Below are 72,089 nucleotides of genomic sequence, written 5' to 3'. Positions count from 1 at the left end.
AACTCAAACTGCCGTCTCTTTTGTTAGATTTTTTTTTCCCACTAGAAATCACCTTCACCTGCCAAAATACATACACAATGAAAACTACAGAAAATTAAAGTATGATTTCCAAAATAAATTCAAGACTTAGATGTCCAAATTTTTAGAATTAGGAAATTAAAGCACAAATATAAGTCTGACTTTATAAATACAATGTAAATTTCAAGACCATGATCAAACATGAAATTTCCTTCAAAAACAAATAAATATAAATGGCAGGATATTATAATAATAATAAAATAATAATCCTGTGGGTCATGTTGCTGTTGTTCTTTGTTTTTATATAGTCCTGATGGACTATATGTTCAATAAATTAGAAATTTTCAGGCATTCTTTGGGAAAAAATGCAAAACTGAAATGTAGACTAAGATAACTACAACTGTCACAGTGACACCAGCTGTAGAAAGTGCTAGTGTGATCCTTCTAATATAGAAATTAGCTTAATCATGATGTATAGATGTTTTGTCATCAGCCTGCTGTCGATATAAATAATCTTTCTCTACTGTATCTATATGACAAATGTCAGTCAAAGCAAGGTGGAATCCGCTGAAGTAAAATTTAAGCCATAAAATGTACATATTTGAGAAAGGATTCTCTCAGTGAGCCAATCTTGAGAAAAAAAGAGCTATTATTTTTTCACGAATACTACTTCATTTATTCTTAGGAAATTATTTGAATTTTGGGATTTTTTAATTTTCAGTACTTGTGAAATAGTACTATTAAAATAATGATTTTTTAAAAGCATTCTTATCACAGCAACTAAACATGGGAAAAACACTAAATGAAAAAGAAAAGGAAGAGAATGCTTCAGAAGAGAGTTCACTGTGACAACTTTGAGAGCAGCAGAATACTTAGCGTACCACTAAGACACTGTGGTAGTTTTTTATTTCTTCCTCAATTGACCTTAGACGTAACATTTGGACAGTTTTTCGCCTTGTATGCATTGTTCTACAGATAATAAATGAAAGCATATGTACTTTAAAAGAAGTTTGTATTTTTTATGTCACTATTATTATGGTCCTCCTAAGGTCATCTATCTACAAAAAGTTTGGCTAGTTTTAAAGACACTAAAAAATACTGAACATATTTCAATCCTAAACATATTTAACAAGACTTCCAAAGGAAAAGATATTTGCCAGTAAATCCATTAATGCAAATTAAGATAACTGCTTGCGCAAAAGTTCACATTTTTCAAAAAGAAACAATTGATTTCTCTAATCTTTTCATAAAGATGTTGATCATTAATGCATTCTGAAGTACCGTCTGCTTTTGCAGCTAAAACCATCAAGCAACTCTGTTCAGATTTGACAAGAGTAATGTTACTAGACTTCTAGATTATACATGGATTGGAAAATCTTGCTTCAGTTACGGCAGAAGCAACTATGTTGGAAAAAATAAGTAACATTTAAATCGTCACATACCAGAATTAACATGTAAAGATATAAGTGAAACTTCAAAAGGAAACTGAATTTTTTGATAATTGCAAGTTATTTGACCTCTAAGAAAGACTGATCAGCTCCATACAGAAAAGATTGCTTGGCACTTACAATTCTGAATTATATTGTCTGCTTTACATTTTTCTTGCTATGCTCAAGCTTACTGGTCACAAGTCATCCAGTTGCTGAGGAACTTCCTAATCACTTATGATTTTCGCCAGCTGTAAACATTGAATAACTGATGTGCACACTCTTGTTTTTCTTAGCTGAATAAAGTGCCTCTCTATATTTTGGTGACATTTCTACATTCACCTTTCAAGAAGTGAATGATCACAAAATATGGAAGGCAAACTCTGACTATGATTCCTCGTAGATCAGTTTTACACTGGTGGATTTCTATTGCATCAGCAGAAGTACTTCATGACTTTTAGCAACATCTGGCTTTACAGGTTTCAAAAGACAAAACGTCACTTAACACAGTTTTATTTCAAAGCTTTTTTTCACGTAGTTTTTTTCATTTGGATTTGTTTGGGTTTTTTTGTTGAAAGTTGATTGGTGGTAAAATGACATACTTTTATTCCTTTAAAAAGAATTCAGTACAAGGAGCACAAATTTGCAACCATGCATGTTACCAGTGCCTGCAGGGAAAGCTGGGGCACCTAGTGGGCTGCATATATATACAGCGTTACTCGAGGTGCAAGTATATTGCTATGAAAATTAAACCTGAGATTTTAGAAGGAATGCTGAAAATCACACACTCTTTTCTGTTCAGCCTTTCCCACCAGTCTAGATGGTGCTACACGCACTTAGGAAGGGACTGTGAGGACAAATGTTTTGAATTTCATTTGAAAAGGATTATTGGGTGTGGTATATCATTTGTTTAGCATGCTAACAGTTCTGGCAGGGATGAATTCCACTAATATTGCTTTTGTTTGTTTTTACCCCAGCATTTGTCATACTCAAACTCCAGGGAAAACATGGATTACCATCCAAATTGCATTTGATTCATAACTGCAGTACTGTGCTCCTTATTCTGAAAATTATCTAATGACAGTAACTCCATCTATTCTGAAAATGTCACACATTGCTCATTAAAAGATGCAAAATTACATATAATGATATATTCTTACCTTGTCAGAGAGAATTCTTTTCAGATTTGATAGACTATAAAAGTGAAAAATTTCCAGACTTCTATGTTTTTTGTTTTTTTTTTCCAGAATGTTCTCAAGAGGCTACAGAAAAGAAGAAACACTCACATCCACCAATAATTTAGATTCCTTAAGGATTTTTTTTAGTTTTTAGAATAAATAAAAGTAAGAACACAAATGGAGAATGCAATGAGCTTGCACGATCTGAACCAGCTTCTAAAATTTCAATCACAGTGTTCACAAGAGTAACATCTAAAATTGCATGGACAAACACCTATGTCGTAGTATTCAGTACACCCAATTACAGGATTTGAGCCTGTAAATCTAGCAGCTACAATTTTACAGCTGTCTATGAAGTTGTGGCTCTGTTAGAGTGCAGGTAACTTTTTATCTGCTGTTTCTTTCACCTTTCTCCTTTACTGCTCAGTTGCTTTAAACTGTAAATGTTACCAGTACCTCCATTTTTTAAACTATCTGGATGTAGTAAAACAGTAGAATTACTAGTTACTACTTCTTACTGTCTCATACTAGCAATACATGCCTGTCATATGTTGTTATACTCTCTTCCAGCTCTGTCGTCTACTTTGTAGCCCACATTAATGAAAATGACAGTCAGCTTGAGTCCCTCTGCTTCCTTCAGCCAGCCTACAGGGAAAAAGAGTTCTTCAAAACAGAAGGGGAAAAAAATAAAAGGAAAAAAAGGAAAACATTCAGATTGTCTATAAAATGAGTAAATGGATTTAAAATCACTCATTCATCTTATTAAAAAAAAATGTATTTTCCCTTTTATTTTTTCAATTTATAGGCTGCACAATGCACTTCTCTAGCAACAGTAGACCTGTAGAATCATTTTAACATGCACTCTTCCGTAAATAAAATCAAGAGGCGAAAGCTAGCCTACATCTGCCAACACAGGGAACCAAAGGCCATTGCCCACCAGAGGACCCAATGCTCCAGTCCTCTGGCTCATAACGCCTGAAGTGTCAATACTAGCAAACTTTACTTCTTGGTATGTTTCTTGATGTCATTTCTTAACAGGCCTTTTCCTTTTCTTCATCCAGTACTGAGTTTTTTAGGTAATTCCAAAGATTTTCAGAAAATTAGAGGATCATATAGTCAAAGGAGATTGACATCTGCAAAGAATGAATTCCTCCAAGGATCCGTGCTTTCAAGGTTCACTGAGCTCTGACTATAGTTTAAGCACATGCCGATTCAGTGATTCCAGGGAAAAAAAACACAATTTATTTCATAGGATTTAGGGTCCATGGCATAAATGTTGTACTTTTTAAAGGTGTTTTATTGCTCTCTATATTGGCTGACATTGGTTTCCAATAAATAATTTTATCTTGTTTACTCCAATTATGCAGCAAATAAGACTTTAATACTGATGCATTAGCATGCTCAGTAGCGTCTTATGATTATTATAGCACCATTATATAATACTTACTGATGGCATGGCACTATTAACTTTTTTCTCATCCTACATTTGACATTTCCAACTTAGAACCCAGGCTTATAAACAGAGGTATAGTTACAATACCATATGTGCACAAGTAGTTATTTACAAGTAACTCCTCTGTAACCGGTATCATCAAGAGCATTCACAGATTGCTGCTGTGACAACAATTTAAGTTGTTGTTTCACGTGGTAACATGAAAAGGTTTTTCTCCCTTTACTTTTAGTTGAGGACAAAGAGTATAAAGTAGGAATTTTTACAATCACTCTTATATATACTGAGTTATAGATTGAAACTCGTAGCCACTTTATATTTCTGCTTCCTCTATGTCAAGGTCTAAGAGAAGTCAACATGAGATATCAGATGAAAAGGTCTGAGTATCTTCCTTTTCTCCTTGTCTTGTATCCAGGCTTTTTAGAAGACAGCCCATGCTTCTCTCGTATTTTGTACAGATGTCCTTTGGTGTTAACTGCTTCCCAGGAAAGGACAATGCCAGTTTTTATTGGTGGAGCCTACCAAACCCTGTGCCATGGAACAGCCAGTTCCATCCAATGGCCAGTCAGTCCAAACTGGTGGCATTGCCTCTGCTCAGGATGCCTTCCTGTGATCTTGTTTGGAAGGAAAATTCTGAAGACCAAAAACTTTACTGAAACAGGCTTCCTGCTAGTGGAAAGAGGACAAAATTTTTTCCATCCATATCTATACAGTCAGACTTCAAATACTGCAATGGATGTTTTATCATGAAGACAATTTGAAATCAATTGTTATGACAAACACTTTCTTTCTTCTGCAGTGGCAGAGATCCATACAGGGAGTGTCTCTGAGGTCAAGAATGGGACTCAAGGGAAAATGAATGCATCCCAGACCTTCTCCTGAAGGTGTGTCCCCTCATTTTCCACAATGCTTTTCTATCTTCATGAGGAAATATTAATTCCTACCACTTCTAATCAGTGGCCCTTTGAAGCTCACCACTGGGTTCCTAGACCACAGGTCTCCTGAGCCTTTTGAGCTTTCTGCATGAGCAGTCTGAACGACATCTGGTAAGTATAATATTCTGCATTAATCGGATACAGGGTAAATATCCTGTATCCTAATCACTAGTGTTTAGAATTGAGATCAAGTCCTGAAGAGCAGATTTTAGTTCATACCAATCTGTTAGGTTTTCATACCTATCATTTGTTTTAATTTCAGCCTAATTTTCAGTCTTAGTGTTTCTTGACCTCAGTGACATCTTTTGCAGGGAGGTCTTAAGTGCAATTATGTGTTAAAAGAGAAAGATATTTTGCAGCAACAGAGTTTTAATTGCTTCTTTCCACTTCTGAAGAATGTTACTTTCCTTTATCATGAAACAGAGACCCTCAATCTGTCTTCTCCATTATTAAGATATGTAATTTGATTATATCATTTTTTGTATTTCAAAAATAAAAAGGCCTCAAACTTTCTATTCTTTTTCATACAAGTATTTTCCATTTCCAAATTCTATTTCTTGTCTAAGTTGTCTCTAAATTCTCTAAATTCATATAAATTATTTGACCTATATATGGACAATATTTTAGATATGAATAAAGTATAATGTATATAAAGCTGTTATAGTTTCACATTTTTCTCTACCAATTCTTTCATACATCCAATACTTCATTTGCTCTTTGAATGCAAATGCACATTGAACTAAAGTTTTCATTGAGCTGTTTTCAGTGATTCTGAGATTCATTTCCTGAGCTGATGATTAATTTAGAAGCATGAGAGTAGTATGAGCACTTAAGGTGTCTCCCTTCTGTGTTATCTGTTCTTCTTTATGTTATCACTGCTGATTTTCATCTATCACTGTGTTACCTGATTTTATATGTATATACATATATATATGTATATACATTCAATGAATCCTTTTTCTTGATTAAAATTGTCATTTGCTTCTCTCTTTTCTGGTCTCTTAGCCAGTTTAACATAAAATTTGCATCTCTTCCCATGACTCTTTTGTTTTAGTAGTTTATAGTAACACAGCTTGTCAGATGCATTGTAAAACACTAATACGTAATATCAACTGATTTTTCTCTTTTGTTCTCCTCTATTAGTACGTTCAAAGAAATTGAATAGATTGATTTTCCATTGTCAGAAATCATACTGGTTTAATCATTCCTATTCGATGATTTTCCAGGTGTTTTATTATTCTGTTTTAAAGTTTCATTTCAACATTTTTACCAGATGCAGTTTTAAGCTTCACTCCTCTGCAATTCCCTGGGTCACCCATATAGTATTTAAATAACATCTGAGTATGGTATATGCTATTTTCTAATGCTTCATTATAAGAGCTAATTTGTTACTCAGAATCAATTCACAATTACCTGACTAACCCTGAGAAGGAGCTGCTTATATGAATAGCCTCTGATTTCACTGGAAACCTCATGTGAGTATCTGATCACCAGTATAACTGAGACACTTGCAGTCCTTCCATATGGATATTCCCACGATTGAACTACCCTGAGTAATGTTTTGCTCTACATATCCACTCATCATGCTGTACCACATCCATTGGTATCAGAGTATTACTTGACAAAAGGAAGTAAAAAAAATGGTGCTTGACTTAAAAGGATCACTCAGAGAGTAAGGTGCTAGTCAAGACGTGTAAAGGGTAAATTTTTGCCCTTAGGTAGCATCTGCTTTTTAATCTTACGTAGTCACTATTGTAAAACTTAGATGAAGAAATAGATGACAGTGTTCAAAGCTGGATAGCAATAGATGAAGGAAAAGCCTCTTCACTGACTCTAGTCTTTGATGTGTGCTCATCTGAGAGAAAACTTGGTCCAGAACTGTATTTACATTTGTTATGCAAGTATTACTGCAAGAGGGCTTATGAGTGTAGGGAACATATGGAGAGGCTGGCAGGCATGGATTCCCTGGTGTGGTGGTTAGATTCTTTGCTCCAAAAAGGCAAGCTTTTAAAATTCATTTGAAAACTATAAAATACACAACCAGTATGCCAAGTAGGTCTATATTTAGAGAAGAATTATAATTGTGAAAAAGAATGCAATATTTTAACATCTAATGCAACTTTAGGCTTTAAATAATTATTCTTTAAGTCTATATGATAGTCAGACATTACAACCTGAATTAATTTTCAGCCCTGTCACACAATGAATGCATCAAACCTAACGAGTTTGTTTGAATTATTTTTTTAGCACCTGGGCGCCTCTACCTTTATTTATTTATCATTTATTGTAGTAGCTGCTCTTTAAATTGCATAGTGACAACCATACACTTCCTCAAGAAGTCTTTCCATTGCAAGATGTTCTTCAATTAGACTCAGCTTGATCCACAATCCGTCAAAGTCACTGGGAACCTTTTTATCAGATTTCAGTGGACTTTAGATCATATTTTGGAAATGTGAGACCAACTTCTAACTCCTTCATCCTGATCATATTTAAATCATCAGTGCCATTTAAAGTAGTGTATACACTTAAATACTTGATTAATCACAGATTGTATGGGTCAATTTCTTTATTGATGTAATGTATACAGTGACAGATAAATATTTTTCATTAGTCTTGTTTAATATTGTGACTATTTCAACTATTTGATATAAAAGCCAAGAATATGCCCTCTGTTACACTTGAATTTATTTGTTTAAAATGTATTCATCAAATTTACATCTAGGTGCAGGTATAAAATCTTTTAGAGGCTCTCACTATAATTTAAAAAAACCCCAAAACTAAACGTAAATTGCAAGAAAAACAGATTTTTTTAAAGATTGATTTTTAGGTACATTAACTTTGTATTCCAAGACTAAGGATGAGCATATTTCTGACTATTAGACTTCTAGAAGAAAACTGAAGCAAATAAATTCATTAGTAATTTTGAGTGTATATTTCTGCACGTAAAACCAGTTTAATCTAGTCTTCATGAAAGCAAAGGAATATATACATCACCTGGAGAATCACAATATCTAATGCTAGAACTTCTACCTAAGGATCATGAAGAAACTGCTCTATTTCGTTGCAGCCATAACTCACAATGGGCAAAATACACTGCACAGAAAAGAGTATTGCAAATTACTATTACACATTGTCAGAGTTATACTATCCATAGGATTTCACTTTTCTGTATGTGTTATATTTTTTTTTAGCACTTTAGAAAACCAACACCATCTATCACCTTCTTGCTATCAGAAAGTTATTGTTCTTGGATTTATTTTAGAACATTTGTTTAAAAATTTTGAAATTTATTTTTGTCTGTTGACCTGTTTCCTCTCCTCTCCTCTCCTCTCCTCTCCTCTCCTCTCCTCTCCTCTCCTCTCCTCTCTCTCTCCCTCTCCCTCTCCCTCTGCCTCTCCTCTCCTCTCCTCTTCGTACAACAACCTTTAAACAACTTTAGTATCTGACTGCCTTCCAAAAATGCATTAACTGATGTTACTAACATCTGTCATGTGTAGTTCATTTTCCCTCTCATCTTCTCTGCAGGGACAGGATAAAAAAAAAAAAGAACCACATATTGTGTGTGCAGTGTAGTGTTATATGCATATGCATTATGATAGAGTCTTTAATTACATACTCTCATCTTGTTTTCCCACAGGACCCCTGCCTCATTCACTACACAGGACAGACACATGGGAGAGATTTAAGAGTACATAGGCAACCATCAATTTAGCAGTTCCTGACTTGGCTTTTTAATCTAATGTAGTGCTCTTAACTGTATGTTTCTTTTCATGTTTGTGGGGTTTTTTCTTCACGTTAGTGATATTTTCTATAGAGAGAATAGCAAGATAAAATAGTAAACACAAGACAATGAGATACAGATATTAATTAGACCTTAAAACTATACATTGTTAGTTCTCCAAGCTTCAGTGCACTTTTACATATAATCCCAGTCTATTTCACATTTCAGAAAGAAAAAAAAAGAGATGTTTTTCGCACCTGCTCCACTCTGCCTAAAAATTGGAAGATGTAGCTGTAGATTTGTGAAGTTGGAGGAAGCAGAAACACTGCTAGTAGCAAAAGACATATTCCTCTGTTTCTACATGGCTTGAACATTAAGTGCATCTGTGTCATCCCTGCAAGCAGTTTCTTTTACAAATAACCAGTTAGAGAAATTTGGAGTCCTCTCTGTCATTATCTGATACCTGATATGTATCATACTTTGCCTTACATTATATAATAAGAATAAAAGTGAATGATTCAAAGCACGATTAATATCTCAAAATGCCCATTAATTCAGTACCAAGATGCTAAGGTAAATTAAATGGTAGCTTGTTTTTTTTCCTTCCCAAAGAAAAAATGACTCTTTTTTTTTTATTATTCCTTATCAATGAGTTAAAATGGTCGTGGATTTCTTTTTTTTTTTTCCTTTGCAATTCCTGGAAGTTAAAGAATATTGCAGATCAAACATATAGATCACGTATTATTTTCCTTATTCTGCATACTAGCCTGGTTCCAATTCTTTTTAAACAAAATATGTTTCCATATTTTACAGCAGGTAACTATTTTGTCTTTTTTGGAACACCTTCAAAATCAGTTTAGACTGACTGCCATAAACATTTGTGTAAATGAAAACAGACATAGCTTTCTTTTAATGAAGTAATATTATGGCTTTACCTGTTGATAGAAACCCTTTTAGTTTCATGAATACCACTGCTAATTTCTGAAGGTAAAAGCTTTTCATCTGCTGCTGTGTGTTGCAGTTTCATACAAAAATGAGCACTGATACCGGCTTGTGTGCATGTTTTGCAAGCAGTTGCCTACAGTAGTAGATTAACTCCATCTGTTAGTCCACAGGCAGGACAATTTGAATTTTGCTGTGAAATCTGAAGCCAGACTGAAGAGAGAGTCTGAACCCAAATCTTTTTTAACTTCAGATCATCTGAATCTATACAAATGTACTGTATTATGAAAAACAGCCCTGTTAAATCAATTTCAGACCAAACTTGGAAATATTTGAAGAGTTTTAAAGCTTTTAACCTTGAGTCTTATTGTAGTTTAATAGGGTTTTTTTTGTTTGTTTGGGGATATTTTTTATTGTTGGTGGGTGGGTGAGGAAGATATCCAGATTTTTCTCTTCAGCTATGGATCTTTGATCTCTGTTTCTTTGCAGAGTCGCTCCTCTGCTTGTTCCAGCTATGGTACCCCTATCATATCAAGCACAAAACTGTACTGTTTGTACATGTGCCTCTCTTAGACAAATAGATAAAACTTAAATTCATGTTTGCTTTGGAAGATTGTGTGTCCATAAAAGGTCAAGTGCAAATTTATCAAGTCCCGATATATCTAAATCTAGGCCTTTGAGAGAAATATGTTTACTACCTGGATTGCATAGCTGTCTTCATGCCAAGAAGCCTGAGTGTCTGTTCCAGAACGTTTGGATGCACTGCAAACAAGTGTCAAAGCAAGTATTACACGTCTGCTAATGAACACTTTCAGATCAGCTGCGTGATGTTTGACAGGATTTATCTCTTGCTGAGTAACTCCCTTCTGAATGTTCGTAAGCATTAGCTTATAAGCAGATAGTGAGATACATACCATAAACACAGCTGTTACAGGGAAAATACATTTCACAGATCCAACACTGAGGATTTCCAGTTGAGATCCAAAAAAAGTTTTAAAGAATGTTGATGATGCTATGAAGACCTCATTCCTGTTTTACAGAGCAAAGCTGCATGCCTGTTTGATGGCCATTTGTGTGAGATGAGTGAAGAGGAATTTTGGCTAACTGTGAAGAGAACAGAGAAGCTCTTTCTGCCTTTTGATGTGGTGTATATTGTGTGGAGAAGGGCAGGGGGAGGAAGCTTTGCTTTCCAGCCTTCTTTCATTCCCCGAAGCAGTTGGGGATTTTCTGTTTCTGTCACCACTCTTATCAGCATGAACGTACACATATCAGCACTCTGACAAAAGCTACAGAGACATGCATACTACCTGCCAATCCTACAGTCTCCCTGTCCGGTCTAATAATTACAAGGTATTCCAAAGAAATACCTGGATTAAAAAGCAGGTATATCATCCTATATTATCTCTTGCTGCAGGGTGCAAGTTTACGATACAGCATTGCCATAGTTTTTGATACTTTATTACTTGTGTTCATTTTAGTCTATATCAAATATGATATGTGTCAGTAGTATGCTTACATTGCAGTTTTTGTTGAGAGTAATACACGGCTTGACAGGCATATCTGGTAGTACAATAGCTTTTAAGCTGAGTTTCTTTGCTTCCTATTTCCTTTAAAAAATTCTTCTCTCCAATTTTTGGTAAATTACGGTGCATCTTCATATAAAGAGTTAGAAATAATTTTGCTAAACAAATGTTTCTTTTACATATATCCCACAGATATAGGGAAAAGCATACTACACCATCTAGCATAATACTTTATTTTCAAAAAAATAAAATCTATTCCTATTGCACTCCTATTTTAGGTGTCTGGAGATCTCCTTTATTTTAAGAGAGAAAAGACTTTTAGTTAACAAGTTAGTAAAATTTTAAAATTATCATTTTAAAATTCACTACGTTCATAATATACAAATATAGTTCGTTGCTCATCAGCAGTGTCATTTCACAGCATGGGCTTTTTTTTTCCAGCCCTTTTAGAATAAGTTATAAAATGCTTCTCTGCTACGTTTCAGTATCATCATTCTAGTCACTTTTTATCTAACATCAGAAAACAACAGAAAAGTAGAAAATAAATAACATACAAAGACTTGGCCAAGATCATTGAAATCATTTGGATTGCTGACACTTTGCACATGTTACAGCTGACACGCATAAAGCGAGATCACATACATCTTATCATTTAAATCAACACACCCTGATGTTGTTTCACCAGTCCAGGTATGTTTGTATGTACCACTAAATGAATTATAAACTCAGCTCTTGTGTAGCTCTTTTCGTCCACAGAGCTCAAAGGCTACTTCATAAAATATAGTATATATATATAGATTTTTTTTTAATTTTACAGATGAGGAAAACCTGGAGCAAGAAGAGAAGTAATTTACTCTAGTGACCCAGCAAATCAGTGGCATAAGGTAGAATTGGACTTCGATTCAGATTCATTTTGACCATGTCAACTTATTTCACTAAATTGATCAGAATACTGTTATGAGAGATCAGTAATATTTATATGCATTTTATAATTTGTATGTGGCTGCTTTTACTGCTCCTCTGAAGACTTATGTGACTGCATGAGATCATCACTTCGGTCATCCTTTTTTTTTTTTTTAGAGAGATTGTCAATATATAACCAAAGAAACTTTCTGATTTGGTAACATTTTTTGTGAACTGCTTCATTCAATACTTGCTCAACCTGGATATTACATATGTTATATATCACCTGTTAATTTGAAAAATTTACTGTCTGGATATATATTTACTTATTGTCTTACACATACTTTGTTTGTACCACTTTAATGCAGACATTTAAACAATGAATATTGTGTATTTCCTAAGTTTAGCCACTCTAATGCTACCTTGATAACAAAACTTGTGAATTTCAATATTCTTAAATTATTTTCAGAAAGTACTGCACATATAAAGAGAAATCGTTGGGTTTTTTTTCCTGAATCTTAGATATATCATCACAAATAATATTGACTGATGACAATTGAAATAATAAGCAAAGATACAGCTACAGATCTGGGCTATATTGTGATCTTCGTGTAGAGTGTTACAGATTTGGTTAAACTTCTGAATCCCAGAAGTTACTTCTAGGTTTTCGCCAGAGTAGCTGAAAGTAGTATAAACCTCTTCATTAGTCTTAGCCGTATAGTGTCTGTTAATATTCTTACTATGTCATAGGTTGTAAACATTTTTATCTTATTAGTTTGTTTTCTAAAATATATTTGGCAACAAAAACACACTCTTTTGCAGATCAGAAAATATTTTCTACGGTTAAATTCTATTGCTTCATCAACAAAGAATGCAACATGGTTAAAGAAGGATACGAAATTTCAGTCTCCGAAGCTCACAGTTTGACTGGTGTTCAACATACTCAACAAAGTATGCAGCTGTGCTGCAATTCAAAATACTGTATTTTCCATTTAGATCATCATAGTATTCAGTCCAACCTATTAAATATGGAATTGGAACAGTAATAGATGTAGTTTGACTCCTATGTTAAACAAATTAAAAAGTATGTTCAAAATCTGTGCCACAGCACTGGTTAAATATGTTCCTGATCCTGGACTTCAGGATCAGCAATATGCTCAGTCTGGTGACCAGCAAACACCGTATGAACTGGTATTTTACCAAAGAGCCTGGTGCACATTGACATTTTAAGTATTCTAAAAAATGGTTAACTAGATTAAACTATTACAGCTATAATGTGCTACATGGGAAAAGGCTGAGACACATGCATTTTTTCAGTCTTAAGAATAGAAGAGGGTGGAGAGGGAATCTTACTACTGTTCTCAGTTTCCTAATGGAAGATTATAGAGAAGACAGACCAGACTCTTCCTGGAAGTGCAACGGACAACAGGAGATAGACACAAGTCGCAGCAAAGGCAGTTCTGATAAAATATTAGGGAAAAAATTTGCAGTGATACTGGTTAAAGAATGGAAGACGTAGTTCAGATTGGTCTCTTTGGATATTTTTTTGGTTTGGTTTTGTTTTTGTAATTGATTTGAGTTATTGATTTAATCGCATGGATCATTGTCGTTGTATCATTAAGCATCTATTGACAGGAGTCTGCTGATTTCAGTGGAATTTCAGTGGACACTTTAGCCTGAATATGAATATTCTGCCCCTCACATTCTGCTTCTGCAGATTTGTGAATGCTTATGAAGGAAGACTAAGTCCTCAGTCTGTGATATCATCTTGGAATGTGTTTATCCAGATGTAATAAAGCTCTCATTCTGCTATTTTTAACATCATAATTACCTAAAGCACCAGTCCTTTAGACTGTGCCAGTTTCTACCCAGAATAGGTAATGTCTCTCTGTTTGAAGTATTTACTAATGCATCTCCCTAATTTTATGTAGAAAACTATCTCTATATTGGTAGTTGTCAAGATATATAAGTAAAAAAACTGTCTGACATCAGTGGCCAAGTTTGAACGTTGTTAATCAGCTATACAAGTATCTACGGGACCCAATTATGTACTTAAGGCATGTTTCAAAGCCCAGAATAGTGAAGGGAAGTTTTATTATCGATTTTATAGGAAGAAGAATCAGACCTCTAGGGGATGAGTTTGAACTAGCTAAATGATGAACGAGAAGCTCCTCTTTGCTCCCTCAAACTATGCTGTAATAAAAGATTAAATATTTCCAGCTCGGTTGATATAATAAGAAAGCAGATGAGTGAGAAAATGCTTTAGATTTCTGAGTATTTTAAAAGTATGCTGCTTCTTTGATATTGTTTTAATTCATCATTAAATGTCTCTTTTAAAAATGTTCCTGTTTCTGCAGAGTATTGTAAGCATTTCCACTATTTTCCCTTTCCCACATCAATGAGGAAAGGTGACATACTTGTAGCACTCCGTGCTTATTGACACAGAGGGGATAGAATACTTTGAAATTCATTACTTTTCCATTTTCAAATGTTTTCTCTTACATATTAAATGATTAATTGAGTTACATTAACTGCACAAACATTTGATAGTTGAAAATGTGTTAACAGAAACACTGGATCTAAAAAAAAAAGATGTAAAAAATAAGTTAGAGTGCAACATCACAGCTATGGGTGTCTTTACCACTTAGAATTGTTAAGTCTGTTCCTTCCTCCAACAGATCCCTCCTGACTCAAGGATTTCAAAAAGTTATAATTTTTATGTTATTTTCTTTCTGATTTCTCGGCACAATACAGCAAGGTCATTTGTTAGGGTTTGGTTGGTTTGTTTGTGGGTTTTTTTCATGGCAGCTTAGTTGTATTGATAAAAACATGTACATTACAACTCTAGGAAGGACATTAATCATAAAATATTCCCCTTTCCAACAGCTGAGATTCAATGACACTCGGGTTTAGATTGCAAATATTTAAAAAAGACTAGCTCATACATTGCACATCCATAGCATTAAAATAGTTTCATCTCACAAACAATACGATCAGGTGAATAATCCTTTTTGCAGGAGGAGAAAAGTTTTCCACGTATGTGTTTGCAGGAAAAGGGCTTCTAGAAGCATAGAAGGAACAGAGTCAAGTTTGTGCATTAAAAATGAAGAAAGGGTGTATTTTTCTTTCCTTAATCTGCTCTCTCATGACTGCATCTTATCTGACATTTTTTCACTGCATGCCGATGAAAAGATGTGCACAGTGTGCAGGAGTTTACTTCCCTATCTTCGAATCTTCTGTCATCAAAGGCTATGCCATACCAGGAATATTGCAATCCACTGCATAGTGTGCATCGTAACATGAGATTGTGAGTCATATTACTGATGAACAAAATATAAACACTATTTTTTTAGACATAAATTCTAATTAGTTTCCATCACAGTCTGTCTCCTCTGCATTACAAGGATTTCTAGGACAAGACAGGCAGCCCTGCCCCTATTCATAGGGATCTCAGTGAAGCAGAACCTCTGTATATAGTTAAAAATGTATACACTTTAAGATATGTAGTATGTTAAGTGTGGATGCCTTATAGTGCCTTGGTTTATAGATACGACATGGTAATAGAACTTGACATTGTACTCAACAACTGAGGAAGATTTCAGCATATAATAAAGCAAGACCTCTTATAAAACCCTTCATTTAACAAATTACACAAGTTATTTACTACTGGTAACCTGTCAATTGAAATAAAGCATGCTGTGAACAGATTCTGACAAATGGAAACAAATCAAGCAGATAAGAATGCACGGGTACCTTGAATTTTATATTCCTAGAACTGAGTTAAATTCTGAGTTTTACAAGGAAATATGTTCTCAGCTTTCCTAACAGAAGTAGTAAGATACCGAGGCATTATGTGTTATTCTTTAAATGATCCACCTCTAAGGAGTACAAAACCAGGATACAGTCTTAAACATGAGATACTACCTGTTCTTTGGCTATGCTGATCATTAATTATAATGGAAGTTACACATACATATTAAGGGAAATATAGGCCCCCTCCCCTTCAGTTTCTCACTTTGTAACACAGTAAATGCCTAGTCATATTGTATTTTTTTAATAAAATTTAATACGCATTTGATCATCTCTGTTAATTCATATAAATTTCCGAAGATATATTCTAAAAGCAAACACATCAGAATACATTTGTTAAAGAGAAAAATCACTACTAATTCTAGGCATAAATTTAAAGAATGCTTTTCAGTAACTAAAATATTTATAATCTGTGCTACACTTGTTTTATATAGTGAAACTTTTGGCTACTAGATTCCTAATTTCAGAACGATCTCATTTGCATTTTAGAAATTCCCATGCTAAAAATACTTTTTTCCTTTCAAGTTTACTCTAAATTGTCATTTTAGACTGCTATTCTTCATAAAAGGCAGGAAAAAAGCCTTAGAAATATAGATATCATCTTTCTTCGAGAAATTGCTTTTAAATAGATAGGATGTGTCATCAGGATGAAGTACTGCATGCCATTAATTACACAAGGTTCAAGTTCTAAAATTTAATCAGATACAGATTCAAACTGATGTCTTGGTCTGTTATCACAAGAGAATACTTCTTAGGTGCACATGCACACTTGTGCTTTTAAAGGTATGCTTCACATATTTGCCTTCAGTGTGGCAACTTTTGTGGCTATTTGATGGCAATCATTTCTGTCTCACAGAAAAGTGAAAAAATAAGGGGAAAGTTTAAGAGATCCTTCAGAAATAGGCTATACTGCTGCTAACAGAGATCATAGCATAAGCTATTTTCTACAGAAAGAAACAATAATAAGACTATCATTCTCATAACAGTCATAAAACTGTCACCTTTAGCACTGGGGATAACTGAGGTCCTTGAAAATGGCCTGAGAAATCATAGCTGGTGGAAACTTTCAAAGAAAATTAGGGTTAGATTTCATATAGTTTTCCCATTAAATCAAAATCAATCAAAAATCTTCCAAAACATTGTTGAAACTTCACCCTAACATGTTTATTAATTATATTGTCAGAGGGCTCATTGGTGCAGAAAGAGGATGCTAGTTTGATCAAAGAAACCTGCTCATACCAGTCCTGTCAAAGATGCATACACATAGGGCTCCAGGAGTAGCATCTGGTCAACAGAAAGTGCTGTCGGTTTAGATGTGAAATACCTCACCAAACTTTCTGTGTGTAAGTTACATATTGAAAGCAAACTACTTCTTTTCATTCAAATACTCTGATTTCTCTCTGATTCAGTAAACCTTATTGAGATTAATAGGCTCTGTCTAATCTCCTAAAGACAACTGCAGGGAAAACAAAACTGTACGACCTTGAAGAGGATATGCTAACCTATAAAAGCTGAACACTGAATTTGCACACCTCTCAGTCTTTGTCAATGATCATGGACAAAGATACTTGTGCCCTAGGAGTTGTGCTGCTGTCAGGGTATGAAGATTAGATGATGCGCATCCATTTTTCGCAAACAAGAAGACTGTTTCGTTTACTACCAGGATAAAACTCAAATTTAGCATTATCCTATTACCAAACACAGCTCATGCTTAAGAGATCTATGTACTTTATTTAAAGAAAGGAAATTTAAACATCTAAGAGAAAAAAAAGACAATAAACATGGTTGTTTGAAAACAGCAGATTAATGTTATATAGAATCATAGAATCATAGAATGGTTAGGGTTGGAAGGGACCTCAAAGATCATCTAGTTCCAACCCCTCTGCCATGGGCAGGGAAACCCTCCACTACACCAGGTTGCCCAAAGCCTTATCCAACCTGGCCTTGAACACTTCCAGGGATGGGGCATCTACAACTTCTCTGGGCAACCTGTTCCACTGCCTCACCACTCTCAGTGTGAAAAATTTCTTTCTTACATCTAACCTAAATCTCCCCTCTTTCAGTTTAAAGCCATTGCCCCTTGTCCTATCACTACATGCGCTTGTAAAAAGTCCCTCTCCAGCTTTCCTGTAGGCCTCCTTTAGGTACTGGAAAGCTGCTATAAGATCACCCCGGAGCCTTCTCTTCTCCAGGCTGAACAGGATCACCACAGTGCTAGCAGAAAGTGAATGTTTATGGGCAAACTACTGAACTGAATCACCATCAAAACATCACGCAGAGACAAGGTCTTCTGTAAAACAGATGAAGTCAATCGGTAGAGAACCACCTACAGAACCAGGACATCGACACCAAAACACTCAAAGAGGAAACTCAGACCATGATCTACAGGAATTCTACTTAATGCTTCACATCTGAATAAAATTGAATTTGTGGATGTATGTGTATATATAACCATACATCTTACAAAGGCATTGGTATTTTTTCCGGTATTGAAACTAACCTAAGTTTTTAAGAACATCAGTACAGTGAGGTCTATGTGCACTAAGGGGAACCACAGTGATGGCTACTGATAGTGGTAGATCATCTGAACAAATAATAGGTAAGTGAATGACGTGGAAAATAAGTAATTTTGAAAAAGTTTGGTACCAAAAACTTATTTGTAAAAAGCATACCCATATCAACACTTTATGGATTCCTGGTTTCCTAATCTAAAAAATTTCTGCTCCTCATTTCATTGCAACATTATAGAATCATAGAATGGTTTGGGTTGGAAGTGACCTTAAAGATCATCTAGTTCCAAACCCCCTGACATGGGCAGTGACACCTTCCACTAGATCAAGTTGCTCAAAGCCTCATCCAACCTGGCCTTGAACACCCCCAGGGATGGGGCAGCCATAACTTCTCTGGACAACTTGTTCCAGTGTTTTGCCACCTTCATTGTAAAGAATTTCTTCCTTTAGATCTAATTGAAATCTACCTTCTTTCAGTTTAAAGTCATTTCCCCTTGTCCCATCACTACATATCCTTATAAAAAGTCCATCTCCATCTTTCTTGTAGGCCCCTTTAAGTACTGGAAGGCTGCTAGAAGATGTCCCCAGAGCCTTCTCTTCTCCAGGTTGAACAACCCCAACTCTCTCAGTCTGTCTTCATAGTAGAGATGCTTCAGCCCTCAGATCACCTTTGTGGCCCTCCTCTGGACTCGTTCCAACAGCTCCATGTCCTTCTTATGTTGGAGCCCCCAGAGCTGAACGCATGGTAAATGGACTTTCAGCCATGGAGTACAGAAAAAACACATAATGGGTAATGTGAGATTAGGGAAGAAAGCAAAAAACAGAACATACGAAAAAAATACATGGAGAATGAGAGATGAGAGATGCTCAGAAAGAAATATTTAACTTATGAAACTAGGTCTTCAGTTAGGTGGATGGTGAAAGTAACAAGCAATGCTTACTGCTATGTATTTTTTGACTGAGTTTAATAGGCAACTTTTCTGATTAACAGTGGCTTGATGTGAATTTCTATAGTATGAGAATATTTTCAGTAAGAACAGCTTTATATTGTAAAAACTGATATTCAAAGCACGCTATCATATATGAAGTTGATAAAGCAATTTTATTATGTGAGGGTTTTTTATTACTTCATGTATAGAATATTCTCTTGCTGGATGCTTAATTTAAAAAATAAACAAAACCTCAGTGCAAATCCATCTTTTCTTTTTTTGAGATAACATTTAAATTGCTAATCTCACAATTTCACATGTGTTTTAAAACACTATTGAGATCAATCTGATGTATGAATATACACTATTTAATGCTGTATAAACTACTTAGTACTTACAATCACTATTTTTAGGAGAAAAATGAAGGGATCCAGAAATAGACTATAATGAAACTAAATACTCAGTGAAAACTAGCAGTGCTGTGCTTCTTGATTTACGAGTTTTGGTACAGGACTGTAAATGCTAGGCATCTGTACTATTTCCATTTCCCAAGCATTAACTAAAATTGTTGATGAAGTTGAACTTCACATTCACTTTAAATTTCCCAAAGCAGTGAAACTCTGCCAGTTTCTAAATTTTAGCCAGATGTGATATGTGGCTTTCCCCCAGGATTTGTTGGATTTCTCACTAGCTGATTTAATACAGCCAAGAACCTATTTCTGTTATGTGTTTGGAGAATCCAACTTGTTTCAATCCAGAACAAGGTCTACAACTGAACAGTTTACTCTTTGCATTTATCTTTATCTTGCTCCTTACTCAGGTAAGGGGTTGAGGGGGACAAGAAGAATGTCGTCTCTCCTTATTTAAGGTACAAAAGAAAGGGGAAAAAGGGGAAAAGTGCACTTTGTGCACTACCTCATTCACAGCTGAAATATTCTCAAGTACAATTCACTATTCTGCCACATTTCAATCTCATTCTACTTAAAAGAACCTTGCAGTGCAGAAAGAAAGAGGAGCCAAAGCACTCAGTGCTTCCTGAGGGCTTAAGAATATGGGAGGAACAGAGTGTGTCACAGCTTGAAAAAGAAGAAATTGTATTGTCTGCTTTTCAAGTGTTGCAAGTGGTAAAGCTAGTGGCCTGATACCAAGTTGAAAGTTTTCCTGACAGTATTGTAAGTCGTGGTAAAAGCTGACCTAAAATATTGTATATATTATTTGTGTGCCATAACACCTAAGAGCAATTAACACAGAAAAGGATTTCGTTGTGCTAGACATTGATCTATCATGGAACAAATGTGTAAAAAAAATATTTTCTGGACTGTGATTCATTTTGTCCCAAAGTAAACCCTTATATACTGTACCAGAGATAACAAATCAACACAATCATACTGTAGTCCTCATTAGCATACAAGATTTGATTTTAGGATGATCCAAAACGCTATAATGGTGTAAATAGAAATAGAATACATGGGAAAATGAAGCCTCTTTATCCATAAAATTCCTACATGCATTTGAAAATGCAGACCCAAATCATACATATCAGTTCAAATACATGTCACTGTCAGCATTCTCTGTAGGGTCAGACCTATTGCAGCCTATTAAAGTGTTTTCATGTGTGTCAGGAGGTTATAAACCAAATATGATATTATACTAGGAGCCAGAAGGTGGTGGTTCTGTGACTAGGTGTTATCCTTCTGAAGCCTTTCATTAGAGGTGGTAGAAATTGATAACACTGATCCTATGAAATACAAGGCCATTGCAAACTGGGAGATGGCTTTGCTTGGGAAAACAGGTAGGTTTTGTAAGTGCTGCCAGAGGGGCACAAAGAGGCTGAAGAGGAAAGAGTAACTATGAGCTCAAGTCTATTGTCTGCTTACTAAAGAGAAGTTTAGTCAGTCACTGTCATGTCTGTTGAGGATGAACTTAATGGTCCTTCCCTACATCATTCTTCATCACATGGTGGCAAAAACTTTTCCCAGAAGAGGAAAGACTGAGACAGTTCAAGCAATATGTTGATGGCAAAAAAGAGCAGGTGGAGAGGCAAACTCAGCAATAGCTCGTCAACAGAGTTCTCTGTTCTTGTAGGTACAGTTTTCTTATTTTCTTCCCCATATAATTCTGAAAGTATACTATAGACATTTTACTTTTTACTTTACGTGGTTTAGTTCTGTATGAGAAATTGTAAGCTCTTTGATTCTGTTAGATAAAACAAACCATGTGTTAGAGAAAGTAGTAAAAAAGTGAGGGAAGACATCATAGGAAAACAGGCCAGACTTGCTCAGCAATTTGCATTCCGTGAAAGACTCACGTTGGAAGCGACAGAAAAGCATACATTAATCCGTAAACCTCTCTCATCATGAGGTCTAAAAAAGCAACTTATTCTGCCTCGAAATAACATTATGCAAGGTCTAAAATAAATATATTTGGTAGCTTAGCAACCACAAATATTTATATATACATAAGTCTGATCTGTCAAAATATCATGGAAATTGTATACCATGAAAAACATTATATAGACAGACAAAATTAGTCTCATGCAGGGTTGCCATAATTATCCTTCATGGCAAAGTGCAAGTGCTGTTTACGTAACTGGCAGTAAGCGCTAAGTGCCCGATAGTCTTAAGCTAAAAACAAGTTGTGCAAAGAGAAGACGTGCCTTGGTTGATACTGCCTATGCCAGTAACGTTTGCTAAAATATTAAAGTAGTCTCTGCCAGACGGAAAGTCCTGGATCATCTAATGGAAAGCCTGTTCTGACATGAGACAAGGGCTGCAATACGTACCTTGAATAAGAATCAAGTAGTCACAAACAGTGCTATTTCTAGTAGACAACGGTTGGCCAAGGTTTAGTCATAGCAAATGTTTCCAAAATCAGTCCCCAGCTTAATTTTCATCAGAAAGAAATTTTCATCCTGAAGCATGTTGTGTACTAGGTTCTAGCTATTCATCTAGCATGCACCGAATGTTCTATTCTTTGACATAAATAACTTTGTATTAGTTAAGGATCTTTATAAAGGCAAAACCTGCCTGGATGTGTTCTTGTGTGATCTGATCTAGGTGGTCCTACTCTGGCAGGGAGATTGTACTAGATGATCCTTTGAGGTCCCTTCCAATCTCTAACATTTTGTGATTCTGTGATTACCTTAATAACCAGTAACTTAAAAAATGGTTGAACAGTTAATACTGAGAAGGGAAGAATTCAGTTTATGCAGTGATGGGTAAGAAGAAAGATATCAAATACAAGACCTGCACTTGCTTTTGCAAGTGGAAAACATTTAGATCATAGAATCATAGAAAAACCCAGGCTGGAAGGGATCTTGAAAGATCATTTGGTCTAAGCTTTCATGGGAAAGGGAGCCTACATGAGACTGTCTAGCATTCTGCCCAATTGCATCTTGAAAACCTACAGTGAAAAGGACTGTACCACATCCCTGGGGAGGTTGTTGCAGTGAACGATTGTTGCACTGTAAAAAATTTCTTTCTTATATCGAGATGAAACCTCTTCCAGTGCAACTTGTACCCTTTGTCCCTTGTCTTCTCCATGTGGCTCCTTGCAAAGACGGATCCTCTGTCCTCTTTGTAGATGCCCTTTAAGTACTAGGACACTGTGATAAGATCTCCCTTAGCTTGCTCCTCTTCAGGGAAGGGCAATCTAGCTCCAGTCTTTCCTCATAAGGCAGGTTCTCCAGCCCTTTGATTATCGTCGTGGTCTCACTTGGATCCTCTCCAGACTGTCCATGTCTTTCTTGAATTGTGGGATCCAGAACTCAACACAATAATCCAGGTGTGGCCTGCCAAGTGCTGAGTAGAGTACAAAAGCACTGAGTAGAGTGGGAAAATGATGTTGATTTTAGAAATTGGCATTATCATTCCAGAGGGCAGAATTGGGGCACGAAATGCACAGAATTCAATATACAAGGTGAAAACATCCACAGCTCTCAACTTCAATACCCTCTTTTCAAAGACAGAAGGTCCATGAACAGATTTAGCTGAATGGTAATTAAAACATAGGTGCTATTTAACATCTTTGTTGTTGACATGGACAATGGGATCGAGTGCACCCTCAGCAAGTTTGCTGACAACACCAAGCTGTGTGGTGTGGTCAACACGCTGCAGGGAAGGGATGCCATCCAGAGGGACCTTGGTAGGCTGGAGAGATGGGCCTGTGTGAACCTCATGAAGTTCAACAAGGCCAAGTGCAAGGTCCTGCACGTGGGTCAGAGCAATCCCAAGCACAAGTACAGGTTGAGCAGAGAATGGATTGAGAGTAGCCCTGAGAAGGACATGGGAGTGCTGGTTGATGGGGAGCTCAACACGAGCCAGCAATGTGTGCTGGCAGTCCAGAAAGCCAACTGCATCCTGGGTTGCATAAAAGGAAACGTATCCAGGAGGCCAAGAGAGATGATTCTCCTCCCATACTCTGCTCTCGTGAGACCCCACCTGGAATACTGCATTGAGCTCTGAGGACATGGATTTGTTGAAACGAGTCCAGAGGAGGGCCACAAAGGTGATCCGAGAACTGGAGCACCTCTCCTATGAAGACAGGCTGAGAGAGTTGGGATTGTTCAGCCCGGAGAAAAGAAGGCTATGGGGATACCTTCTAGCAGCCTTCCAGTACTTAAAGGGGCCTACAAGAAAGCTGGAGATGGACTTTTTACAAGGGCATGTAGTGATAGGACAAGGGGTAATGGCTTTAAACTGAAAGACAGTACATAGATATAAGGATTAGATATATAGATTAGATATAAGGATTAGATATATAGATTAGATATAAGGAAGAAATTCTTCCCTCTGAGGATGGTGAGGTACTGGAACAGGTTGCGCAGAGAAGTTGTGGATGCCCCATCCTTTGAAGTGTTGAAGGCCAGGTTGAATGAGGCTTTGAGCAATCTGGTCTAGTGGAAACTGTCCTTTCCCATGGCAGATGGGTTGGAACTAGATGATCTTTGAGGTCCCTTCCAACCCAACCATTCTATGATTCTGTGATTCTATTACTCCTTCATATATAGAACAACTGCTCAACACAGTTTGAATGAACCAGTCCAGCAAGATGCACCTTCACTGTGCAGGGAAACAAAGACACATCTCACAGGTGTCTTCATGACAGGCATGAATATAGGCTACTTGTGTTGCCTAACACACAATTTATACTTGCTTGATTTACATATAAATCTTAAAACCTTTAAAATATTTTGCACTCTTGACAGTAGCAATAAAACTAATTAGCCATTGCATAAATATTTTTCTGCAAGATAAACCTCTAATTTGGATTTTGGTGTATTTGGGCTTTTTTATTATTATTTCTTCTTTTTACCAACTTTAGAATGCTGCCATTCACCAAACTTGGAAATTATCACAACAATCTAAGTTTTCACATAGTAAAAATATTTACTGCCCTCAGGCACAAAATATTTTGTCATTTATTCAAAATCTCATTTAAATGAGAAATATGATCAACATTTAATCATTTCTTTAGAAAATAACATTCAGACATGCCAAATTTTCAATGAACTTATTCATACTGATTCTAATAAGCTGAACAACTCGTTTTGGCTGCAGCTATCTTTTTTCCATATGGAACTGTTTCTACTAGCTTTCTTCCAGATTATGTGGTTGAGAGGAGGATGTGGAGAAAAGTCCTGTGTTGTTTTTTGTGGCACAAATTCGTTTTGAGGACAGAAATATGCAATATAAATTGCTCTCAGTAAGCCTGAATCCCGAGGGCACGTTTTGGCACTATGACGACCAAATCTTTACCTTAACAATCTTGTCTAAATTCACAAAGTATATAACAGATTTAAGGATTCATCCACTTTACACTAAGCATACATCTGCAGTGACAATATGTATTTTCACTTAGGTGTATTACACTACAGCCACTTCTTCAGTGTTGTGCACAGAGGCAATTTTAGAGAGACTGGGAAGGAAGACACTGGTGATATTACAGCAAAGAGAACACACAGATTAGTGCAATGAAAAGAAAAGTGAATGCAGTAGAGAGTAGAATAAAATTACTATCAAAGTAAAGACAAGCTTATTTTCTAATTATCTAAATCAAGAGGAAATAATTACCTTTTGTATCAAATAAGAATATTACTAAGAAAAATTCATAATTAGGGTGCCATATCACAGGCAGAATTTAAGTCCTTCTAAAGCTCAGCTACCATCAAAAGGAATATTCCTTACCTTCCCATACCTTCAAATACAAATTTCTGCAACCCCTTTTGTGCCAGACCAATAATGTGATTGGTTGAAAATGGGTCACTTATTTTATTAAATGCCTTTTCAGCACCTGAGTAATGGCCACACAAGCAGCGGCACTATCAAAAGGAGGTAGTGGTAATGTACAGCTTGGACTGGGGAAAATAGACTCCACTTGTCAAAAGAACCACCTATAACTGGTTTAACCTGCTTGTAAAACTTCAGTCACTAAAAAGAATGGTCAAAGCATGTGAACGAATGCAACATCAGAGATTAAAACCTTGTGCTTTCCAGAGAATTTTATGCTCGTTTTTTTTCATGAATCCAGTTTTGATAAATTGCAGAGGAACTTTAAATCATCAATTCTAATGAGAGTCAGGGACCTGTTTATTTGATCTGCCCTTGGCAACCAGTGCGCAGAGCCAAAAGTCTGAAGACTGAGAGAAGACTGAGAAGAGCGAGTTGTTCACTCACCTGTTAGCCTAAATGAGCACCATGCGCTTGTCTTTGCTCTGACCATTCATCCAGGATGCTAATCCTCCTTTGATACAGACTTAATGCATGGTGGAGAAGTGAGGACAGAAAATGTGCACTAAGAAGAATTTATTGTTGAACAAAGATTCTTCTATGGCCTATACGACAACATTGCACAGACATCAGAAGAAATTGAGTTGATAAGGCAAAAGGTAAAGAATTTGCCTCCAGAGCCATCCTAGAATAAGAGATTTCTCTGTCACCATCCTTGTACTCTTCTTTAGATTTTAAATTATCAACTGTCATACTCCAGAGAGCAGAGTAAGCATTAGTAAGCGAAGATCATCTTAAAATGGCAAATAAAAATTTCAAATAATTTCCTAAATGTCCCAAGTTATCCCCATAGATTATTTTAAAAAATGTATAGAGTTGTTCGATTACACTGTATAATTGTTTTAACACAATGGATACAAAAATGAAGCAATTTTCAAGAACTGGAACAGACTTCTTAAAAGTTTGTATGTTCTGAGCCACAAAATGGAATATAAGAGAAATATTGGGAATTAATAACAGACACAAAAGCCAGTCTACTGAAGGAATAAGCTTTCATAGGCAACAGGAAAAAAGAAAGATGAAAAAGAAAAAAAAAAAAAACAACAACAAACTAAAAACCCTTGCTAAAAAGTTATTCTTTAAAGTATTTTTTCTGTGCATCAAATCATATTATACCTAACAGAACAGCATTCATATGCGCATAAGGGATAGAAATAGTTCTGTGACTAATAGTGGTAGAAGTGCAAAAGCTTCAAAGACTATGAATAATTTCTCAGCATTTGATATCTAGGAAAGCTTATCTCAGCTTTTTTGAGTTACTTCTAGATCCATTACAGTGAGCAGGAAATGTCTGAAGAACAACCTCTCTTGTGAGAATTTCGGACTTTTTTGATCAACTGAAAACACTGGGATGGTTTTTTCCAATGTCTTCATTGTTGGCCTGAACTTGAAACCTGAGAAAGCCAAAGGAAAAAGCTCTCCTATTAACTTCAGTGGGAGGCAGCGAGACCTTGTAGCAAGCATTTTAGAAAACTTTTACGCATGTGAGAATGTTTTTAAGATATTTCAGCACCTCGTTATAACATCAGTCTTTTCTCTTCAGGTATGAGCAATTTTCCAGGTGAAGATAGAAGAGGCATAGAACTTTTCGTTCAATCTAAAAGCTTCTCCATTTCCATATGCTTGTAAAGTTGATATACTGAAAGTTCCTCAAACTACATAACACTAAAAGATCCGAAAGGTCATTATATAAATCTTCAATTTTTTTAGCTTGGAAGGTGAAATCAAAGTTTAAAGTTTAAACACCTGCAGTGTTTTCCCCTTTCTTTCTCTGAGGTGAGAAAAATAGCTGGACAAATGTGTTGGTTTATAGTAAACATGCAAAAAAGTACACCTACTAGAACCCACAAGTGAATGGGTTATTTAAGAAAAATAAACCAATTGTCAAATTTGATCAAATATAATAAGTTCCTGAAACCATTTCTGTGAAAATAAATTGTTTCCTTTTAAAACTTTTCATTCAATAAAACATGTCATGAATTCCACGTAGGGAACTTGGCAAATAAATAAATACAAGACAAGAATACCAGACAATACCTAACACAAGAAGGACATGGAGCTGCTAGAGCGAGTCCAGAGGAGGGCCACGAAGATGATAAGAGGGCTGGAGCACCTCTGCTATGAAGACAGGCTGAGAGAGTTGGGGCTGGTTCACCCTGGAGAAGAGAAGGCTCCATGTTGATCTTATTGCAGCTTTCCAGTACTTAAAGGGAGCCTACAGGAAATCTGGAGAGAGACTTTTACAAGAGCATGTAGTGATAGGACAGTCTTTAAACTGAAAGAGGGGAGATTTCGATTAGATATAAGGAAGAAATTTTTCACTCTGAGGGTGGTGAGGCAGTGGAACAGGTTGCCCAGAGAAGTTGTAGATGCCCCATCCCTGGAAGTGTTCAAGGCCAGGTTAGATGAGGCTTTGGGCAACCTGGTGTAGTGGAGGGTTTCCCTGCCCATGGCAGGGGGATTGGAACTAGATGATCTTTGAGGTCCCTTCCAACCCTAACCATTCTACGATTCTATGATTCTATGAATAGATGTCATTTTATGGCACAGAACTTACTTTCTTTAAGTAGGATGTCACATGCAGCTTAGGTTGTGTGAGTCAAGCTGTCTGCAAGTAACTATCATACAGAAGTAGATTCAGGCAGAATATACACAGCTGAACCGGTACATATTTCCAATCCAGCAGAGTTGTGGCTGAACACCAAGGGGACAATAACATTAAAGCATTTTAAAAGCAGAATGAGATAAAAAATAATGATCTACAACAGTGTATTTCACATTGTAGTCTGGAAGACAGCTCAGGCCCAACAAGCAGCTGGCATCAGCAAAGCCCAAGAAACACTTCAGGTGATGGTGATTTCTGTTGGTTATTTTAGAATGGCTTGTGCCAGAGACAGATTATGTCAGTGGTGTCTTGTTGTGGGTTAATCCCAGCAGGCAGCTGAGGGCCCACAGAGCTGCTTGCTCACTCTCCCCAAGTGGGAGATCACAGAATCCCGGAATCACAGAATGTTAGGGATTGGAACAGACCTCAAAGGATCATCTAGTCCAATCCCCTGCCGGAGCAGGACACCTAGATCAGATCACACAAGAATGTGTCCAGATGGGTTTTGAACATCTCCAGAGAAGGAGACTCCACTGGGCAGCCTGTTCCAGTGTTCTGTTACCCTTACTGTGAAGAAGTTCTTCCTCATGTTTAAGCAGAACCTCCTGTGTTCCAGCTTATATCCATTTCCCCTTGTCTTATCATTGGATGCCACCGGAAGGGTCTGGCTCTATCCTCATGACAGTCACCCTTTACATATTTATAAACATTAATGAGGTCTCCCTCAGTCTTCTCCAAGCTAATGAGACCCAGCTCCCTCAGCCTTTCCTAATAAGGGTGATGCTCCACTCCCTTCATCATCTCTGTGGCCCTGCGCTGGACTCTCTCAAGCAGTTCCTTGTCCTTCTTGAACTGAGGGGCCCAGAACCCGACACAATATTCCAGATGCAGCCTCACCATGGCAGAGTAGAGGGGGAGGAGAACCTCTCTCCACCTACTAACCACACCCCTTCTAATACACCCCAGGATGCCATTGGCCTTCTTAGCCACAAGGCCACATTGCTAGCTCATGGTCATCCTGCTGTCCACCAGGACCTCCAGGTCCCTTTCCCCTGTGCTGCTCCCCAACAGTTCAGTCCCCAACTTGTACTGGTACATGGGGTTGTTCTTACCCAGATGCAAGACTCTACACTTGCCCTTGTTGTATTTCATTAAATTTCTCCCTGCCCAACTCTCCAGCCTGTCCAGGTCTCTCTGAATGGCAGCACAGCCTTCCTCCCAGTTTAGTGTCATCAGCAAACTTGCTGACCGTGCACTCTATTCCCTCATCCAAGTCATTGATGAATATTTTAAACAATACAGGTCCCAGTACCGACCCTTGAGGGACTCCACCGGATACAGGCCTCCAACTGGACTCTGTCCAATTGACCACTACTCTCTGGCTTCTATCCTTCAGCCAGTTCACAATCCACCTCACTACCTGATCATCCAGACCACACTTCCTCAGTTTAGCTGTGAGGATGCCGTGGGACACTGTGTCAAATGCTTTACTGAAGTCAAGATAGACCACATCCACTGCTCTACCATCATCCACCCACTGGGTGATGTCCTCATAAAAGGCTATCAGGTTTGTCAAGCACGACTTCTCCTTAGTGAAGCCATGTGACTGCCCCTAATGACCCTCTTATCCTTGATACGCCTAGAGACAGCACCAAGGATAAGTTGTTCCTTTATCTTTCCAGGGATGGAGGTGAGGCTGACCGGTCTATGGTTACCTGGGTCTTCCTTCTTGCCCTTTTTGAAGACCGGAGTGACATTTGCTTTCCTCCAGTCCTCAGGCACCTCTCCCGTTCCCCATGATTTAACAAAGATGATGGCGAGTGGCCTGGCAATGACATCCGCCAGCTCCCTCAGCACCCGCGGGTGCGTCCCATCAGGACCCATGGATTTATGGATGGCCAGGTTGCTTAACTGGTCCCTAACCAAGTCCTCATCAACCCGGGTAGACTCCTTCTCTATCCTGACTTCCTCAGGAGCCTCAGAGTTCCGGGGCTCATCAGGATAGCCTCCAGCAGTATAGACTAAGGCAAAGAAGACATTCAGTAACTCTGCCTTCTTCTCATCCTCTGTCACCAGGGCACCCTCCTCATTCATCAGTGGGCCTACATTGCCTCTAGTGTTAGTTTCATCTGCAATGTATTTGAAGAAGCCCTTTCTGTGTCCTTGACCTTTCTTGAAAGGTTTAATTCCAAGGAGGTCTTAGCTTTCCTAGTTGCCTCCCTACTCCTCTGACAGCAGACCTATATTCCTCCCAAGCGGCCTGCCCCTCCTTCCATCATCTGTACACTCTCTTTTTCCACTTGAGTTTGCCCAACAGTTCCCCACTTAAACCATGCTGTCTCTTGGTACTCTTTCTTGACTTCCTACCTATAGGGATGCACTGGTCTTGAGCTCAGAAGATGAGGTCCTTGAAGTGCTAACCAACTACCTTGGGCCCCTTTACCTTCTAGTACTCTGTCCCATGGGATTTGTCCTAGCAGTTGTTTGAAAAGATCAAAGTTGGCCCTACTGAAGTCCAGGGTCTAGTTCTGCTAGGTGTTCTCTTCCTGCCACATGAGATCCTGAACTCCACCATTTCATGGTCACTACAACCAAGGCTACCCTCAACCTTCAGCACTTCAACCAAGACCCTCCTTATTAGTGAGAATAAGATCCAGCAGTGCTCCTCTCCTAGTAGGCTCATCCACCATTTGCATCAGAAAGTTATCATCAATGCACTGAAGGAACCTCCTGGACTGTGGATGGCTGGCTGGTAGGCCTTCCAGCAGATACCAGGTTAGTTGAAGTCCCCATGACAACCAGGGCCTGCATTTGCGAGACCCGCTGTCAGCTGCCTGTAGAAGGCCTCATCAATCTCTTCATGCCGATCCAGTGGTCTGTAATAGACACCAACAACAGTATCACACATTCCAGATTGTCCTTTAATTCACACTCACAAGCTCTCAACTTGCTCCTGATCCGCCCCTGGACACAAGTCAATGCACTCTAGTTGCTCCCTCACGTAAAGAGCAACTCCACCATCTCACCTTGCTGGCCTATCTTTCCTGAAGAGGACATAAGCCATCCATGACCACATTCCAGTCATGCGAGCTGTCCCACCAAGTCTCAGTAATTGCCACAAGATCATATGGGATCTTGTAGAGATCTTGGTGAGATGGGATAGGAGTGAAAGTTGGAAGAGTAACTGAAAAAACTCATGAGTTGAGGCAGAGATAGTTTAATAGGGAAAGAAAGCTGAGCATGAAAAGAAAAGCAAAATAAGGAATTCATTCACTACTTCCCATCAGTAGGCAAGTGTTTCTGCAATTTCCAGTAAAGCATTATGCGTAACCACTACTTGGGAAGAAAAAGCTGTAACTCTGAACATTCCATCTTCCTCCTTGTTTCCCCAACTTTTATTAATGAGCACGACACCATAAAGTACTGAATATTCCTTTGGGTCAGTTAGGGTCATAGAATCATAGAATCATAGAATGGTTTGGGTTGGAAGGGACCTGAAAGATCATCTAGTTCCAACCCTCCTGCCATGGCAAGGACAAATTACAAAAGGAAAACATACCTTACCGCTTCTCGCACATTTCCTTTTCTGGCCAGAGAATGTCTCTTCTTTCAAGAAATCTGTCCAAATGCTTCTCATGCTAACTCTTCCTATGGCTGACTAGATTGTATCATTTAAGCTGTCAGGAAAAATAAGATTTAGAAATTCTTCAACTAGGACAATTTAAACTTTCTATCAAGCCATATCTTAATCAAATGCCTATTCAGTAAGCATTTAAGATCTATTTCTGAACTGAATGGACAAATAAAAATGTAGCAGAGTGATGTTTTACATTTCCTAAAAATACTTCAGTTGCTGTAATTGTAGTTATTTTAAGAACTCAGGAGATGTTATAAAGTGTGAATTTTTTGTGTGTGCTCGTGCAAGGGCAGATCTAAAAATTCACACATACACAAAAATATATCCAGGAAGACTCTTGCAAAAATTAATGAAAATCTAGTAAGTACGAGATGGCAATTCAATTTTTGAAAAGGATAACTAATTTCTGCAAAGGCTGTAAGTGTCCTCTGAAATAAAGATATTAAACTGAAAGAATGATCTGAGGTAAATAATTTTTTCTACAATACACTTTCTATAGCTAAAGTCAGTATGCTTCTCAAGCAACATTGTTTCCTTTTAAAATGTGTTGTTCTGCAAATAGGTATCAGATATGAAAAATGTGAAGACGACTGATTTCAAAAGGTTTCACTTTCACTTTTCACTTATATAAAACTATTATTCAAATGTTTTTATCATTCAAAATGTTATCAAAATCAAGTAGAAATGATATCTCCCAATCCTGAATTCTCCGGGAACTCCTCAGTGACCATTTCTTCCAGTCCAGTTAGGAGATCACCATCTCTACTATGTCTCCAAGACAACGAAAAGAAGCGGGCCCTCAGCACAGAGCACAAAGAAAACAGCCTGACTTTGTTCCCCTGAACTGCCTACGTGGAGGAACCAATGGCCACCTTCCTCTAAGAACGACAAACATTACACAAATCTGCTGTGTTATGCCTCCACGTTAACACCATGTGAACACCCACTGCAGCATTCAAAATAAAAAAAAGGATAAAAAGAGAGACGCAGGCAATGCTGTCTGAAAGAACCGTTCACTAAGAACACACTTTAACGGCAGGCATAAAATCAGGAAAAACAGATAAACACTATCTTAGTGCCACTAGAAAGAAAGGCTAAATGTAACACACTACTTAGACACACCTACTTCCACTCTCACCATTTTACTTTTGGTGATGTCTGTAGCACAGCACTCAAGACAAGGGAAGGCCAGCTTCAGTATCAGCTGAACATTTTCTCTCTGGTTGAAACATTTGTAATAGCTAAGCATGCAGGGCTTGTTTGGAGTAGCATTTCCTTTCATCTAATCAGAAAGTGTTTAACCCATTCGCCTAGTGAAAGCGACGTAAAGGTTTCTACTGATTTGACTACAAATCAGATGCCAGGTCTATCACGCACACACTCAAGCTAAATAATAATCCATCTCTGCTTCATAGAAACTTCCTCATAGAAAAAGTAATCCTAATGAAAATAAAGAATTCTGATAACAGAGAACAGGAAAGTAAATAACACTAACGAATGAGGATTTCATAGAATCATAGAACATAGAATGGCATAGGCTGGAAGGGACCTCAGAGATCATCTAATCCAACCTCCCTGTCATGGGCAGGGATGCCTCTCAACTAGACCAGGCTACTCAAATTGATTTTTTAAAAATCTTTTTCCTTTACGGTTAAATAAAGCTTATTAATTACAGCAAAAATTAGGCATTAACTTGAAAAATCATGAAGTACAGAAAGATGAAAGCAAATTGTTAGAATGTAGCTAAGCACTTTAAACTTTACATTTGTTGTAATATTTTTGGCAATCAACTCTTGACATTCTTCTCCAGAAACATGGATGGAACAACAGCTGTGTAACCTCTGTATCCACAGCCTACTACTAGCAGGGCAGTGTGAGAAACAGAAAAAGACCTTGACGCCATGCACTGTTGACAATAGCTAAAATATCGGTCACAAATCCAAAACATAGTGTCTTATGAGCTGTTTAGAAGAAAATTAACTCTATTCCAGCCAAACCCAGGACAGTGTCCCCAGCTCTCAAAGGTGATTCACTCAGAGGAGTTTTCTCAAAGTTCTCAGCATGAGAAGGAAAGCATCCACAGTCACTGCGGTGGGTTAGCCTCAACTTGCAGCCAAGCACCCACAAAGCCTCTTGCTCTTTCGCCTGCCTCAAGCAGGATGGAGCAAGAAAAACAGAACAACAAGTGAACGAGAAAACTTGTGCATCAAAATAAAGACAAGGAGATAACTTACCACCTATAGTTGCAGGCAAAATAGACTTTTGAGAATTTAATTTGTTGCAAATCATAAAAATCTGAGGACAATATTTGGGTATCAGGAAACAAAAGGGGTTGGATGGGGCTTTGTGCAACCTGGTCTAGTGGACGGTGTCCCTGCCCATGGCAGGAGAGTTGGAACTAGATTATCTTTAAAGTCCTGTCCAACCCAAACCATTCTATGATTCTGTTATTTACATGCTTAGGGAAAAACCCTTTCCCCTCCTTTCTCAGGCTCACTTCACTCCCCATACTCAGCTTACCTCTAGGCACCTCTCCTCCCCATTCACAGGCTCAGTCTCAGTCGCACTTTTCACTGCAGACAGCTCTCCTCACCCCTTGATATCACCACAGGTTACACTCAGTCCCTTCAGTGAGACAAGAAGCAGCGTGTGTGGTCAGGACATAGTGGTTTTCTTCTGCTGCTCTGGTGTGGGGCCCATCCACAGGTCTCAATCCCATTGTAGAGATGTCTGTGCCAGAAGATCAGCTGATAGGGTCAGCTTTGGCCTGTGGTGGGCCCATTGTGGAGCTGTCTGGAACAAGCAGTGTCCAGTGCAGGGCAGCCCCAACCTCCTCCCACTGAGGCCATCCCTGAGACATCCCTCACTCCCAAAACCTTGCAGCCCACACTTAACACAGTTGTGTATCATTACGCTAAGCGTTTTGTCCCTTCCTGTTGCTGGTTTCCCTAACTCCAAATAGATGTGGAAAAGATAAATGCTCTTCAACACTTCTGACCCTTATCAGGGACTGAATAGTCCTAGAATAATGAGCAATGAATTTCATAATTTCAAAATGTAAAACCCATGTATATGTGGACATTTCAGCTATAGTGCTCCTGTAGAGAACATTCCAATCCATCCGTCATACATCATTGTACTTTCTCCTATCTTTAACCTGTCGTAACTGCAATGAAAACACAATTTTATCTGAAGGTTTTGAGGCTTCCCTGCACCATTAGTATAATGCTGTAAAATTCTGTCTGGTTTTACTATTGGCATTATCATGAACAATGCCTAGTCTCAAAGCATTCAATGTTTGAATCAGGGACTTATTTTCCCCTCCTGCAGTCATCCAGCTGATGGTGAGCAGGTGCCCTGGGTCACAGGGAAGGCATTTGGCTTCACTGCTGATGGGTGCAGCTCCCATCACAGGTGTGGTGGCACCCTGTCCTTGGAGTTTCCTCTCCTGGCAGCAGCTGCTGCTGCAGGGTTGTGGTGCCCTGGCAGCTCCCCCCGGACCGCAACAAGCAGGATCACCCTCAATAAAGCTCTGCAAGGTCTCCCAAAAAAAAAAAAAAAAAAAAAAAAAAAATTCCCTGCCCATGGCAGGGAGGTTTTCCCTGCCTATGGCAGGGGGGTTGGAACTAGATGATCTTTAAGGTCCCTTCCGACCCTAACCATTCTATGATTCTATGAAAAGAATGTTCTTAAAGCATGAAATAATGGCAAAAGTCTTCCAAGTAACTCCGATTTTAATAAGTCTTGAATCATGCTTTTCCAAACCTCTGGACATCGGAGATTCCTGCCATCAGTAAAAACTTATTTCTACAACACCTCAGGTAATAGGTCACAGTTTATTTAAATATATATCTAAACTGTTAATGAGTTACTGTGCCCTGTGTGCATTTTGTATTAAAACTTATTTTTTAAGAAATATATTTCTATTGTATTATAGATAAATGCCACTCAAAATCTTCAAGGACGGTGATTACCAGTACCATTTGAAAACACATTACAGTTTTTTGGTTCAATGTAAGTATTAGAAACATCCCAGACTGCATTTTCCTCTGTTTCTGAATTTTCTAGGAAATTAGAGTATGTTTCATCATCTTCCAACTGAACACTATGATTGAGCAATTTTTGTGGTATTGCCAGAAGCAGGTTCCTCTGAGAATAATTTTTGTAGTCTGTAGACAGTCCTTTCTGATAAGATTATATTTAAAAAGTTCTACTTTATACAAATAAGGACGAACTCCCTTTCATTGTTGACTGTGATATTTAAAATCCAGGGAAGGATTATTATTCAAAATCCTATTTCTATGCTGATCACATTCTCAAACACATGCAATTTAAGTCACAATTACATTTAATATGCAGATACAGTTTCAGTTTAATATAAGTATACACTCAGCAAGGCAAAGGAGAATATGCCATTTTTCAATAACTGGTGTTTATTACTGAAAGATATTTCAGTAATACAAATTATACAAATTATACATATATGTCATTATACAAGTACATAAATGTATCGAATTATAAATTAGGAAAAATGCAGCTGATAACGTGGACAGAAAGCAATATGGACTTCTCATATTGATTTCTCAGTTTCGGAATGAAGTCACAATACAAGAATAGGCTTGTGGTCATTTTACAACTAGAACAGGGCAAAGTTCTACTCTTGCCTCAGTGTTCTTTTTAGATCACGGGAGAGGTGTAAAAGGTAACATTTTCAAAACTAACTAGTGAGTTTTGACTGTTCAGCTTGAGCTTCCTGATATATCAGGCTTCATATTACAGTGATGTCAGAAAAACCAAGTCCCCCAGAAGTATCTCAGCTACTGAAATACTCGATGTCAATCACTTGAGAGTACATACTTCAGATTGTTATCATGTGAATAGTATTACTTCCTTTTTTCCTGTTTGTCTGCATCATCTTCTTAGTCTAGAAATTCTTTGGAGAGGAGTTATTTCTTGCTGTATATTTTGCACAGTTCTTTCCACAGTGGGGCCCTGACCTTGCTTAGGATTTCTTTTTTCTTCAGTACAAATAATTACAATTAGCAGTTAGAACAATAACAGAAACACTTTGATGTTCCATTCAAGACTTAAATACAGATAGGCATTTTCATTTAGATTTGTAATGCAGGGTTTGATCAGTTAAAAAAATAATCTACAAAAACCCATCTGGAGGGTAAAATAAATTGGTTCCAATTTTGTCCTGTCACATAAACCACCGTAGACACTGTCATATGAAAAACAGCCCACATTGTGTTAATTTCTGATTTAGCATAAGGCAGCATTGGTCAGTCTTGGTGATGGTATCTGAGAATTTTACACTGGGAGATCCCTAATTTAAGACATTTGTGAGCTCTCAACCATGCAAAGGTATTCAGAAATTAAAGTCATTTTATGTAGATAAAATCCTGGATTCCTTTAAAGTAGCCTTTCAAAACTATTTTTTTATTCAATAATAAAAGAATTCATGATAAGGTGTGTATTTTATTATCTGTAAAAATGTCATAATATCTGCATTAGTCTGAAGAAATATATATGTTATCAAGAACTTCCTACAAATCACAGAGAATGCTCTGACTCCCTCTAAAAATACTTTGTAGGAAAAAATGTTAAAGAGAACAGGACAAAATATACCAATGTTACAGTCTGTTGACCAATATGTAATTTTGCCTAATGGGATTTTGTACCACTAGCTTCAATGAGAACAACATTATACTGTCATGAAGATATATGATTGTATAAATTATCTTGATTAACTAATTAGCTTAGCAATAATTTTGACAGTGTTTACTTGCCAGCTACGTATATTGCAAATAATGATGCTCTGAAAAATAATGAAATGCCCTTAAGAAGTTTAGAAATTTATTTGGCAAAGTATACATGCTAAAGTAAAATAATCTTATTTCCTATGTAAGACACAAGTTCAAAGTGTTGCTTACAGTGTTGTGTAAAAGAACATGATTCCTAGCACATCTTTTCTGTAAGCTACCTCTGATAAAAGATTATCATAGCAGCTCATTGCAGCATCTTATCATCATCCATTACAATATTCGTCTCAACATTTTAAATCTATGTTTCTCAAGCAACATTCTACACAGGGTTTTGCTGTGATATCTCATCAAAACCAAAAAAGAAAGAGCTAAATGCATGTTATGGTTTGTCTGTATGACTCCAGCTCAAATAAAATGTCACTGTAGATTGTACAAATCACTATGAACAAATACAGTCTTCAAGCCTGGTGTAAAACATCCCCAGATAAGACTCTAAGACTATCAAATGCAGCTTTGGGACACGCTTTTGTCCCCTTCATCTTTAAGCTCATTGCTCAATCCAATTATCCACAATTTAGCCTCTGCCAGCAATTTGTGTACACTTGTGTTGCAGAGGAGGATTTTTTTGTATGACTCAAGTGTAAAACTTTAGCTTACAAGCCAAAAACATCTTCAAAAGAAACCCATGAAATGAAATAGTGAAAGCATAAGACAGGACTCTATGATAAAAAAAAAAAAAAAGACAAAAACCCAAACAGTTTTTAATCACGTATGTTAACTATCACCTCAATGATAAATTCTTTTAAATTAAATCTGCAAAACATAATTTGCTTATTTGTTCATCAGTAAAAACAAACAAACAACAAAATCATTGTATGCAAAAAAACTTCTTCCAACAAGAACAAGACTGAGGAAAATTTTAGGTAGAGCTATACAAAGTTCTGAATTCCAGAACAGAAATGACTAGGACTTAAAACAAGTCAACATCTTTCCAGAAGTTAAAAGCTTGTTTGCATATTGCTTTTTGACATTATTTCCACATCCATTGGAGTTAGAAACGTAGTATTAGATCTTTGATACTATCTGACTGAAATCATTCAGAACAAAGTCTTCTAGAATATCAGTCCAGTCCTTAGGATACAAATATTGTCAGTTTTTTATGGCACACATTGCTACAAGAAACCATTCCGTCAGCTGAGGACTAAGTGGCCAAGAAGCTTTCTCTAGCCCTCTTTACATTCTAAATTCCTCAGGCCAAGTGAGTTTCAGTTGACTTCATTGTGGTTGAGAATTCCTCAAAATACAGCTACTGGACTTAAATAGCTATAGACCACCACTAGAACAAAACTGTTTGTTTAGCTTTTGGCATCATTCTGCAATGCATTAAAGGACCCATAATCCTAAATCCTAAAACTTAACAAGCAAATATAATACATGTACAGCCTTCAGGCCCAAGATGAAATGTAGTACCTAAACACTCAGCCCAAATATTTCTATTGTTCCCCTAGCTGAGTGCCTCTCATCTACTTGTTATACTTTTACCATCTCCAGATTTTCATTGGGAAATGATTTCATGACTTATCAAGTCAAGTATGGTTATGCATGTTTGCCAGCTTTCAGATATGCAGTACAAACGGTAATTATAACCATTCTAAATGATACATCTTCCCACTGCTTCAGATTCAGTGAGTTAACCTTAAAGGCAAGGCAGATTAAAGATGAACAATTTACTTAGATAAAGGAAAACAGAAAATATAATAATCATTTGCCTATCCTTCAACCCTAGTTTACAAAACCATGGTGCAACTTTATTGAGCTCAAAATTGAAGGGTGACAGGGTTAATACATAGCTTTAGACCTCATGGTTTCATTAGCAAACATATTACAGACTGCAAAGCTGAACTGACAGTAATGCTAGGCCCAAACAAAGTAAATAATTACTGGCTTGGCAAATGAGGAAGCACTTGCAGAGTTTGTTTACATTTGGTTTTTGGAAAATTCGTGTTGGCAACAAGTCAAATACAGTTTGACTAGTAACTGTGACAATTGCTCACAGATGCAGCTGGAAGAACAACAAAAGAATGGATTTATGGTTCTTTTCTCCCCTGCATTTTTCCCCTTTGTTGCCTTTTTTCTTGTGCTGTTTCTTCTATCTTCTCCTTTATTTTCTTTCTTTTTTTTTCCTTTACCATTTTGGATCAATAATAAACTTGTATCCACAAAGATAAGTGGGTTTTCATGGCAGATGGGCCTTGGAATGTATAAAAATCTCATGTTGCATGTTGTCTTTTGGCCATATATTGGAAAAAGACACAGCTGTTTTCAAGCTGCACTCATAAAAGCCTTGCTCCCTGACTAAATGTATGTGTGCCCTCAATTCTCGTAGGCCTGTACTGGATTTTCAAGAGAAATGCATCACTTCCATGCTGATGCACTATTAAAAAACTTTATCAGACACCAAAGGTACAGAATTGTATCTCAGTTCCTTTTATGCAATTCATTGTTTGGCTATATGGGAGAAATTAAATATGTTGCTTGGAATTCACATAATAATGCAATCTATGAAAATGGAAAATAATTCAATTCCCTGTAGTTGATCTAGAAAAATTGTGAAACTGCAGTTCCCTTTCCAATATTTTATACAGGAGGGAATTATTCTAAACACTGAACATATTCGACTTCCTAATATGCAGTAGTATCAGAGGATAAAGAATCAGTAAGAATCAAGCATTAATAAAGAAAGCTCACATAGAATCAGACAATTATGTAGCATATAGTCAACTAATTATATACATAGGAGGACTAATCATGTAAATTCAAGAAAAGGTTGCAAGCAGAAAACAACAGTAATTGTTAGCTCTCATTTTCAGCCAAAGTGAGCTGAAAGAGATTGGTCAGTTCTTGTCAGATCAGCTCATTTCATTAAGTGCATTTCATGTAGGAAAATTAAGATGCTGGTCTGATCAACGGAAGTCTGTTTTATCTTCCCTACCTTAGTAAACTACCAAACTGAAGTCTCATTAACCCAAAATAATTTGAATTTAGGCATACAGAAAATAAACAGAAACTTCAGTGATCACGTGTACTTTAGTTATTTTGCAATTATTTACAACATATTGTTCATAGTATGCTAATGTCACTACATTTTTATTAGCCTGAAAATAAAAATATAAACTGTGTTAAATTACATTTCTGTATTTCACAAAGGAACTATAAATAACACAATAATTTTCAATGCTCATTGCATTGCTCATTGCAGAATGAGAGGAACAGTTCTCTCTCAAGAGTGATCAGGCCAGGGTATGCTAGGTATACACATTCCTTCAAAACCTTGGGTATATGAGAAGACTTTATCAGCTTGCTAACATTTACTGATTAAGGACCAGAAAGGGCCATGTGTGCTATGTTTCCAAGCCATAGATGCATTGACATCTGAATATACCATAAGAGATTGTTCTGTGGCCAAGATATGTCTTCATTTTTCTTTAACTGTTCCATTATTAGAATCATAGAATCATAGAATGGTTAGGGTTGGAAGGGACCTCAAAGATCATCTAGTTCCAACCCCCTGCCATGGGCAGGGAAACCCTCCACTACACCAGGTTGCCCAAAGCCTCATCTAACCTGGCCTTGAACACTTCCAGGGATGGGGCATCCACAACTTCTCTGGGCAACCTGTTCCACTGCCTCACCACTCTCAGAGTGAAAATTCTTTCTTATATCTAACCTAAATCTCCCCTCTTTCAGTTTAAAACCATTGCCCCTTGTCCTATCACTACATGCCCTTGTAAAAAGTCTCTCTCTAGCTTTCCTGTAGGCCCCCTTTAGGTACTGAAAAGCTGCTATAAGATCACCCGGAGCCTTCTCTTCTTCAGGCTGAACAGCCCCAAATTCTCTGTGCAGGAGAGACCACATTAGGAGCAGAGACAAAATATCTGTGGAAAGCTGCAACACATGAGCATTCTCAATTGAAATAAATGAAGCTATTCAGCAAAATTGAGTATTGTTAGTTGATATCATTATCATTAAATTTTCCAGTAAAATATTGGAAATGAGATAAAAACGTTTAGAGAAATTAAAGTTATCAGTAGCTGCAGAAGAAAGTACATTTGTAAATATGAATTTAACCAGGGAAAAATCCATAACAAGAAAAACAATGAGAAAATGGCGTGGTGGAAAGTACTTCTAGACGGTGTATGAACAGAGTGAAATATTGCTTAAGGTATATTCTAATCAATATACAGATACTTCAATGCTTAAATGCAGTGGCTTTGATGGCCTAAAGGTAACATCGTTCCACTGAGTGCAAAGGTTAGATACTTATGCTTTAACAACTGTGGAGATATGATGCAGTCTGATTATTATGGGGAATCAGATTCTTACACAAAATGCCAAAACTGCTAAATATAAAAGATGCAGGCAACACTGGCAGAAATGTGTTGTCTGATTGATTTTAACATAAACATTATTTGAATAAACCTTATAATGACATTTCAGTAATATTGCCTTTATCATCTTGATATCAGTGAGTGTCCTCTAAATTCATCCCTGCTAATGTTAGTGAACAGTAGAAAACATTAGTCAACTACAAGGAAGTCTGAATTTCTTTTCAGAGAAACATCATCATTATACTCGATTAATCTGTAAAAAACACTTGTTATTTCTTTGCTTTTTGCCCAAAAACCCTTCAATATTATTTGGACATCAGGAAATTTTCTTACTATGGGCACTCTATTAGAAATAATCAGTAGGGAACTGCTTTAAAGCTCCTCCAGAACTCACAGTGTTCTCCTGATGCCCAATGGAGGATCCGTGCATAGGTTAAGTGACAGTGAGTCAGTGGGAGACACGCAACTTTACTTTTTCCCTTCCCCAGTATAGGAAACTGGCTTGAAATAGCACCTTCTAAATCTGCACAGTTCTTAAAGCTATGTCTGCCGTGAGCTGATTTATCTTGATTCTCTGCAACTGCATCTCCAGGTTTGATGGAAGGTCTCAGGAATTTGGCAGAAGAGTGATGTCAGGTTTCACAACCAGTGTCAATGTCCGTTCATGAGTTTGCAGCTGCGTATTCTCTACAGACCAAAACTGGTTTGATCCCAGTCTTTAAACATCTGATATCTCATGATTAAACAGAGGAATAATTTCCCAAATTCAGGTAGTCATCATCTACATTAATACAGGTCTATGTTGGTATGTCCCAAGAACATTTTAATCTTTCCCAGGATCTGAAGTTGTCCTCTATTGTTTGATATATAATAAAGGGTGTTAGAGGTTTTTTGTTTTTTTTTTTAATATTGATTTTATTTTTAGGAAGATAAAAATTAAATCTCTTGCTAGAAACAAAAGCCATAGAGTTTTATCTGTAGTATTTATAACCTGACCAAGCTTTAAAATGGTCATCAACATCACCACTGAATCACTTTGTGCTACACAGCTTCATTTGTTGAATTCAATGGTAACTACAGATTCTCAACATCTCTTAGTATCAGGCACAAAATAAGTAAATCTTCTGAACAAGCTATGCATACAAATACATATATCTGACAGAAATCTAAGATTGCCTCAATAATATGCAATGTGTTATACTAATCCTTCTAGTGATAAATCCCAGCTACCAGTAATAACATCTTTGAGTATGTTTCACAAAGTGTTTAGAAGTCAACATAATTTTTCATTTTTAGAGAGTTATTAGCTTTTTTCCAAAATTGAAAAATATTTGGAAAAATGTTTTTAGAGTAAATCTGAGCAATTTTCATGTTCGTCAGCAGTTGGTAGTTGTAACAGTATGAGAAACAGTTTTTTCAGGAGTGGCATCTGATTCTGTAGTTACCTTCAGATGTCAGATAAAGTCCTGATACAGAAAAATTAAACCATTTAGTTGCTATCAAGATCCACTTTTGCTGTGACTTTTGCAAGCCATCACCAAGTAAGTCAATAATCTTATTTTAATACCATCTCCACTTTCTCTCTGCTGTTGCCTTTTGCTTTCCACTGTCTTGTTGCTTCTGCATTTCCTGTAAGGAATTAGACCAAAACATCTTTGAGACAGGGACCTCACAGAGTTTCTGCATACAATAAACTGCCTAGCCCAAACTGGGGAAGTGTGAAATGATAAACAAGTTGGCCAACCAGCCCTCACATTTCATCATCTCGCAGTGGCTTGCAGTAATATTGAATGCATTGTTCCATCTCGTAAACCTGGCCATAACACACGTACTTTGGGGGAATCAGGAAATAATGAAATTGCTGTCACTGTTGGCTCTGTCTACATTACACCAGGGCTGAGCCTGATGTGGCTAAGGGACACAAATACCATGTCTGCTGTGTTTCCTCAAATAAAAGCAGTCAGGCAAGTCAAAGCAGGTATTTTCCACTACAGTTCCATGATCTTACATCTTACCCTTCAGTAGACCAAAGGTCTACCCGGCCAATCAACCAGATTTTTAGCTTGTCTTGGTTTTGTGTTCAGAACAGAAAACAGCAAGATAACCAGAAATCAGGTCTAGGACATTTTAGCTAATAGCTGAGAGGTAGTACGGAATAATATTGGGCATGAATTTAGAGAACCTACAGCATACCTATATGCTGCTTGTCATTGAATTGGTAAAAGGTAATCTATTGGGCTCAAAACTATTTAAAAACTACAAAATGGTAATTTTTTCACCATATGTTTCATGCCATATTGAGTACCTTTTTTATTTCTACAGTCAATATAAAAGATGATGAAGGTAAAGCAGAATAAAAATCATGTTGTATGGCATTTCAAGATAAAAGCTTTGCTGCATTTACCTCAACGTGACTCACATTTCTAATGACAGCTGATACTCAGGTCAAAGAACATGTTTTAAGCCTGCTGTTACTGGTCATGTAAGCACACTAATGTATTTTAGTATAAAATCAAGATTATCCTAAACCACCTTGAGCAATAGATTTAGGTGACTGAAAGTCTCAGTATTAGTTCAGAGACCAGACAAATCACACACAAAAGACGTTCTGTATTCCTCAGACCCTGGGAAAGTTTAAACCACAGTCTCATGAAGAAATCATGAGATGCAAATCGGTGAACAGGCTTTATTAATTCAGCTGTTAACTTGTTTTGTGTATGTCCTTCTGGGCAGAACAGGAGGATTCATTGGTTCTGTTAGATAGAAGCTGTCTTAACTCCAGGTATGTATACCAAATCAAACACACAGAAAATGAAAATGCTGCCTTTAAATCTAGAGAAAAAAAACACAATAACCATATATCAACACTGATCAAAGAAAGTCATTGATTAGGAGAGACTTTTAGTAGTGCTGTAGCATAGGAGAAGGAGTAATGGCTTTAACTGAAAGAGGGTGGCTTTAGACTAGGTATAAGGAAGAAATTCTTTACAATGAGAGTGGGTGAAACACTGGAACAGGTTGCTTAGAGAGGTGTGGTAGACGCCCCATCCCTGGAAACACTCCAAGGTCAGGTTGGATGGGGCTCTGAGCAACCTGATCTAGTTGAAGATGTTCCTGCTCACTGTCGGGGATTGGACTAGTGTATGGATCATCCGGCTCACAAAGCCAAATCAAGTTTATTGGCAGTGCCCAGCACACAGGTGACACAGGGGCGTTGTAGAAGCAACCCCAGCTTTGTATCGCATTGAGGCAGAGACAACCCACGGGGCAGCGTGTGCAGACAGCTCAGCCCTGAGTTGTGATGAGTCAGTGCTGCATTATACAAAGAAACAAATCTTGATTGAGCCTTGAAATCCCTCAACAAAGAATATGCCCTGAGTCTCAAATCCAAACCGTTGTCCAGTTGCCTGAAATAAGGTATTCAGGCACAATCGATAAGGGGAAACTCCCTGTACACCCTTAAAGACCTTCTCTAAAGACCCTTGAAGACCCCTTGAAGACCCTCAAAGACCTTCAAAGACCACCCCCCCCCCACCCCCCCCCCCCCACCCCCCCCCCCCCCCCCAGGTACAATCGATAAGGGGAAAACTCCCTGTCACACCCTTAAAGACCCTTAAAGACCCTTGAAGACCCCTTGACGACCCTCAAAGACCTTCAAAGACCACCCCCCAGCCCCCCCCCCCCCAGGTACAATCGATAAGAGGAAACTCCCTGTCACACCCTTAAAGGACACTCCTTAGGCATGGTACCTACACGTCACGTACATCAGGGGATAAAAGCCGTATGATTTGGGCTGGAAATCGGGAGCTGCTTCTCCAACTACACAGCTAGTCTGTGAGGAGATTCTTTCCCCCCTTGATCAGGACGGGACGCCGGCCAAGGTACTTCCCTAGGATTGAGAGCCCTTACCTGAGGGGGTAAGTGATTTCTTTTTTTCCCTTTTTAGCATGCTTAAGTCTAGTGCGCTTGTGTGTTCTCTCTCCCGTGTGTGTAATAGTGCATTCTGTGACTCTGCTGTGCTGTAATAGTACATTCCGTGACTCTCTTGTGTGCTGTGATAGTGTATTGTAATAGTGTATATTTTGGTTTTTAAATTGAAATAGGCATTCCTCCATTGTATCTATAAGAACCTGTAATAGTGGCTTATGGAATCTGCAAGTGCAGTTCGAGGTAAATTGTTATCTTGGACCTTACAGTTAAACCTGTAAGTGCAGTGCAAATAAACCATTGCTTGGACCTTGTAGTGTAGTGCTCTTTTTGTCACAACTAGATGCCCTTTAAAGGTCCCTTCCAACTCAGCTATTCTATGATTCTAGGATTCTATTCTACAGTTCTATGATTCTAGGATTCTATGAAAGCAAGATCAGCGTGGCAAAATATACAGCATTTAGTAAGATTATAGTAAATATACATACTGGGTGGACTGTGGGTAGAGTAGTGATAATCCATTAATAGTGTCTTTCGAGAAGAGTTATTTGTGATGTCTTTCTAAGCTTTGAAAGCTGTAGGCTTTCCCTCATATAACTCAAAGTTTGCTCAAGAACTCTGGCAAATCTATAGTAGGTTGCAAAAAGATTTCACTCTTTCAATTAAAAAGAAAAATGTAGAAAATCAGAAGAATACACACCCTAGATGTGGGGAAAAAAACACTCAACTACTCTTTCTCCCTGTCTCTCAAGAGTTACCTCAAAATTTTTCTTTATTCTTCTTTAGCAAGCTCCTTTCTCTTTCTTAAATTAGTAATAAATCACACCATGTATCAATCTATTTTCCTCACATAGAAGAGTTTCTGAGCACACTTTATTTTTTAAAGAAATATATCTGCATAACTTTGTCTTTCATTGACCATACTGGGAATATCACTGGAGTAACTTGTTTCTTGATAGTCCTGTTTGAGTTTCTCAAAATAAGAGAATTTTAAATGTTGTATATAGTTCTATGTTACATATGGATTCTGCATACCTCTAGATTCCATCTGTGGACACATTGAGACCAGCCATTTATTATGAAAATTTTCAGATGGCAAAATATTAGAAGGTTTAAATTGTACATCAGAACTAGACTGTCTGGCTTACTCTCAATTCTTTATAAAAAAGCAAGAAGGTGAATGTCTTTTTACAGGCATTTACCTAGGTGATCACATTTTGCTAAATCAGTAGATTTTTCTCAGATTCATAAATAGTCTAAGTCAAGAGTTGCAAATAATCTTAGTGCAATTTTTAGGCACACTGTTATCAACTATCCATTCAAGATAAGAAGCCAAAATTTCAGTGTCAATTAATATCTCTTATCCATTGGAATGGGTCTCTTCTATGGAAAAATCAATACTTTTCCCAAATAAAAATAGGCAAAGCCACATCAGAACATGATAGGCCACTAGTCACGTTCAGATTTAAGACTAGGAGTACCTAGCAAAATAATACCATGTAATAATACCACATATAAGTTATGTTTATGGTCAGCTATAGTCCCTTGCTAAAGAAGAAAACCCGTTGTAGACTTTGTTTGTTAATATGATGAGCTATGAACCTTCAGCCAGACAGGATAGAAGTACAGCTTTGCTCTGCAGGTACAAAGTAGCCTTTTACAGAACATGAGAGCTCCTTCTTTCCTAAAATACAACAGTTACAATCTAACAGGCTCCAAATGCAGAGGATTTATTTAACGTTTACCATCAAGCTGACCTGCTTCATAATGACCTATCATATTGCAGGAAATAAAAATCATATTCCTCTACTTTTTCTGTGAAAATAGAATCTTTATGTTCAAAGATTCACTTTTCTCTACTCGTTAGATGTAAATATGTCAGAGATACATTTAAATGACACTCAATATAGACTACTGTTTTTAAAACAAAGTTGTCATTCTATCCTGCTGAATTGCTCATAAATTCAAGTTTGAATAAAGAGATCAGATTACATTAAAGGCATTTTGGTATCTATAACTTTCTGCAATGAATTAAAACTGGCTGATCATGTCTCAAGTGCATTTCATTTCCATTGATTCATGTACTGCAATATAACCTTCCAAATTCCCGTATGCCAACAGACTCACTCAGATATGCTGAGTGCAGGAGCAGATTAAATGGCTATAGATTGAAAACTGTATCAAGACATCAGATAATGCAGTAAAGGTATAATGAAAGTGTAAACAAAACCTGTAAATGTATGAATTACTGTTCACATAATCCACTGCTGAATTCAAAGGAGAGTTTTGGTGTAAGAAGAAGTTATATTAAACCATAAAAAATTGGGAAGGTCACTATATGAGATTGTTTCATTCTGTTCCTTTTAAGAATCATCTATTTAGGACCACAGCACTGAAAAATATTTACTCTCATGTTCTCTGGAAATAAACTTTATCCAAAGTCAAATTAAGCTAAGATGTTTTTAAAGGCGAGGCTAAGAAAGCATTGCATTTCTCTGTGTTACCTGCTGGTTTTTAAGTTACTTTCAGAAATAACCTTTCCTACTTCCTTGTATATGAGCTTTCTGTTCCCGTGTTGTGAAATCAAATCCATCTTTAAGGTTTTTTTAAGCTGGCAAAATGCATTATTACTGATCTAGTAACTTCTATTGTTTCAGTGGTAGCTATGGATAGGATGAATGCTTTCAACAGAAGTTAAAAGAGGATAATGAGTCTTTAATGACACAAATCAGAGCCTTGTGTGCTTAGCGAAGCCTGACATAAGCTTCAGTTTTCAGTTAGTACGAAGAGCTTACACAGTATCTTAGTTTTTCCACAGTGAAAATATCCACAAAGTGTTTTCTTGTGCAACTTTGTGTCTCCCAGGATACTATCAGCAGCAGTTACCTATGATGCTACATGGTTAAATTAAGTGGGGAGGGAAGGTGGTGTGGAAAGGAGAGAAAAAAATGAAAAAAAACCCCACACTTCTGACAGTGACGAAAATAAAACTCAGTTTTGTAATTCAATATCTCTCTTTATGGACTTTTGTTGTCCTCCCTGTGGTTTCCTGTAGACTTCTCCTACCCAAAGATACAAAATAATTGTACTCACCTAACACTCCAGCGCAATAGCACTGATACCAAAGATGTCTCCTTACATACCTGGTAAAGGATATGTTTAAAGAACAGGATGTTCTTAATCTGAGCATTGATTTTAAACTGTGCATATCTTTGCTTGTAGCTGTGTGGGTCCATTGATTTTGAACTAGATTGGTTTTTGCATGCATTTACAATGCACTGTACATGAACTGCAGGTGGAAGATTGTGTATCCAGAGCAATGCATTTGCACTAACTGCTGCATCTGGACAAATCCGATTTCCCATGCATTTGACTAGTCTCATGCTACTATATCTCCATATTGGTACAGTAATGTGTTGAATCAAATCCACCAAGAAAGGCACAGGATCAAAGAAAGAAATACTTGTACCATTCACTCGAGCGCCTGCCCTTTAAATAGCTCTCCTCTTGCACCAAGTAGAAGATTAGCGGTGATAAACTGATTGACTGTGATTTCAGTCACAGTAACGTGCTACGAAAACATCTTGCGTTCAGTGGCTAATCCAGACTTCTCTCTTCTCTGCCAGACCACAAACCTTTCATCATAAACTTCTCCATTCATCTTACTCTGGCATGAAGGGGCAGCCCATATTGAATACATCTACAGATGTTTTATTAGTAGCACATGTTTTAGACACTGGAGTTATATGAGAGCATACTGTGATACAGCGGCAGGTGTTTACTAAATAGGAATAAGTAAAACATCACTGGAGACACTCTAGGAATGAAGCAGTTCAGTATTAATTTAATCTATTCTGTGATTCTGTGTTTTATTAACTTATTTAAATGGAAATCTGCTGCTCTTCTAAGTTTATTCTGATACCCCATAACATAAATTTCCCAGATATGCCTACTTCCAGTTCTGATCACCCCTTCTACGCTGTCATTTTTAGTAATGAAATGCCACCTCCAACCTAAAGGAAGAAACACACAGTTCACCATCTTGTCAGGGTGCCATGGGGGCTGGTGGTGATGGGGGTCCCCATGGGGGAGACTCAGGGCAGGGCCGAGCAGCCGGGGCTTGTCCAGGAATGGGCAGCTGGTGGGCGCCAGGGCAGCTCCAGCCCCGGACATCCAGCACTTCCCTGGGGACTGGAGGTAGGCCAGCAGGTGAGTCCGGCTCAGCGGGGCCCACGGCTATGCAGGGCAAGGCTGCAGGCAGCTGGAGACCAGCCCTGCTGCGTTGTCTCTGGGACCCAAGGTGCAGGGTTGAGGGAACCCCACAGAACTGCCACGGAGTCCTGTGCCCCGGGCAGCATGGGGAGCCCTGGGGGAGCCCTGGGGCAGGGACAGTCAGGGCAGGGACCGCCCTCGGGGTCCTGGCATCTGTTGAGAAAAGGTTTAGATTATTCTATATTTAAATTATCTGAGTATGTAATACTCGAGTCCTGATATTTTTTTCTGATAAATGGTCTCTACATGTTTATGGAAAGCTAAAATGGGGTGAGGGGGTGTAGGGGGAGAAGGGAGTAGAGAGAGATGTTTTAATGCTGTAAAAGTTTATTGACTCCTTATTGTTCCTGTTTTGAAAGAAAGGGATTCCAAGTGAATTGTAATTAGTGCAGAGAAGTATTCATTTCCTCTTATCACTAGTAGTAAATAGTTTATCCTTTCTCCATGTAACTTTTATTTGTTTCTATAATGTAGCTGTAATGCTCAAGGAAGAATAAAACATAACCTTTGTAAATTTAGTGACAAAAATATTAATTAAATATCACATCTCTTCTGGAATAGATACTTTACATTAAGAAAGACTGGTAAATTGCTGGAATCTGAGGTAACCACATAGGATATAAGAAAGAATCAAATTACTATGCTCAGACTCAGAGCAATGTTCAGATATTGCGCAAAAAGCCCATAGACAAGAAATCAAAGGACAAAAGCCAGCAATTCCTTCATGTAATACTCTTAAACTTCAAGATCAGGTTATTTGCAACTACTTAATGTTTTTGACCCTTAATGGTTAGCAAAAGGAAAACATTTCATTTGTTTAATATGCTCATGGTGGAGGGTTTACGTTTTCATTCACTAACCATATAGTTAAACACAGTTAATTTCAACCATACTGCAAGTCCAAAGAACATGTAATAAGAAAAAAAAAAAAAAAAAGACAATTTAAAATTAGATTTACTCTTGTTAGATAATGCATCCTGTAAGCTGTCAAGATGTGTAAGAATGTGGTAAACATATATCAATGCAGTGAGATATGTCAGAAGTTTAACAAAAACAATTTTCCTAAGGTTAAAAGTATTTAAACTGCTCTTATTAAAAATAGCCTCTGATTATTTTGTAGACGTATAATAAGAATCTATACTTTCTATTCAAAATTTCTATATTTAGTTTTTCAAGTATATGTATAAATATATATACAGGTTTTATTTTAAGGGCAAAGGAAAAAAACCTGTTCTAATAAGAATAGTAAAGATAGGTATGGGTTGGGATTTTCAGAAGTATCCACAGGTACAATAAATCATTTACGTCATCAGTGTGTTTTTAGATTAGCTTTGCATCACAAATAGTCCAAATGTAATATAATGCAACTCTCACTATTACATTTGGGTTCTTCAAATCAAACATCCCCATTTCAAAGTCAGATAAGTTGATGATAGCAGGTTTCCATCAGTTACCCTCTTTGTAATTCAAAACAAACGTGAATACATCTTTAGCATCTTATAAAATCTTACCTAACTATATAGAACTACACTCTGTTTATACAAACTTGTATATAAGGAAGAATTCTTCAGGATGAGGGTGGTGAAGCACTGGAACAGATTGCCCAAAAGATGTTGTGGATGCCTCAATCCCTGGAAGTGTTCAAGGCCAGGTTGGATGAGGCTTTGAGCAACCTGATCTAGTGGAAGGTGTCCCTGCCCATGGCAGGGGTTTTGGAACTAGGTGATCTTTAAGATCCCTTCCAACACAGACCATTCTATGAAGCTCCTATATGCAGGCACTCTTATCATTTTGAAAACTGCCAATGAATTCCTAGTTTTTGTTTCCTATCTTTGGTCTGTTATAAATCCATAGGATGTCCTTTTCTCTTATTCCATAAAAACTTATTTTCCGTAAAATGTGTAGTGAGAGATTTTATCAAAAGCTTTTTGGAAAAAAAAGGTAACAATGTTTTTATCCTTATCTACTTTCTTGTTTCTTCACATATTTAAAGGAAGCTAAGACGTCGACCACCTCTCTGCAAAGCAAAAAAAAAGCAATGTTGACTTTTACTGGTATATATTTATTCATGTCTTTTAATCCTCTTCTAATTTTACCTTCCACAGTTTGACTAGGACCAGAAATTAGTTAGTCAATAGTTCGCTACATCATCTTGGAATGCTGTTTAAGATCATTTGCCATCTTCCATTTCTCTCATATGGTACATTATTCCTATGACACAAGAAATAAAACCACATTTTATCACATTAGAACTTTAACCTAACAACATAAAATGGCTTTAGAATTCAAAAGAAATACTCAGTTATATTGTGCTCTAGGCAAAAAAATGGTTCAAAATGTTATCTATTCAGCAACGTAGTGCACGTTGCTCTTTTGAGAACATCACTTATGAATATTGTCAGAAATATGAAACATTAACTATCATAACTATTTTATAAATCTCTACACTCTTGCAGTTCAAGGCTGACAAGATATGTTTTATATATACGTAACGACTGTTCTGTATCTATTTCAGGTGGGTTTTTATTGTCTATATTTTCAGGTGACAGATTAAAAACCATTTCCAAAATATTAGTATTTTGGGTCGATGAACCTCATGTAAATTTTTATTTCATAAAAATAGAACTCCAAATTCAGTAGTGATCTTATTTCTTACACTAATTGAGAGCAATAAGCATTACACAAGTGTGTTCTACAGGACAACTTGAAGTACATAATGTGTAGTAAAAGTACACAGCATATTAATGCAGACTGGTACCCTCATGTTAATCAATCAATGTCAGGTAAAATGCAGAAGCCAACAGTTTCTATTTTTTAATTTCAAGTATATGTTGAACAAGTCTTTTTTTCCATTACCACCAAACTCTGATTTTGTCCACTATACCACTATGTTTTCAGTTGTGGTCTTCATTTTGTTATTATTTCTAATAAATCAAAGAAGAGACTGACTCACCATGGAACATTGTGTAAAAATAGAATAAGAAAGAGAGATAAATCCAGGGGCCGAGAATGGAGGAAAGAAAACTGATTTATTTGCAGAAAGTCTCTATGGACTAAGCCTCGAAATGAGAATGTGTGTGAAATGCAGAGGAGTATTAAATCATGGCTAAACTTAAACTAAAGGATCCAGTACACTGAACAGTTTTGGATGAGAATCACAAAATTGTAGATGAAATTAGAGTGCTAAAAACTAAAGGCGAAATTAATATATAAAGGCCAAATGTATGGTAACTGCACTATGAAGTTCCAGGTGTACAGTAGAAACAGTAGAAATTTTTGACAAGTTCAGACTTGTAAAACTCTGTTATCTTTAATTATTTCCTAAGTTTTTACGGTTTAGTTGCATAGCTTGTAAAAATGCTGACATCCTGCAAACTTCTACTGCAGTTTGCAGATTGAATGCAAGGAAAACATGTGTTGTGCCAGAGGTCACTTAACAAAACTTGGTAAGGTCCATATTCGGGGAAAAAGTATTCTAAAATCCTTCCGTCCAGAATAGATAGATAGATGGATGGATAGATAGATAGAAAGACAGACAGACAGAACAGATTTCAAGGCTTCACTTACCTTTTGATATTCCTTTTGTATTGAAACTAGAAAAGTATTCCTCCTTTCTCTTTCTTCTTCTAGTCAATGGAAACTTATTTGTAAAGGCACAAGACTGACATTCATCAGCCATGTAGAGTGTCACCTTCAGTGTTCATAGAATCACAGAATCACAGAATGTTAGGGATTGGAAGGGACCTCAAAGGATCATCTACTCAATCCCACTGCCAGAGCAGGGCCACCTAGATCAGATCACACAAGAACGCGTCCAGGTGGGTTTTGAACATCTCCAGAGAAGGAGACTCCACTGGGCAGCCTGTTCCAGTGTTCTGTTACCCTTACTGTGAAGAAGTTCTTCCTCATGTTAAGCGGAACCTCCTATGTTCCAGCTTATATCCATTTCCCCTTGTCCTATCATTGGATGCCACTGAGAAGAGCCTGGTTCCATCCTCATGACAGTCACCTTTACATATTTATAAACATTAATGAGGTCTCCCCTCAGTCTCCTCTTCTCCAAGCTAAAGAGACACAGCTCCCTCAGCCTTTCCTCATCAGGGAGATGCTCCACTCCCTTCTCATCTCTGTGGCCCTGCGCTGGACTCTCTCAAGCAGTTCCTTGTCCTTCTTGAACTGAGGGGCCCAGAACCCGACACAATATTCCAGATGCAGCCTCACCAGGGCAGAGTAGAGGGGGAGGAGAACCTCTCTCCACCTACTAACCACACCCCTTCTAATACACCCCAGGATGCCATTGGCCTTCTTGGCCACAAGGCCACATTGCTGGCTCATGGTCATCCTGCTGTCCACCAGGACCCCCAGGTCCCTTTCCCCTGTGCTGCTCCCAACAGTTCAGTCCCCAACTTGTACTGGTACATGGGCTGTTCTTACCCAGATGCAAGACTCTACACTTGCCCTTGTTGTATTCATTAAATTTCTCCCTGCCCAACTCTCCAGCCTGTCAGGTCTCTCTGAATGGCAGCACAGCCCTCAGGTGTGTCAGCCACTCCTCCCAGTTTAGTGTCATCAGCAAACTTGCTGACCGTGCACTCTATCCCTCATCCAAGTAATTGATGAATATTTTAAACAATACAGGTCCCAGTACCGATCCTTGAGGGACTCCACCGGATACAGGCTTCCAACTGGACTCTGTCCCATTGACCACTACTCTCTGGCTTCTATCCTTCAGACAGTTCACAATCCACCTCACTATCCGATCATCCAGATCACACTTCCTCAGTTTAGCTGTGAGGATGCCGTGGGAGACTGTGTCAAATGCCTTACTGAAGTCAAGATAGACCACATCCACCACTCTGCCATCATCCACCCACTGGGTGATGTCCTCATAAAAGGCTATCAGGTTTGTCAAGCACGACTTCCCCTTAGTGCAGCCATGTTGACTGCCCCTAATGACCCTCTTATCCTTGATATGCCTAGGATAGCACCAAGGATAAGTTTTTCCATTATCTTTCCAGGGATGGAGGTGAGGCTAGCCGGTCTATGGTTACCTGGGTCTTCCTTCTTGCCCTTTTTGAAGACCGGAGTGACATTTGCTTTCCTCCAGTCCTCAGGCACCTCTCCCGTTCCCCGCGATTTAGCAAAGATCATGGTGAGTGGCCTGGCAATGACATCCTCCAGCTCCCTCAGCACCCGCGGGTGCATCCCATCAGGACCCATGGATTTATGGATGGCCAGGTTGCTTAACTGGTCCCTAACCAAGTCCTCATCAAACAAGGTAGACTACTCCTCTATCCTGACTTCCTCAGGAGCCTCAGAGTTCCGAGGCTCATCAGGATAGGCCTCCAGCAGTATAGACTGAGGCAAAGAAGGCATTCAGTAGCTCTGCCTTCTTCTCATCCTCTGTCACCAGGGCACCCTCCTCATTCACCAGTGGGCCTACATTGCCTCTAGTGTTAGTTTCATCTGCAATGTATTTGAAGAAGCCCTTTCTGATGTCCTTGACCTTTCTTGCAAGCTTTAATTCCGAGGAGGTCTTAGCTTTCTTAGCTGACCGCGTCAGCTGCCTGTAGAAGGCCTCATCAACTCCTCATCCTGATCCGGTGGTCTGTAATAGACACCAACAACAGTATCACACATTCCAGATTGTCCTTTAATTCACACCACAAGCTCTCAACTTGCTCCTGATCTGCCCCTGGACAGAACTCAATGCACTCTAGTTGCTCCCTCACGTAAAGAGCAACTCCACCACGTCGCCTTGCTGGCCTGTCTTTCCTGAAGAGGATATAGCCATCCATGACCACATTCCAGTCATGCGAGCTGTCCCACTAAGTCTCAGTGATTGCTACCAGATCATAACCCCTGATCGAACCACAGATTTCTAACTCCTCCTGTTTGTTCCCCATGCTGCCTGCATTGGTGTACAGGCATTTCAGAGAGCCAGCTGAGGACACCGATTTCATCCTAGGGGGGTGTGAGGCCTTATTCCCTGGGCCTAGTTTACTGAGCCTAGTTATATCCCCTCCCCCCTTCAAACCTAGTTTAAAGCCCTCTCGATGAGTCCTGACAGCTCATGAGCAAGAATCCTTGTCCACTTTTGAGACAGCTGAAATCCATCATTGCCATCAGACCCGGTTCTGTGAAAGCCTCCCCATGATCAAGAAACCAAAATTATGTCGGTGACACCAGCCTCTGAGCTATCTGTTAATCACGTGTTTTTTCCTGTTCCTATCTGTATTCTTTCCTGCCACTAAAGGGATTGAGGAAAACAGTACCTGCGCTCCTGACCCTTCAACCAATCGCCCCAATGCCCTGAAGTCCCTTTTGATGGCTTTTGGACCTCTCTCTGTTACCTCATCAGTTCTGACCTGCTTGACCAGTAACGGATAGTGTTCAGTGTCATCAAATTGTTTTTTCTTTTATGCACATCATCCTAACCTGCCTGTTTTTCACTTTGTCATGCAATAATGTATTGTATAAATTTACAAGTGCAAGAGGAAATTTTCACTGAACTTAACAGTATTCTGCTCAAAACTTTCACTACAAGAAGATATTCTAGGTTAAAATCAGTAAAACTTTAAGTTGCATGTACAGTCAGTTGACCATGTACTATTAAATTCATAATGGTTACTTGTAATTGGCATTTTCTTCATATACAACTGCCTGATTTCTGCATATAAATGCTTTTTTCTTCACAAGAAAGATGATTTCTGCAATAACAGTATATATTGCAATATGATAGAAGAATTTACATGATTTGACATCATTCCTTCTTATCCCACAGTTTGTGTTGCCAGATACAAATGTAATCTTAAATACAAAGTACTTGTATAAATGTATTATAAATGTAATTTATTTTTTATTTTTTAGATATTTACTTTTTTGTAAAAAATGTATGATTAAGACTTTATGTAGCATAAAATTTGACTGTCAAGTCCTGTTTAAATTTATTTTTAAACTTCCCCACTAGTGTAACCAGGAGCACTGGAGGATTTTGTTGTGTTTGTTTCAGTGAAATGTTTGGAGGGACTGCTCATTGATAAAAATTAATTCTGAGAAATATTCTGCCATTTGTTTTGAAAGCATCTTCTCTAAAATGTATGGTTTCATCAACTTTGAGAAACAATTTAGTCTCAGCAATCTGTGAAAGTTTACAAATACTCCATTGGAGATCTTATGGTTTCTTTCAACATATAATATTAATGGAGTTTACTTTGTGAATAATTATTGACATAACATGATTTAATCCTAAGAAAACATATCTAAGAAAGGTTCAACACTAGCATTTTTTCTGAAATGTATTAGAAAACTTGTATACATATAGTCACTCAGGTGTGTAATGTTTTCAGACTGGAACAATAATTAAAACTAGAAAGGCTGTAAATAATTTATAATGGTTTATTGCGTCACACTCAACAAGTGACTTCTCTGAAATACTGATATCTAAATTAAGTTTTAAAATGTCCATTGAAATTGTTATAGATTATTATGAGTACATTCCCCATGTTTAAATTAATATTAATTTACTTAATTTTCATGCTCGTACTGCACAGGTGCAAGCATAATCAATGTCAAAAACATTCAACAACATAAGCTGTTGTTATCTACACCAATTTGAGTTTTTTAACCTTGATATCAATACCTATTAGTCATTAATTGAAAAAAAATAAGACTCAAAAGCTGAATAAAAGGAGGAGGGAAATGTGGTGAGAAAATGTATATGGAAGAAATTTTATTCTATTTATTCGTTGTCATAGCTGACAGGGAGCACTGTAGGATAATACAAAAGCAACTGACCGCTTGCAATGCTATGTCTTTAAAATGTTTGAGTAAAATTTTCAAAAAGATTTGGTACAGCTATGGAAGAAAAATAAACTTCTGAGAGTTTAAAAAATTAAAATTGACACAGTATTCTTTCCATTTCTAATACAGGAATTAGGACTATGAAACATATTTATTTTCCTTTTAAAGGTAGACAAACTGTTATAAGAACCATTGTAATCAAATACTTATTTATTGGAAAAACATAATCTCTATTTTTTTGCTACTCTATCATTTAAAATTCAGAAATGACAGGATATAAGAATCAATTAAATTATATGAGCTAAATAAACTTGATGAGAAATAAAGTAGTGGATAATGCCTCACAAGGAGAAATCCTACCATGTGAAAGAATCTTTCCTTTCTGCGATAGCTTTTGCACATGGCCTACCTATACACTCTTTAAGGTGAGAATGTGTCGGTACTGCTGTGAAATTTTTTTTTTAATTAAAATAGGTATGAAGTATGTTTCAATTAAAAATGAAAATTTCCAAATAAGATGAAAATTAATACTGACCTTCAATCCATCAATACTAAGTGTTCTTGTTCTGTTGGATTTTTTTACATTTACATTTTTTACATTCCAAAATATTTCATTTAGACTCTCAGACCCCAAGCAGTATAACTAATTACATTTGTATATTTTACGTAATATTGAAACAGACAGTAGTAACAGAAGCGATAGATAATATGAAAAAGTGTTTATTTTTCAGTTCAGAGTACATTTTAGATGGCTCCTAAACCTCTGAATGTAAAGAGCTGTAACACAATACCCTTAAGAAAAACCAATTTATTTGTATAGCTCATATATGCCTAATAATATTGCAGTTTGTTTTACAGTTTGCAACAAACATATTCTCAAATTGCAGTTGAGTTCTGTCACGACCTCTCCAGTCACATGGGGCTCCATAGAGTATATCGAAAACTTTCCTCTGAAATAAGTCATCTGAATTTGGACTAACGTTTATTACACAACATTGATTGTCAAACCGCTTCTTGGAATGGTACATGGTTGAACATTATGAACACAAGCAAGCAGAAGATGAGGGAGCTGAAGTATCCATAACAAATGGTTATGGATGGTTTCTTTCATGATGTTTAGAAAAGATTGCTAGAACAATGAAATTATGATTCTTGAAGTTTTAGTAAAGCAGTAGGTATAAAAGTAAAATTTCAGTATAGAAATTATTTAGCTAATGACTTTTCTCAGAAGAAAAAGTTCACATTATATAAAAAAGGAAAATTGAAGAATTTGCAAACAAGATTATTTATTCTATGTAGTGTAGAGTTATATAAATACGTATTGCAAACAGTTCATCTTGACTTTCAGTTCAAATCAATGGACACCTGAAAATGCAGCTTGTTTATTGTAGGAAGAGTCTTTTATGCCTAAATTGGGTTGTTACTGAAATTACAGACAGTGAGTGCAGTTAGGACAGTTGATCCACCTAAAATAATTACCTCAACATTGAATGGAGATAGGGAGTTCTGAAGATCTGCCAATTTGCCTAAGATAGGCATCTCTCTCTGTCTATCACTCTCCTCCCATCAAATGTGTGGGGTACTTAGATATCTCAACATGCTTGTCCACCTAATAAATTAATTATGTCCTTAGAAAGAAAGTCTATTAGTTAGGAGAAGACAACCACCTTTCTATGCTAAATTTAGCTTGAAAATTAACTGCAAGCTTTTAACTTGTGACCAAAGATATCCTAAGAAATACTCTTTAACCAGTATACCAGAGTGAAATCACTGCACAATCGGAAATCTTGGAACCAGACCATGCAATGAGCATCTTGTCTTAACACTCTCTGGTCCTTTTCCATGATGAATTTAGGTTTTAATCAATGATGATTGAATGTAGAATAGTTGTACATTCAAAATAGGGAACTATGTCCTTTCTTAAGATGAAGTCAGCTTCCTCTGACTTGTTTGTGGTGCCATGACTCAAGCATGTTCCTGGATAAACAGAAGCTCTACTCTCATATGGGCAATGAAACAAACTTTCCCACAGGTGAGACATTTCTCCAAAGTTGCTTCCTATGGAAAGATTTTGGAAATTCAAGTTCAATACCCCCAGAGGAGAGAGTAGAGAATCATTTGCTTACTAGGCGAGTGATCAAACACTACATTTCCTTGGGGAAGATGAGAAGTACCTGCACATCAAGTTGGTCTTAAACTTGAGAAGATTGAGCTTCATAAAAGTTAATCAGTGTTAATCTTCCTAAACATGGATGTCTCCAAAGCTTTTATCTATTCTTCCCAACTAACACTTCTGTGTACACATGTATCCAAGACATTTTCAGGCTATGAAGAAGATATCAAATGGATTTAATTTCTTTAGGTGACTAGAGGCATAAGCACTCCAGGCAGACTCCAGATGCCTCTCTGCCTTGCCGTGCACCCCAACAGACCATCCTCAGGCTCAGGCATCTTCTCCCCACGGGCTGCGAGTGGGTCTCTGCTCCACCGAGGCCGTCCTGGTTGCAGGGGGGCCGCCTGCTATCTCACCATCAGCCGCAGGGGAAACTCGGCTGGCACACCTCCTCCCGCTCCATCCTCACTGACCTGCTGTCGATGGCTGTTTCTCTCAGATCTCAGTCCTCTCCAGGTGAACTCAGCCCAGGCACCCCGGGAGTGGGGTGCCCCCGAGTTCCCCAGCTGGCTCCGTCGCCGCCATCCTCCGTGGGCGGCGCCGGCCCAACGCAGGCAGCTGCCTGGCCGGGAGCCAGGGAGCGGGGGCAGTGCCCTCCTCCCTTCTCTGCTCGATCCTGGGCGAAGCACCTTTTCGGTTCCTTTGTCCTGACTTAAATAGGGCAATTCGCAGAGGCGCCCTATTGGCTCAACCCCGAGGGGGATGGCAGTCTGATCTGGTGGCCAGAACTAAGCCTAACCGGTTCCAAAAACGGGGAGGTCGCAGGGAGCAAAATCCTCTCCTGCCACCAGAACCACCCTCCCTCCACATCAACCATGACGAGTAGAGCTGAGTTGGGTTTTAAGCACAAATCCAAATTTCGGCTGGATTTAATCATACTGAATCATTCAATGTATAAATATGTCTTCTGGTATACAAAAGGCTAAAATAAACATTATTTCACCTTACAAAAGCTTTGGTTTCCATATTCATTATTACCACAACAGATTGAAGCATTAAACAATTTAAATTATTGTCAAGAATAAAAAAATAATTCACACTACTGAGGCAAAGATGCTGTAGAAATTACATATCATCTGTTCTGTTCATTGGTCAGACACCCATCCTTGTGGCGTCTGCCAGTTTTTAGGCAATATTTCAGGGGACTTGACTGTGCTGTCAGCTCTAACCTGTAGAAATAATTTTTGAGGGTGTGAGCCCTACACAGTAGAGACCTAAATCAGCCAATTTGGAAAAGAGTAAAAAGTGGAATCCTGTGCAACCTACATTAAAAATTGAAATATTAAATAAGTGTCATCTGCAATAAAGATTAAATAGTGCTATATTAAAATAGTAGTAAATTTACCAATTCAAATCTCAAATGGCAAATCATTATTTCAGTGTGTCATTCCATCCTTTCCCCCTCTTTGAACAATGGGACAAGGCTTTGTCCATTAACGTTCAATCTGAATTTACACGGATTATGAATAGACTAAGCCTAGAAGTCAATACTTGCATAAATCAAGTCAATTTCTTTGCTTTCAAAATCACTAATGGAAATATTTATCAACATATGTACTTCTGTGCTGTGATTACTTGAAAGGAAAACTGGCAGGAAGTTATGCTGACTTTGAGTGATGACTTCAGATATATTTTGTGAAGCAGAGAAGTTTGGGCTTCCTCCCCCAATATCTAACATTCAGAAGCTGGCTGCAGAACAGGCTAAGGATTTTTCCATAGAAATTATATTTGTTCAGAAAATTTTCCAGTTCTTTTTGCATTTTCTGTCAAAAATGTGATACATAGTGTGTTTCTGAATAAAGACGAATCTTATAAACATAGGATATTAGCCCAGGAGCTTAAAATCCTTTATTCATCTATACAAAAGTACAATAGCTTTATCTCCATGCTCTTGATCCTTTCCTGCTTGTGGCAAGGAATCTCAGCTTTGCAGCAGTGGTGTAATAGTTTAGTCCCATAGGTGGTGTTTTGCTTTGGTTTTGTTTTCAGTTCCCCGCATTATGTCTTAGTTCGAGCCAGCTCTAGTGGTGTGATACAGTTGATAAAGAGCCAGTATGATCAAGACAGAGTTTCTAATTTAGTCACTTAACCTGAGAGAGGAGGTAGAAAAATAAAAAGCATATTCCTCCCTGTCGTGGGTTAGGCCGCTCCGGCAACCAACCCTACACAGTCGCCCACTCACCCTCCCCCAGCCCCCAGGGATGAGGGAGAGAATTAAAGGATAAACAGGAAACCTGTGGGTTGAGATGAGAACAATTTAATACAGATGATTTAATACACAGTGTAGGTGCTCACCACCCTCTCATTATTCGCAGCCCATCTTGTCCCGAAGCTGCAATACCGGACGAATGCGAGGCCCCGAAATAGAGAGGGGAGACAGAGATAGTACTCCGAGAGTGTGAGTACTGGAAGAGAGAGGAAAAAAAAAAAAGGCAATAGAGCAAAAGCGCAGCAAGTGCAAAGAGCAGAAGCGGCGAAAGAGCCAAAGCACAAAAGCCCTTCTGTCCGGCTGACCCTCACTTTTATACTGGGCATGACGCTGCATGATATGGAATGCTAATTGGCCAGTTTGGCCCTCAATCTTAAGTTCCACCACAAATCACAAGGAGAATCGTGGCCCCCCTTGTCCCGGCTATGCTCCCCCCTTATCCCGCCGTGCTTCTGCACTCCAGCCAGAACACGGCACACTGAAAAGTCCTTGGAGTTTCACTTCCAACCACTAACATCAGCTTGCTACCAACATTCTTCTCAGAGCGAGCCTCTGAGTAAAACCAAAACACGGAGCTCTTCTAGCTGCTAAAAAGAAGAGCTAACTCTGTCCCAGCTAAAAACCGGACACTCCCAAGTTAAATCTTCATCGGAGAGAAACCAGTAGTTCTAAAAGCCTCAAGATACTATTCATTGTCTAAATAATTTGGATATCTCATATCTAATAAACTTTTTATTCTCATTTTAATGCTGCTCCAGAGATCTCCATTCCAACGATATCTAAATTTTAAATAAAAAAACGGCACAGGTAATGGTTTTGGACTCAGTAACTGAGAAAAAACCTCATGCAATGTTAGATATAAATTAAATATGCTTATGGAAGATGGTAGAAGTGATTCAAAGAGAGTGGAAACCTCAACTGACTTCCTGGCATCAAAAAAACCCACAAAAACAAATTGAGGCAAATTATACAATTGAGGCAATTAACTATTTGTAGGGAGACTTAGATTAAGGACACATAATGCGTGGGAGCTGAAATTAAATGCCAAGGCTCAATAAAAAGTGCAACTTCAAAATAATTCATTTCTGCCTTTGGAATCAGACTACTCTTATCCTGGATATGTGCAGAAAACCTGTGGGTCAAACTATGTCTATGTGTGGTTTGAAAGCTCCAGGTCTTTTTTTTCTGTTGTTAAAAATATTACTTGATAGAAAGACAATCTCTACTTCTGAAAAATGATCCTGACCTATTATGAAAAAGAGGACCCTAAAGGGATTGAACTTTTGGGGCTTTTTTTTATAATACTAAATATTGCCCATGTTACATTAAGACATGTTATGGTGCCTAGCTTTTGTTCAGCAAGAATTATTCTGGAGACTTTGCTTGATATCAGCTATAAAAGCATATTTTTTTTAGAATTTGAACTGCTAATACTACATGATGGAATAAAACATGAAATACTTTCTTAAAATAGGCCATTTTTACAAATCTGATACTTAGGCATTTCCAAATGATACCATAAATTAATAGCTGTAAAGGAGTTGCCAAAGAATTGGAACAAACAATAGCAATAGCAGCATTTATTAACTTTTTATAAGGCTTAAAACATTCATCATGAAATGCTGTAACAGTGTAGAAGCCGTAGATCTTCAGATCTTCAGATACTTTTAGTGTATATATGTAGTGTGAATGAAAGGGTTTAAATGAAGCTGTGCTCTGTCGCTCTGTCTCATGAGCGACAGATCCAGGATATGCACGGGGACAATTAGTGCACTTTACCTGATCTTTGATTAGTTTCATAAGCTGCTATAAGTTAATCATACATCTGTATGTTTTAACAAGAGACGATGTTACAAATGACATGTACAGTTAGTCAACAGGCCATGCATTTGTCACTTGTGTCAATGCAAAGAGTAATAACATGCACAAGCTATGAATCCAGGTGTATGTATAATTTTCTAGTTCTCTAGACTTTTGTGAATTCAGTTCAGGTCGGAAAAGAGGAGCAATCCCGTGTCCAAACAGCAGCAGTATTTGTTTGACAGAGGAGATTGGCTAGAACCAGGCTAGTTCTGTCTCCAGATCTCACAGATTGTCTACAGACTTAGACTCGTTGATCCTCTCTACTTAACAACTGTCAAAGTCCAGAGGTCAAAGTAGCAAATCTTCTTTTTGTCATTTCTGAATCTATGAAAAGGGAAGAACTAATTGACAAAAATCTGCAATAATGACTACTCACAATATTCTGTTTGTATAACAGAATACACATTACTCAATACATGTTATACACGTTTGTATAGCACTTAGGTTTGTGCCAGCAGGTACACTCACTAATTTAGAATGTCAAGTATCTTAAGTTCGTTTGAACTATTGAGCCCTGGAGCAGTACATGATGTCTAAGTTAACATGAAGTCTAAGTTTCCATTCTGGGTGACTGCAAAGTATTCTAAAATAGTCATTCCATCAGAAGTAATATGAGGAGTCTTTGTATTTGACTTCTCTTTTGACAAAAACAGCGGCATTATACAGCAACATTTTACGCCAATAACTCTGCAGTTCTCTAAAATCGATTATAAGACTTAATTTCACAGACTTTGCAAATGATATATAGGACATATAGACACTGCTTTAGATTACCAGCAGTCTCCGAATTAAGATTTTTTCCGTTTATTTCATCACAGCTCTATTTTGTAGTGACTGCTTGTGAAAGATTCACAAGTTCCTACATTTCAGTAAACTTTGGAAACATCACATTTGCTCTAGTTTGAAACATAACCTGTAATGTTTCTGCTTGGCGGAGACTTTCCACAACTAAAGTGTTGAACATCACATGCAAAAGGCTAGATTTAAAGAAAAACTCCAAATACTTAAAACAGAAGAAGAATTTTGAATTAGAATTCAGAAACATAGAGGAATTTTTTTAAAAAGTTATTTAAATATTCTTAATATTAAACATTTTTATTCAATCATATCTATTTATTTATTCCAGCACATGTATCTAAATCTTGCATTTCATTATGTTATTAAATATGAGCTATACACCTTAAGTCAGAACTTCTTTTAAAAAAGACATCATTTGACATACCACATTTTTTTCAAGGTAGCTCAAAACTTCATTTTGGAGAGTGGAATTTTTTTCCCTATCTCTTCATTCATTTTGCTTTTTCTTTTGGTATAATGTCAAGTATCATCTCCACGTTAACAACTGATAGTTCTGTCTCTCCATTCTTAATCTCCTTGTGTTCTATTCAAATTATTTTTTTCTTGTTTCCCCATTGTTTCCTTGCTGTTGCCTCTTCTGCAGTCTTCTTAGCATGGCTGAATCAGAGCTTTTCTCTCTTCCCTTCATTTTTCAATATTTATTTTGTATTTAGCATAGATGCTTCTGTGAGCAACACTACAATCTTGCCTGTCAGTCAAGCACATCTATATCCAGGGCTGGTTTTGATCTCACTCTTTCCTCATCTCTGCATAACATTGAAAATTCTTCCTCCAAATTTCAGCATTTCTTTCCACCTATATGCAATCAGTCTGTGCATCAAACTGAGGTGAATGCAACTGTACTTATCTTTGACCTTGATGCACATAATAATGCAGCACTCTACTAGCCAGTGCTACCTCTCAAGAATTTCAGTAAAAATTCTTGGGGTAGCAATGCATATCAAGGAGCAAAATCTAACACGAGCTATTTCTGGTAATAACTAAACGACTCACACACACTGCCTGCAGGACTGCTTTGCTTACTATCACTAAAAAGCAATGCCTAAACCTTTCTTGTTCACCCTTTACCTTTACTATGCTGATAGAATCTGAAAATATCAAGGAAGTAATTTAAAAATAGGTAGAAATCTGTAGTAATGCACTATAACATATTACCCAAACTGGTGATCTTTTCTAATATATGAGCTGCTATAAAAACAATATACATTAAATAATGCATTCTTCTTGTACCTGAAGAGATTATGACATTTAAGACAAATATATAAAATAAAAGCAATCAAAAATTAGCAGATTTTATTTTCAGATAAAAATTTAATTTTAATTTAAAAATGCATGTCTATATGACATACATTCTTATCAAACATAGTATACAGAGAATTTGGAATGGCTTACCCATTCCTTGGGTGCTCTGAACCTCTCCCTAGAGAAGCCTACTTCCACTTTGATCACGTAAGAGATCCCAAATTCAAACCAGATAATTAGATTTTATAAATATCCAGTTATCATAATTCTCCCTACTTAATTTTTCCTGAACAGGTTGTTTCTGTATATTCTTTTAAAATCATTTTGTTTGTCAAGAGATATCTTCTTGGAAAGAGTAAGTCATGAGGGATAGTCTACAACTATATACGAATAAGCAATGCCCACAGCAACAGCACAAAAATCTATGCGTGTAAGAAGTGGTCTCTGTATTATCTTTGGTTGTTAATGTTTAAACCTAAATGTTTCTGAGTTTATTTTTATTACACTGAAAATATAACTTAAAGTTTGCAACTCTAAATGAAGTAAAATATCTTCAAGAAAATATCTTTTCTCTCTATCCTAAAATTTAATATGCTTAATAAGAAGAAACTATAACTTTTAGTGATAACTTTAATTCCTTGGAATTTCTCAGCACCTTCTAAGAGAATAAGCACAATTGCAGAAAAGACTTGTAACTCCACTTTTTGGATTTGACTTCTTGGAATTTCCTAGATGAAAACTTAGGGATAAATAGCAGTGTTTCCAAGAGTGTTACATGATAAAATGTCTCTATATCAACTCTTGAGTCTATTGTCAGGTATATTAGAGTTTCCATGAAGTCATCCTAGTCCACACTCTCAACTAAATTCAGTTACTTCTAATGATAGGTAGGATAGGTTGAAGCATTCTTCCAAAAGCAAAAGTAACTAAGGAAATGTAACTAAGGATCATAAATAACTGTTGGAAAGACAACTGAGAGACACTGTTTAGAGTTTTGTGTTACAAAAAAGTGAAGCACTGAGAAGGAGATAGAGCTACATATTTTTAACTTTTAATACTCACTTGCTCTTTCTCTCTTTCCCTCTGTATTGTGTGCATACACATTTTAAAGTTTATAGATACAGATACATCGTATATTGGATTGATGCATAATGGGAGCTTTACATGCTATATGTAACAGAAATAACAGAAATTGTTTAAAAATAATTTTCTTATATAATTTCTTTATAATATTCTGTGGCCAAAATAATGATTTTTAATAGTATCCGAGAAGTCTGCCATGAGTTCTCTCATCTCCATTGAGATAGCTACTAGGGGAAAAAAAAAAAAAAGATAATTATTGGAGTTATTTATTTGAAGATATATACAAATAGAGAGACAGGTTTTAGTAATAATAAATGCTGAAAACTCTGATGCTTGCGATTACCACTCCAGTTGTGTAGTTCTGTTCCAACTTAAATGAAATCAGGAAAGAGTCATATCCATTGATCTGTGTTTGAAAACTGGCCACATCTGTGTTTCTGCAAAGACACTAACATTTTATGCAAATTTATAACCTCTTAAGTTTTAAGTTTTGTACCTGAGTATTGACTTTCTGTATCTAGGTAAAGTGAGTATCTCTTGATCTCAACAAAACAGCTACTTCTGAAATTGCAAATGTACAATGTACAGGGAAAGAACTATATCACTCATTTCTCTCTGAAATATCCCACCTTAGCTTAGGTTAGGCAACATTCTAATTAAAATACCAACACTGTACAGGCAAAACTGTTTTCCTGTAAAACAAGAGAGATCCCTCGTGATGGAAAAAAACCCAAATTTTGCACCAGTGGTAAAAAAAGGCGTAGCACTTTCAATGCCATACATCCTCGTGCCTCCACACAAGACAGGCAATACGCAACGCAGTTTCAACATGTAAAATCATCACTCTGGTGCACTCTGGTACCTTCTTACATTATTTCAAGCATTTGAAACTGTGTGAAAAATCAGTCACATTTTGCAGCATTTCGTATGCAAATCATTTAAATGTAAATCAGATATAGAATCAGAAATGTAGTGTATCAGGATGTGCTTTTTTCCATTAAAGGGTGTAATATTTTTTTGTCTATTGTTTATTTTGAAAACAAAATAAGTCATATTTAGATGATCTTTGAGGTCCCTTCCAACCCAAACCATTCTATGATTCTATTATTCTATATCCGCACTGCATATATTCAGTCAAATCTTGTCATGCACTCTCCAGTTCACACTGTTTCCAACAACAGGATTTCAAGTTTGCGATTGTTTTTGCTGTAGGAGGACATTATAACAGACCTGAATGAAGTTTTTATTCAAGACACAATGTTTTTATTGCTTTTGTCTAGAGGTTTACAGTAAGAACTCGGAGTGTCTTTTAAGAGATTGAAATGTGAAGTGAAAATGTTTTATTTTTTATGTTATATATTTATGTGACCTGCTTATCCCAGAACTCCTAGTGTAATTATTAGCATAACTGAAAGTCTTTCCTTCTAGGTTCATGTTTCTCCACGTGTAGCAGCTGTAAACCACAAGTGAAGTTTCTAATGTTAGACAAGGTGTAGCCATTAGTTCCGCTAAAAAGCTCTAACCACCAGTGCTCATTGATTTCTAGTTTCATATATCTTTAATGAGGAGATAAATACTTGTTTAGGAAGCAGAGCCTGGCTTAAGTGGTGTTTGCTCATATAGCATGTACAGTCAAAGACCTCCCTAATATTTCCCTTTGGTAACAGAAGTGAAAAAAAAAACCTTTATTGCCCCAAATATAACCATTTAGCTGGTTCTGCAGCAGCATGGGATGTTTTATTACAGAAAAAAATCATTAGAGATGAAATGCTGCAGAAAAAAAGCCCTTTCTAATTGATAATAGACTTTTTTTTCCTGTTCTCTTAATTCTTTATGAACTTCAGGGAGCACGCTAAATTCCCATTTGAACTAATTTTTTTTTTCAAAGAAGAAAAAAGAAAGAAATCTCAGCAAAGTTTAATTTTCTGATCATGTATTAAAAAGAAGAAAGGTTCTGTCCTAGATGAATTAAGCTTAATGCAGTTTCAAGAAAGGTGGAGATGAATCAACTAGTTCTCACTGAGAACTTAGCACAAGGAGAACAAAAAAGTAGTATCAAATATTTCTGGAATGAGTGTCAAAAGACAAGTCTTGCAAAAGTATGCAATCTCACTCTGTATGGAAAAAAGCAATGAAAACATTCAGAATCCGTTAAGGCTGCATAGAGAAAAGTAGGAGTGCTGTCCTCAGAATTTATTTTCCTCACTAAATTCATGTAAAGTTCCTTTGCTTAGATAATAACAAAGTTTCAGTAGGACTGCAATCAGGTAGATATAGATATAGATATAGATATAGATATAGATATAGATATAGATATATAATATACATATTTTCTGATAGTGGGACTGGAAATCTGATGTTAGAGAACAAGCAGGTTTTTGGGATGTGTACTTCCCTTCCTGGTTCAATTGGCTTCCCATAACTGCAATTATGAAGCAACAAAATTAAGTGTATAATGGAAAAAAGGTATTGATTACGATAGGTAGTCTAGAGAGCTTTGCAGAAACCCTGGCTTTCAAAAGTATGTTGCTACCTATGCAGATTTCAGGAAATCACCTTCTAATGGATCTCAGTCCACTGCTTCTTCCATGATGGGATGTAATGACTGCATTTCCCACTCACATGGAGTTATATTAAAAAGCGTCCATTGGTCCCCATTTTATGTGCCTATTTTGACGCTGAATTGGATCATACACAACTCCTGAGAATTAGAGCAAAAATCACTCCTCACTGTATTTAAAACACATGAAGTCAGAAAACATTGACTGTAATGTAATTGAAAATGCATTTCCCAGGGTTTGTTCTATTTTTAGTACATAGAGTTCTCACTCAGGCTGCTGAAAGTGAGAGATGGGAATAGGGAGGGAGCATTTAGCCTGCACACTCAGATTATTAGGGGTATCTCAAAACCCCTTTTCCACTAACAAACAACATTTAATGACTTCTTTTTCTAGGGCTGATAATGGAATGAAGGATTTGTTTTAAAGTACAAAGTTTAAAAAGACTCTATTCCAGAGAGCACTTCCCTGAAGTGAATTTTGAGGGTTTTTAGTTTGTTTGAAAGGATTTAAAAGGAAGAAAAGTATCCAGCACAAAGAAAAGCAAAGTGAAAGTATTTCCGTTTTCCTGTGTAACATGCATATGCTGTCAGAGAAGAGAAAAGCAAGACAATTCCAAGTGCCCAGTGCTCATGGTTTCTCACTTAAAATGCCCGTATAACTTTGTAATATGCAAAATCTGTAACTCAGAAAAAATGAAAAAGTGTAAGTCATTATTTAAGTGAAGCATGTCTGCTTAGGGAAGGGATAAACTTTTCACATTTAAACATGTAACTTCTCCCAGAATCCAAATATTATTTATTCTAACAATTGACTTTTTCTCACTAAATTTTATTTTGCAAAGAATTCCATGGAAGAGAATCCCAGAAAGATATTTGAAAGAAGAAGATACTAGGATTTCAGTATTCCTTTTTTCAACATAATTTGCCCCATATCACAGCAATTTTCAAGTAGGATCAAGAGGTAGAAAATAGATAAGGGAAGGGATGAATCTTGGAAATCAGCATGCCACTAAATTGATACCATGTAAACACCATATAGTATTGGAAAACCACTGCTGGGGGTAAATGAAACGAATTCACTGGGGCATCTAATCCTATTTCTGGAACACTTAAAGTGTTTAAATGCACTGGAAAGCAAACAAACTTCAAAGTGATCATTATACCCCTGACACTAGTACTTGTGTGGCTGAAATCTTTATGAGATTAACCCCCTGCAGGGAAAGGAGTTGAACACGGTCAAAACCACTTTGAAACTGTCAGGAGGATACCAGTCTGAAAGCTCAATGTTAGTCAGAAATGCAGTTCAATGCTGAATATTAAAGGCAGTTCAATATCTCAAGTGGAACTCACTAATATGCCTGTAACAACAGTCATGGACAGAAAGTGGAGTCACCTCCATGTCCGCGTTTGGTTTCATACTAATTTTGTAACTGCTGATCTTATATCAACAACTTGTCACTAAGCAAGAAATCTAGGTGACTTTATCACAGTTCAGACTAAACACACACATGAGTTATCTCCAGTGCAGTTCAGCACTCTTTCTGTGATGAAAAAGCTCGAAAACATACAGCCACTCCAGTTGAGAAGAAATCACTGAAACATTTTAAAATCTTTCCACAACATCAGAACTGCAATTCTAACAACTTTTCCACTAAAGGCATAATTAAATTTAAATACTGAGTGTGTGGATGGTATGTTTGTAGCATATGTATATATTCGCAAACATACTCTAAAAAAATCTGCCGAGGCTGTGAATAAAAGATTTGTTTGCACCTTGCAAAACAACCACAAACTGGTTTATTTTATACTACAAATCATATCTCACACATTTTTTCCAGCCCTTTAATGAACTGCACTGTCAGATATGTCCCTTCCCTTTTGAAGAGAGTGCTCTTTTGGTTTTCAGTCTGAAATCTTATCGATATTTGCCACTCCAGCAAAAAGTTTTACACAAATGAACTAGTGTAATGGAATGTTAGCCTATAATAAGAGTTTGTCACACAGCAGTCACACTAGAGGAGATCTACCATTGATTTTTCAATAAATACTGCAAACGGCAAAAAATACA

The sequence above is a fragment of the Tauraco erythrolophus genome, chromosome 6 (genome assembly GCF_009769465.1).
Source record: "Tauraco erythrolophus isolate bTauEry1 chromosome 6, bTauEry1.pri, whole genome shotgun sequence".
In the NCBI taxonomy this organism is placed as follows: Eukaryota; Metazoa; Chordata; class Aves; order Musophagiformes; family Musophagidae; genus Tauraco; species Tauraco erythrolophus.
This window is presented reverse-complemented; position numbering follows the sequence as displayed.